Source organism: Lepisosteus oculatus, chromosome 18 (assembly GCF_040954835.1).
Source record: "Lepisosteus oculatus isolate fLepOcu1 chromosome 18, fLepOcu1.hap2, whole genome shotgun sequence".
Lineage (NCBI taxonomy): Eukaryota > Metazoa > Chordata > Actinopteri > Semionotiformes > Lepisosteidae > Lepisosteus > Lepisosteus oculatus.
In genome coordinates, this window is record NC_090713.1 from 8,004,322 (window position 1) to 8,076,410 (window position 72,089).

The 72,089-nt window shown below is 39.8% G+C and overlaps 1 protein-coding gene and 1 long non-coding RNA gene across 4 annotated transcripts; one reads left to right on the top strand and one right to left on the bottom strand.

Moving 5' to 3' along the window:
- Window positions 1-9,784: 9,784 nt before the first annotated feature.
- LOC138224049 (B-type lectin plumieribetin-like) lies at window positions 9,785-15,777 on the bottom strand. 2 transcript variants are annotated; one of them, XM_069180321.1, is made up of 4 exons: window positions 15,655-15,777; window positions 14,277-14,360; window positions 11,756-11,849; window positions 9,785-10,174 (listed from the first exon to the last, which is right to left on the bottom strand). In XM_069180321.1, the coding sequence occupies exons 1-4, from the start codon at window positions 15,675-15,677 to the stop codon at window positions 9,893-9,895; spliced, it is 483 nt and encodes a 160-aa protein (XP_069036422.1). In that variant the 5' UTR covers window positions 15,678-15,777; the 3' UTR covers window positions 9,785-9,892. The 2 variants fall into 2 exon arrangements, with proteins under 2 accessions (XP_069036422.1, XP_069036423.1); XM_069180322.1 differs by lacking the exon at window positions 14,277-14,360.
- Window positions 15,778-40,481: 24,704 nt separating this feature from the next.
- LOC138224078 (uncharacterized) lies at window positions 40,482-47,820 on the top strand. Of its 2 annotated transcripts, XR_011182434.1 has the most exons (5): window positions 40,482-40,922; window positions 42,197-42,223; window positions 43,763-43,801; window positions 46,209-46,235; window positions 47,775-47,818. It is a non-coding gene; the product is annotated as an uncharacterized lncRNA (long non-coding RNA). The 2 variants fall into 2 exon arrangements; XR_011182433.1 differs by lacking the exon at window positions 46,209-46,235 and having other exon boundaries at window positions 40,493-40,922; window positions 47,775-47,820.
- The last annotated feature ends 24,269 nt before the right edge of the window (window positions 47,821-72,089 follow it).

The window sequence follows — 72,089 nt, forward strand, 5'->3', positions numbered from 1 at the left end:
CCGGGCATGAGCTCTTCACCCCACTGCCCTCAGGCAAGAGATATAAGAGCATACGGACACTTACCACTAGATTCTTCAATAGCTTCTATCCACAAGCAGTGAGACTGGCGAACACATTTAGCCATCCCCCTCGGACCACACCTACACCATCACCATCTACCTCATTGTAATTTATTTATTGTACGTCTCCAGTCATTGTTTACACGTCTGTATTGTTTACATTCAAACTGTCTGCATGTTTACTTGCACATTGTCTATTGTTTGTTTGTACATTGTCTTGATGCACTGTTTGCACTTTGTTTTGTTTTTTTACACTTGTTTTACAATCGAGAGACTTTCTGTAAGTAAGAATTCCATTGTACCAGCACCGGTTACATATGGCAATAAAGTTCAAGTCAAGTCAAGTCTTGGATGAACAGCGCCCTTATTATCTTTTCTTTAATAAAATATTTTAATATACAGTATAGGTTGAATCTCCAGTTTGTGTAGTGCTATAGGAAATTATTTACAGAAGAGCAAGAAATGTGCTTTCATCCTTTATTGATTTCAATGCAACTAGCAATTCAGAAACTCCGAGGTTTCCCAACTCTTATATACAATGTAGATTCAGTATGCTGTATGTGATAAAGTTGCAGCAGCTGTTAATACAAATCAGCTCTTTTCTTTTGTTTCTTATTTTTGTAATGAAACAAACTGACTGGAAAGGGCAATGGTTGCAGAACTGAAGGGTGAATCCACCTGCTGAGCTCTGAGCAGTCAGCTAGCAGACAGGCAAGAGTGAAACTGAAATAGCTGCACTGACATTAGTGTTAAGTGGAAGCTTATTCTGTTGCAAAGGGCAAGACCAGGAGATAGAGTCAAGGTTGTAAGCAAGGTTTAAAGCCACGTAGGCAGTAGGAATAAACAAGCCAAGGGGAATCCAGGAAAGAAGATGAAGACATGAGCAAAGGTCAGAGTACAGTGAAGCAAAGCAAGGAATTAAGCTGAGACTTGTATCACAGCAAAGCGCAACTAGGGAATGTGTTTGACTCGAGGGAGCAAACTCACTGACTCAGTGCTGGACTAAAGCTGAAGCATTATAATAAGGACTCATAACAAGTTTGAACAGCACCAGTGGATGATCAGCCCGCATGGAGAAGCATCTGTTTGCTGTAGTGACCTTGGAGTGCGAGCTTGCTTTTCATATTTTTAACATACCTTCTCTATTTTCTTACAGATAAGGTTTTGATGTGTAGCTGAAAAACAATATCAAAGCACATGTTGTCAAGAAATCCTGTCTGTTGTTTGTACATTGGAGTGCCACCTCTTTATCACTTGATTCAAATTAAATATCCTACTCAAGACAAAATTGCTATTTCAATAGTTAGGGTGACATAAGGTGCCTTTTGGTACACGCAGTACAAAGTTAGGTTAAATTTCTCCAGAAATTAGTTTTAATACCTCCCATTATGCAAATAAGTAGCAACACTGGAACCTTGAATATGTGTTAGATGTTCATATGTCCCACTTCAGTTCCTCCTGTTCCACCTGGTTATAACATCCCGGCAGGTTACCCGTGACACCTGAAGCACACAATGTACAGCAGTATACACTGAATTGTTTGAGGTTTGTGTAATTTACATTCTTAGGGCCTCAGACTTTACGTATTAGTAGGGCTTGAGCCTCGGAAATTTGTTTATATCCAGTATTGTTCTCTATAGCCTGTTCTAGCACAGGTGGTAAAACCTTAGTTCCTCTTCCTTTACTAAAAGGATTGAATAATATACATAAATCAGGTGATCACAATTTGATAGCAAATGATAAAACTAACAACAGGAACTATCAGTGAGGATCCAGAAGTGGAAACCTATTGTATCTGTTCCTCACTAAGTGTTCCAAGAGGTGTATTTACCAACTATTACAGAATCTGCCAACTTCACTACTACTGGTATTCCTTGTTCCCAACTGACTTTTATTCTGTGGTCATTAAAAAGTTCAGAAGCATACTGGCACACTTTTGCTGCCAGCAAATCATAGAGATGAGTGCTACACACCGTTGGTGGTAGAGGGGAGTCACCATTACCTTTAAAGAGTTTAAGCAAAATAAATTAATATATTGTGTTTTCATATGTTTAGAATATTATTTATTATTGATTTTCAGAGTCCGGTGGACAAGTTACTGTGACTTAGACCGGAGTGAAATCTGCTATAAATTTATTTTTTTATCCAATATGTCTATTTAGTGATTTATGGCAAATTATGTATCTCTGTTGACAGACCTCCTGTAATAACCATTGTATGTCATTTCTGTCCTGTATGTGCGTTTCTGCAAATTATTAACAGTGCATAGATCTTACCCTGACCCTGAGCAGAGATAAGGAGTGTCCAGATGAAGATGGTGATGAATGTCATTGTTGCTGTGGGTTCTGTTGCCATGAAGGGCAGTTCTCAGTCATGAAGTGTTAAACTCACAGGGCTATAAACACTCCCAGAGCACTGAAGCATGTGCTGCCAATGCAAAGTGCCTCTTCTATGCAAATTGTCTTTCTCTGTCGTTAGAACATGGAGTAGATCAGTTGCTGTAGTTGTGGCTCTGGAATGCAAAGCACCTTCTTTTACTTTGTATAAATCCTATTTTAAAGCAATCAATGTGATCTAAGCTGTGAGCAGAGGTAGGACTTGAAAATGGATGGATAGTTTTCCTCTGTTTTGCATCATTCATTAATCACATGGTTTTGAAAGATGAGAGAGAGGTGCTTTCTGTCTGATCCCTGACTGAATTTAAGAGAGACATTGACCAATATGAGACACCAGTAGGTGAGGGCCAGGGACAGATCACAACCTCTCACTCTGTACAACATCTCCCTCTGCTTGGGACTGTGGGGAGCGCATTATCATTGCAACCCTGCTCTCCTCATGATCTCAACCCAGGAGGAGGAATTTCTCACACAGCCTGCTCTCAGCCTCCAGGGGACAGCAGCTCCCTGTAGAAGAGAGCAGGGACTTGTAGCCTCCAGTCGACAGCAGAGGGAGCTACACTGAGGGGGCTGTTCTTTCCACTTGCTGGTGGGTAGAGTTCACACTTTCATACATCGGTCTGATGAAGTGGTTTTGTTATATACAGGGGCTTCAAGATGGAGGTTGGTGTTGGGTTTTGAAAAGCCTCCAGAGGAAAGTTTTGCTTTAATAAAAACTCCTTGCACTGTAATTATTCTACAATTGCACGTTTTATTGTGCTGAGACCGCATGATCCGCAGGTATTTAGGTTGAAAACTATCACAAATAGATATTTTCGATAGCCGTTCTTGTTGAAGGAGCTCTCTGCTCTTCACTGTGATAATGCAGTGTAGATGCAGTACTGTATATTGTGTAGATGTACAATAGTCACAAATGCAGAAGGAGGACTCTCATGGACAACAGGAGTGAGGAGGGACCACATTTGTCTATTAATTAAAAATAAATAATTCCACTTGAACTTGTGTGTTACACACTGAGATCTTTAGAAGAAAGGGATTAGAGATTTAAAGCAGACAGCTTCAAAATTACTAAAAGACATCTGACTAAATGAAAGGATTTCAGATATCTATTCTAAGTCTCATGTTCTCATGTATTTTATTTAAAACACAAGTTCCTAGCTACATGGCTGTAGCTCAACTTCCTGTTTGAGAAGTTAGCCTTTTTAGCCAACTTTGCAACCTAGCAATTTAAACGTTTGCTGTGACCAATTTCCCCTGCAACAGGTTGATTTGCATCCTTGTAAATCCACCAGTGTACCCTCAGACCAGGCAAGACAGCCATTCTACATAATATCCCATTTTATTACAGTCTCTCAGCCTGGTAACAATCATAATGGTGAAGTACCCCCATATTACATCCTATCCACAGGAGGCACTAACTCATAGACCAATAAAAGAACTCTGTGGACCCCGGTTACCACAACCCAAATGACCCAGGGGAGCAGTCCAGGATCTCCTTTCTCACTCCAGTTGGTGACCTGGTGTGCTTCCTTCTTCCACAGCAAAGACATTCTGTGTGGCTTCAGACATCCTCCTCAATCCCAGCCATTCTGAACAACACGGTGCTGCATGTTTCCCCATCACCCTCTTCGTCTCCAAGACCAGTTTGGGTGGAGAAGGAGGAAGACGGTGCTCTGACCTTTCTCCTCTGCTCTCTCTGTAGAGTCCCTGGTGTCCAAGACCTTCCTGGGTCCTGTGGTGTAAACTGTTCTTTCAGTCTGTGCGTGTTCTGTCTGACCCCTGTCTGGGTCTATGAAGCCCTTATCTATCAGAGCAAGTACTGTTGTTTGGGGTGAGCGTGTGATGTCCTGGGTGTGGGCAGAGCTAATGGCTTGGGGCTGTATGGCTGTATGCAGATGCTCAGGTGTAACGATGCATTGTGTCTTCACACCTTGTTTCAGAAACCCCTCTCAGTCTGAGGCCCAGTAAACCTGTCATGAAATCCCACGTCACCTCTGTCCCATGTGGGAATTAACGAGTATCTTCACAAAGAGGACCCTTAGTCAATGGAGAAGGATAGCACTCCCAATCATTATTTTCTGTTCAAATGTACAGTAACAGATATTCTTCCCATATAAACTTACAAATCACATGACCCTTGTAGGGAAAACCGGTTCAGGGACGCCAAATATGTAATCATAGTGGCTCTCTGAAGGCACCAGTTCTGTAGGGTTTGGGCATTTACTGAGACAATTATTAATTGTAGCAGTAAATCACAAAGTTGATTCTTTTGGTGGCTTTAGAATCCAACCATGCGACATAACTCAAACAACGCGCACACACAGGTACTAATACACGAGGATACATTTATTAATACATAGAATATGCATATAAACCTAACAGATCTTATCGAGAGGGTTATCAGAATACAAAAGGTATATTCGGTCAGTTACAAAGAGTTACACATATCAAGAGGACATATGTTCAGTATATCATTCATTAAGACCGTTTCGTAAATGAACTTGGTTATAACTTCTACATTAGATACTCAAACAAGTACATAACTCTTAGGAATTAAATTGATATCAACTGGTTTGGATAACAATTGAATTCTCGAGCTGTAATGCATTGAAGTTGAATACTCATCCAGTTTCCGGGGATTCAGATCTCCTGCGGGCACAAAGAAACAGTTGCAGGCTGTTGCGGTCCAATCTGCGCTCTCTGGCTCCGTGCCAGGCTGTGCTGTGCGGCTTGCGACGGTGCGCTGCTGATGCTCACTGTTGGCTTTAACTAGCAAAGTTTGTGCGCAGGAGAAAAGATGACTGTGGGTCCCAGCAAGTCAGAAAGAGGACTGGTTCGTTCCTGATGAAGAGCTAGTTCTGAATAGTGATTCAGCTGTCCACAGTTCTGACCTGTTCACGAGGCCTGCTGCTGGTTACTCTCTGGCAACCTCTACTCTAGACTCTTAGAACAAAGGAAAGTTCTGGCACTCGGACACACTGGCCGTTCCGTGGTTGTCCGGGCTGAGTCTCAGGATGGTCAGGAGGCGCGCTGCGAGAATGTCCTGCCCTTGGGAGCCTTCTGCTCCTGGGCCGTCCTGCCCTGGAATTCTCCTTTGAATTCCCTTTAGAATTGTCCTCAGAATCTTACTGAATCTCCCCTTCTGAATCTCTCTGAATCTCTGTGTTGCCTGTTTTTACCTGGAGGAACTTCAGCTCATTGATTGGCTGAAAGTTCCATGGGCATCAGAGTCCCACGTGGGTTACTCGGCCCTACCAGTCCCTGATTGGTTGATCAAGGTGAGATATGAGTCACTTAGTCCTGACACTTAGTAATGCAGTCCAGATGTCCAACTGGCACTCCCTAGACAGATAGGCGCCAATGGATGACCATTGATCATGATAGCCAGGCTTAGCTAAGTGCATCCCCCTTTGGGAGCTGTCCTTATAAAAAGAAAACATCTTGCATGAATGGTTTCTCTGTGGCTGCACCACAGAGATGAACAGAGAAATGGGGCCTCATTTGGGAAGGCTCAGAACACTTAATTCTTTCTTATTAATAAGCCTCGCCGCTACACCCTATTAACAAAATCATCCATGCAGATACAAATTAAAATAGAATAACCTTATAAATATTTACATCATCGAATCGATACTAGTTATTTACAATCATATATCAATTCAATAGAAAATAAGACATGAAAACGAGAGCAATCAAGAAGATTATTTCTAGGTGATTTTTAAAGGTAAACCTCAATTCGCCGTAAGTCATCTTCACTTCTAACCAGAGATTGATAAACAATTAAACTCCACAGAAAAGATTAGGTTTTAAATTATATATTGACATATGAGTATAATGACTGGAGATCTATTTTTGTGGCTCTCCAGAATAAAAAAAAGTGTCATTGCTGTATCTAAACATATTGTTAAACTCAAAAGAAATGTATTGCCGTTGTAAACAAAATCCAACTTGGAATTACCCATGAATAAATTTGTGTAATTGAGTGCAACTGGGGATCCTATGACAATGCCTGAAACCACAAATAACACTGATCCTGAAATCTAGAATGATGTTATCGGGATTGAGTCTGATGATGAGTCAGTCAATATTACAGTTTTCAGAATGAGGGAAATTATAATAGTCTCTTGTGATGTATTCAGGCAAGGCACTGGCCTTGCAATGTTCCTTGGAGTTCAGGTTTGCTGCTGTGTAGTACTTCTACAGTAGGCCCAGAGAGAAGGGGTCTTCTCCTAGGATAGTTTCCAAAGTAATGGAATCCATGATCTTCTCTCCTGGGATTGAACTGTACAAACATGTCTAATGTGTACTAACAAATTTAATGTGGATAATAAATTCAGTGTGTATTAAATATGTGTATTAATAAATGTATAATGTGTACATGTGTGCTAATACATAACAATACCGAAGCCAAATTTTACATATTTTAAAACATTTTAGATATTTTAAATATTCAACTGTGAATATTAGGAATTGAGTTTGATTGTCAGGAAGCGTTAATTGTCAGAACACTCTTTGAATGTTGCTGATCATGCGTTGGCCAATCAGAATCAGTTTACTGGTCACTTCCTTGTATATAAGGTTGATTTCCGCCGTATTTGGGGCTCAGCTTTGTCAGATTTGTAACTTCTCTGGTGTCAGCTAGTACAGTCGGACTTGCTTCAGTATTTAAGCTTTCGGTTTCCTGGTTGTGGATCTTCGGCATAGACTCCCGGTTATTCCTGGTTCCAAACTTCTTCATATATGCTTCTCCATGTTCCTGGGTTGTAAAGTTCCTGGTTTTCCGGGTCCTGGTTTACCCTGTGGGAATGGCCATTGTATCCGGTTTCTGGTGACAGATACCTTCATAAGGAGCAGTGCTGGTCTTGGGATATGGGACTGTATATTTGGGTTATATCATGATCACAGAAGTGTGGTTTTGGAGGGACTTGGTGTTTTGTCTTACACTTGTATTTGGACTTGTAAATCCTGATATCCTGTTCACCTGATATCCTTGACCTTAGACTGTGTTATAGACAATGTTATAGTGTTATTTCTCATGGGTTTGTTATTAAACCTTTGCATTTAAACGTATGTTCAGACTGTAGTTTTGGGTCTTGCCCTTTAAGGGCTTCTGCTGTGCTGCATAGGGTCTGTTTAAGTTATGTAGCATTTTGTTAATGTGGAAACCGTAACATTGATTGGACACAAAGGTGAGGATCACTATTAGAACAACAGAAATATTGAAAAAAAAACAATGTAATATAAAACATAACAATTAATTTAACATTCTGAACCTAGAAGAGAGAGCAAGACGCCAATGATCTATTAGTGCGGGCATCATATGTGATATTTTCACATATGATGCCCGCACTAATAGAAAAACTCATGTGTGCATAGTGATCTGTCCACTATAAAGTTTTCTTAAGAGGACAACATTTCCTGTTGCTATAATTATCCCCTCCCCTAAAATAAATCAAACTCAAAATATATGCTTAATCTGTTTCTAATTATCATACTTTAAAGCATCTAAATAAGAACAGTTACTTATGTCAATAGGGCTGTTTTCCCCATTTGCTTCTTCTACTGAGAAAAAAAAAAGAATATAAATGTCCTGGAATACTGATGTGAGTGCACATTTTCTTTTCTGCTTTTGTAATCTAAATAATTAAAGACTACAGTTTCACAAGTGATAGTTTTTGTGTTTTTTTTTTCAGTCAGGAACTACACAACAGAAGGTAAGAGGTGCCAAGCTAATGTCTCTCTAACTTTCTTCATTCCTGAAACAGCTCAGTTAGGAGAACATGGATCACAGAATCACAAAAATACCAAAATCCTTTCTGCAAAATGTACACAGAAGCGGTAATAGGCTATCTGTGCACAAACAATAAAACCCCCAAAATCCCTCATTCCAGATCTCAACTATCCTCACCGCAAACTGCTCTCTCCCATGCAGCACCAATAAAGCACTTTTCTGAAGAACAGCTTCTACCCTACTGCTCACTGTGCAATGCTTCAGAAGCCAATACACCTCTGCACTCTGCACTTTTGACTTCTACTACATATTTATTGCTCTGTTTGTTTATTATTTGTATATTTATAGTACTATCACTATTTATTATGTACCACTTTTATAATGTACCGTCTACATTGTGTGGTGTTGTCTGTTGTACTGTCTTGTCTGTTGTACTTTGCATGTCCTGATAGAGCAGTGTGAATAAGAATACCAATGTACATTTGGCAAATAAACCCCTCTACCTACATTGTATGTAACATTCACAGTAGTGGTGACATTGAAGGTAATATCTCATTACCTGAAAATCTGCTAAATGAACCAATTTTTCACTACTATTATGAGAACTTTGATCATAAGAACAGTTCCAAACGAAAGTGGGCAATTTTGCCCATCTAGCCTGTTTGGTAGTTAGTAGTTAAAGGGGAACTGCAATGCTATTTTCAGATTTTGGGGTTACAAAAAATCAGCATGAAAGAGTGCATTTCAAACCGTAATAACAGTAAAATACACAGCGTCTTCTAAAACCTCCAATTTGCATCACAAAATAGATGAAACTTCCAGGTATTGTCACGATCCTCATCCCTATTCTAGAGGGCGTTCCGACCCTTTTGTGTTTTAGTTTCATTATCATGTACACCTGTCCCTGGATTCACCAGTATTATTTAAACCCGGTGCTCCGGAAGTATTGGAAGACTTATGCCCCGAGGCCCACCTAGCATCAAGTCGCCGTATGTCCGCAGCTTGAAGGCAAAGGCTTCCAAATGGTGTCCTGACCAGCCGAATCTGGGGCTCGGAGCGCCTGGTCTCATTATCCTTTTAACCTTTGTGTTCCTGATTGAGTTCCCCCTTCCCACGGATTTTAATCGTCTTGTCTTGGATGGATCACCTGGTTTTGGATTTTGGACTGTTTTTGGACTTGTTAGTCTGCTCTCCCCCCTTGCACCTGGATCACTGTCGGCACCGCCCCCTGTTCGCCATCCCTCCCATTACTCACCATATTTTCCCCGTAGCTCTTCTCTAGTCACTTCCAGATTATACCGTCGGCACAGTGTCCTAAACTACGCACTTCACGGGAGTCAGGACCGACTCCTGTTACAGGTATGCACAGCACCATGTTTGCCATGAACGAGGCAAGAAAACTTCTGGTGACGTGTGTGGCCAGAACTGTGAAGCTGTGAACTGTGAACTATCCTAGAACTGTGAAGCCTTCTGACATCCCTACACAGAACTGCAGCCTTAAATACAGAATTGTAAGAGGTGCTGTTAGTCCCCCTTGTCCAGGATTTAATGAGTCCCAGCTAGACATTAAACCACAAGTAACAGAAACATAAAATGCTTCATGTATATATATATTTATTTTTATTTTGTATGCTTTCCTATTTGAACATTGAACAAGCTAAAACAGAACAATTTAATGGAGTTGTCAATTGGCGGCAGTGCTCAGCTAAAAGTTTACTCCATACTTGAGACCCCGAGATGTTGCAGAAGACCAGACTTCATAACCGTCTCTTGCAACAATCAAGATGCCATCGTTTCTCAGCTGAAGCATGCAGTCTTTGAAGCCGATGCTAGTGTAGGTGTTGGTCTCCCACATGGCTTTTCCATCAGTCTTGTAGGCCACCAGGTTAGAGTCGTTCTGCATTATCAGATGATCAGCATTGTATGTCCCAGCAGTGTCACTGTCCCAGATTGGTTTTGGGCCATACACCACAAAGTTACCATCATCCTTGAAAAGTTCACAAAATAACAAAAAGTTTTCAGTTTTCTCAGTTGTAAGCCTTAAACATAATTCCAAAGTAAACAAGTTCAAACAACAGTATACAATGTAAACTAGAGAGCTGTATCAGTGTGTATCAGCTGTATCAGAGCCGCAAAGGAAGAAATAAAGCTTAATTCTAAATGTAAAAGTAAATAAAAGGAAAAGAAAATGAACTAAAGAAGGCTCCATGGTGAACCTGTTGGTAATTATGCATTTATTTAAAAGTTTCATAGGAGAATTAATCTTGTCCTATTTCAATGAAGTGACATTCCAGGTCACTAGGTGGGTTTGGCAAGTTAAAACATACAGTACCTTACCCTTAATATTTGATTAAAGTCATCTTTTTGTGTACAATATGTAAAAAGTACACTAAAACAGTAAATATGGTGTCAGGGTCAAAAAGTTGCATCACTGAAATACTTTCTCATGATATTGGTACTGGAGCAAAATAATGAATAATAAAAGAGCAAACAATTCTAGAATTCTGATAAAAGTACAATGCAATGTACTTGGAGTACATGTTCCAGTCATGGATATGGAAGTCTGTTCGACCCTCAGTGCAGTTACAGGTAAGTTTTTAGTCAGACCTGCACAGAAGAAGCAGAGGTATTGTTGATCGCATATACTAAAACATGTGAGGTACAAATAGACAGAGCCCTGTGTTGTAATGAAATTAGAAGCCGGTGTAGGAGATCGTCTCAGTAATTGAGTGGTTCAAGCCATCATCACACGATCTCTCTACCCCAGTATGAAGAAAGCAGACACTGGGTGCCACATTTTAGAGATCAGGCTTTTAATACTTTTTTGAAGTAGAAGAGTTGTTCTACTTCAAAAACAAAAATTACATAATGGGGATCTGCAAATGGCGATGGTAAATGAAGAATAGAGGCAGTGCTCTTATGTGCAGAAATACTCCTTTTTCAAGATATCCACCTGGTAATACATCCATATATACTGTATAAGGAAGGTTCTTATTTTGATATATCAAATCATATCTACAATATACATATGAATTCTACAGCCCAGGGGAGGTCTAATTTGTAATAGTAGAGTATGCTAATGAGTCACATGATTAACAATGCAGCTAATGAATAAGAGATGTTTGTACTTCTAGTCATCTAGACCAGAGACCTAGAGACTGGAAGTGAGCAAGTTATCCAACTGAATCTCAATGGATTTCATAATTTCATAATTTGTTTTAAATGTCATGCCATTAATACAATATTATTGTGGTCTACATATTACATTATAAATAAAGCAAAATCAATATTAGTTTGAGTACAGTATGTTTGCTATGAAACAAATAATAGTAACAGGCAAACCTAGATACAGTCCATAGTTTATTTGTTCTCATGAAGCTTTTTCTTAGTTTTCGGATAATTTCTTAAAATGTTCTGGACAATTTCATGCGGGCTTAGTGAATGTGTTAAGTCTAAGTACAGGAATGAAGGATTCTTAAGTACGTAAAGAAGCTAATAACAAATCATACATACCCTGAAGTAATATATGTTTTTGTTTAATTTTATTTGTGAAAAAGGAGTCACTTACCTGAAATACAGCTTTGAAATTGCCATTTATTGAAAGCAAATATTCTCCCTTCCTCAGCTGTTCACCTTTCCTTAGCTGATCCGAAATAACATGTCTGAAATACATCATTTAACATACAGCTAAATTTAATTTTCTTAATAAGATATGCACTTCAGAAGCTTTTATGCTCCATTTCTAAATTTGCCCTACCTGTCCAATCTCCCATTATTCTCTTATTTTCTAATATTAGATGTGATAAGGTTACAATTCACATTTTGTTTTCAACACCTAAACTAGCGAGCTTGTGATTTGAATAATTCTATGGTCACTGGTCTTAGCCTGGGTCATATCACTAGCTGATTGCGACTGGCGCTCCCCGAACAGTGACTTATGAATGGCTGAGTATTAGGATGAGGTTGCTGGCCCAGACCCTTGCATCTCAGCAGTACGGTGACCTCTGTGCCCACCAGGTTGCTTGCAGCTGCAGTATGTAGTGTCGGCAGTGAATGATGCATCTCTCCTCCATTTGGCACTCAATTTGGAGAATCCCAGAGTAAACTATTTCAGTAACATTTTAAACAGGTAGATGTGGACTTGAACAGGTTTTTCCAATATTTTCTTGTATGCCTCTATAACTGTTAATTTTCTAAATTCCTTTAGCCAATTTAGTCTGAACCTTTTATTTTTTGCCTTTTAAATACTACAGTGTAAATTATTTTGTATCAAAAATATTATTTTGAGCACTCTGTATTTCAAAATAGTAATGGATAATATTCCACTAAAGCACCAATAATATATACAATAATTCATGTTTCATTAAGGGACTTAATGAAACATGATGTATTGTATGTATTAAATCAATAAATTTCCAAAGTTTAGATGTCTTGAAAGACATCATTGTGTATCTTTTCAATTCATACAGTATCTCTCTTTGACATTTTGGCCCTTTGCTACAGAAGTTAAATTAAGTGTAACATCAGAAAAAAACTGATTCACTCCCTGTTCTATAGTGATTGTACAGTACCTAAAAAGTTATTAGATCTTCACTAAAGCTTTAATAAAGATTATGATAACCTGACTAAATGTATATGTAAGTTTGGGAAAAGTGGCTTTGTTCGCAAACCACCTATCAGAGAGAAAGTGAGACACACTTGGCCTGATTAGATTATTGGAATCCAGTGGGAGTGAGAGGTCACATGAGGTTAAGGGAGGATATGATTGGCTCTGTGTGTAATTGGCCATATCCCTGCATTAATGAGCTGTGTATATTAGCAGCCAAGAAGTAACAGGTGGCTTATCTTTTTTCTAGGTTCTAGCAGTGGTCAGAAGTGAAGGCAGAGAGATGCAGTAGGGTAGGTTAAATTCTATGGGCTCCTGTGCTTTAACATCAGCAGACAGATGTGCAGGGTAGAGGGAAGATCATAAGTAGGGGAAAGATGCAGAGTGTTTTGCAGCTCAATCACTCAGGTAGAATATTCAGGTATTGAGTTTATTAGGCTCCAGTGTTTTATCATGATAGGTGATTAGTACTGATGCTGTACTAAGTATGTGAGGGTTACAAAAATAACCAAGTTGTGATTTATGTAATTGAGAGACCTGGAGAAGTTGAGAAGAAGTCCAGAACAGGAAAATTCCTAAGACCGACTGTTGGATTTAATTTGAAGAGAAGTGATAGTGACTTTGCTGAAAGCTTCTGGGAGAAGAATAACTGAACAGTGGACAGTGTAGGTCCCTCTAAAAAGGGACTCCTGCAATGTCTTGGAGCCTGGAGGAGTTCTGTTGGCCAGACTCAATGACTGCCCAGTCATAAGTGCAAATTTAGGGGACATGCTGACTACTGTATGAACTATAAGTGGTTCAATGTGTTGACATAACAACCATTTCTCCTAGTCCACAGTTCTGCATTCGCTTTCTCAAAAAGCAGTTTTGGGACTCCTGTTGCAAAAACATCTGAAACCAAAATTATCCTGAAACTAGGATCACACCTTCTTCCTTCTCTCTATGACAGACCTGTTTCCTTCTAATCCTCTCTGTTCATTTGCAGGTTTTGACTACACCATCTGAGTATCATCTCTGCTGCTGCCTCCTCTCCACTCCCAGCTTTTGTTCTCCCATGCTCTATCAGCTTCTGACTTTCCTCTCCTTCTCGCACCCGAAGAAGGCTCCACAGCTGAAACGTTGTCTTTCTTCTCTTTTCAGTATGGAATAAACCTTTACTTCCTTTGCAGCTTATGCATGCTGACACGGCTACCTACTCAAGCTACTTCATATACACATATGCAAATATCCAGAAATGACAAAATGTCATTTTTTGTCTCACGTTTATCTGAAATTCCGTTGTCAGTAGTACACTGCTAAAATTATATTTCTCTTTACTGTCAAAATCCTTATGCTTATCTTTACCACTGTTTCTGATCTTAAAAATACTTTTTATTTAAGTTATTTTGATCAGAAAAGATGTAGTTTTCTGAAGTATAGTATTTGTATAATTTATTATTGTTTATATAATTCTAATAAAGGTTTTGTAATAGAATTTATTTACCGACTACATTTTGCTGACACTCGTACCACAGTCATGATCAAAAGGAACAGCAGCAGTGCAGCCATCTTCGGAATCATCTTGTTTCTGTGCCATCAGAGGAAGGAAGAAAGATTCATACATGAACATACAAGCTGCCATCTTCAGCATACAAAAAGAAATGGCAAATTCAAATTCATATGAGTGAATGGAGTATTAATAGTTGAGTTGCAAGGAAGAACTCTCTTCATAGGGCAAATCGCAGAAAAAGACAAATTAATCTTAGCATCATTGGAATGACAATTTGAATTGCAACTGGAAATTGAAGCCGGGCTTTGTGGACATGATCATCAGCATTATTCTTGATGAAAGAAGATGACACTCTATTGTGTTTTGATCTGTGTTTATGCATCAATGGGTCGTTGGGTCCTTGTCGAGATTAAGGAAATCATGGACTTCCACATATAACAGGACGTTTTGACAAGGCACCTTTCTGTCAAGAAGCTCAGGCTTTGCTAGCAATGGCCTGCAGACATCCAGCTCTCTCCCACAGCCTCTACGGACAGCGTGGACTCCTTCAGGCCGTATTTTACTGCCTCCATGGCTTTCATAGACAGCCAACATCTCAGGCACTGCAGCTGCACACAACACACTTCTCATACATACTGCACCTGCCTAGACCCACTGCCACACCCCTGCATATGCCAGAAGGACACACACACACACACACACACACACACACACACACTGCACTCACAGTCCACTCATGCTGCAATTGTGGTTGGATGGAAGAATCCTCTACTGCCATAGCACTACAGAGAGGTGATTTTCCTTCTCTCTCTCTCCATGAACTACACAAGAAGCAGGGCACAGGCCCTATTACAGGAGTAAGATAAGCTGTTGGTCATCATCAAAGTCCTTGCAGCTGTGGGTTCTTAAAGATACACTAGCTGATGGCCTGTCACACTTACACTATACTGCATTTTTCTTTTTCACTTTAAATATAAGATATTGAAAGTGAATGAAGCACCTCATCTACAGCCGATGTAGGGTGATTTTAATTTAACAAGTAAAAGTTTATTCCATGCTAAGAAGAGAATAAAAGAAACAACGTTTCCGTTGTGGAGCCTTCTTCGGGTGTCAAGTAGAAGGCTCCACAGCTGAAACGTTGTGTTTCTTTTCTTCTCTTTTCAGCATGGAATAAACCTTTACTTGTTCCTTCGTATTGTTCTCACTTTAATTATAATAAATATTTACCTTTTACCTTACAAACACCGTCTTTTGGATGAGACGTTAAACCGAGGTCCTGACTCTCATTAGTCATTAAAGATCCCTGGACATTTCTCGAGAAGTGTAGAGGGTTATTCCAGTGTCCAGGCCAAATTTCCCCCTCAGCCCTTACCGTGGCCTCCAAATTGTCTCCATGTATGATGGGTTTGCACTTGCCCTGTGATGGACTGGCGCCCTGTCAAGGGTGTACCCTGCCTTGCACTCGTTGCTTGCCAGGTAGGCTCTGGCTTCTCAAGACACCGTGTGTTAAAAAGCAGTTTAGTAAATGACATGACATGACCTTACAAACATTCTCTTAATCATATACAGTATTAGACATATTAGATAGCTGCATTTAGTCTGGCCGATGCAGAAGTAAGAGTCCTATTTCTCAGATGCTTCACATGAAAAACTACTTGATTTTCTATTCTAGTTTTTCTTTCCCATAAAACTGTAGAACTCAGTGAGCATTTGACAAATGTCAGAGTATGAGAATGATCATCTCTGATATTCAGAACTCCAGCCTTATGGATTGCTATTGCTACTGTACCTTCAATGATGTTAAAAAATTATAACTTCTGGTTGAAAACAAACCAAAAGTAACAATAAACATTCTGACCACATACGGGTAATGGGGACTCCCCTCCACCACCACCAATGTGTAGCCCCCACCTGGATGATGCAACGGCAGCCAAAGGGTGCCAGTATGCTCACCCCACATCAACTATAACCTGGGATTTTTAATGACCACAGAGAGTCAAGACCTCAATTTTACACTCATCTATAGGAAGGCATCCTTTTTACAGTTTAGTGTCCCCGTCACTATACGGGGACATTAAAACCCATACAGACTGCAAGGTGAGCACTCCCTACTGGTCCCACTAACACCTCTTCCAGCAGCAACCCTAGCTTTCCCAGGGGTCTCCCATTCAGGTACTGGCGAGGTTCACACCTGCTGAGCTTCAGTGGGCTGCCAGATTTGAGTTGCAGGGTACTGTACTCGCTGGCTATATCATTACAATATATGGCTATGTGTATCATACTGTATATATTCAATATAATTGTGCTAATTTAAATTTAAAATTTAAACTTGATATTTACCCATTAATAGATTTGTAATAGCAACCTTGTAAGAATGCTTTTTGCCTGTGTAGATATTTGTGTTTTAAATAGATGTTTGAATAGATTAATAACAGTAATTGAGCATTATTCCAACATACAACAAAATAAACCTTATTCTGTGTTAAAATGTTGTATAAAATTGAAGTCAATTATAAAGCAACATGAAAACTGGTTAAAATGTAGTTTTAAAAAGCAAACTTTTTTTCAGACTTTTCAATATGTAGTCCAACATTGTTTTGCCAAACTATTTTATAATGTCGAATTCTTTGCTGCTATTAATGAATTTAAATTGTCAACATCTGCTCATTTCAGAGCATCTGAGTCTTTGGAAACAGTACTAATCTAAAGTATGACAAAGGAGAAGAAGAAGGAATTTACTTCCTGCTGTCTTGTTGACCTCATAGTTATACTGTACAGCTCTACTATGGAGTGTATGGATGCGACTGTATTGGCATCTGTTCACTAGCATTCAACTGATCAATTAAGAACATTGCATGGATCACAACACAGAAGAAAATACTCACACATACAGTACACATAAATACACAGAGAGTACTTACAGGTAAAACTGCAGGTGGTGTAATAAAATACCAAGGTGGAAGCATTACTATATATACACACTGAGGAGGAAGAGGCTATGAAAGGGGCTTTTTGTGTTTTTTGTTCTTCTTTGTTCCTCTTTCTTAGTTTCTGGAGCAGTCATTTCTTTAAATATGTGGTCAGTTGATAGCTTATTCAAAACCACACTAATCAGATAACACTTCAGCACTGTTAAAGAGAAAAAACGTTAAAAAGAGAAGGATGCATTTAAAAAAAGAATTAGAAGATAATCAGCATCCAACCCACTGCATCTGTGACCTACTGTACCACCCTGAGACCAAAGGCAACTTTGAAAGTTTAGTATAAAACAGGGTCACTCCACCAAGGGGTTTTGTAAGGAAATTAAGAATCCGGCATTGAATTTACAAGAAAAGATAAATGTGATGCTGCAATCTTATGACAAAAGGTTTTGTGGTCAGACAAAACAAAATCGAAACTTATACACTTACAGTATATACTGGTCTATATACAAAGCATTACATATGGTGCAAGCGCATTATTAAGTCAATTAAATCACAACTGTCAAGCTGTGCAATTTCTTACAGTTCCTACAGTGCTGGCCTTTTGCATGCCATTTGGAGCCTGGGTTCAGTTCTTAGCCTAGAGTGCTGTCTGTGTGGAGTTTGTTCAAGTAGGTAGCTGTGTCAGCATGCATAGGCTGCAAAGGAACAAGTATAAGTTTATTCCTTGCTGAAAAAAGAAGAAAAGAGACACAACGTTTTGTCTGTGGAGCCTTCTTCAGATGTGAGAAAGAGAGGAAAGTCAGCAGCTGATAGAGCATGGGAGAACAAGAGCCGGGAGTGGAGAGGAGGCAGGAGCAGGAGAGAAGCAGAGATGACACTCAGGTGGTGCAAAGTCAAGAGAGGTGAAGAGAGGTGTAAAGTCAAAACCTGCAAATGAATAGAGATAATAAGAAGGAAATGAGTCCATCATTGAGAGGAAGAGGAAGGTGTGATTCTAATTTAAGGATAATTTTGATTTCGGATGTCTTTCTGCAATAGGAGTTAAGAAACCCTTCTTTGAGAACACAGATGGAGAGATCAGTATGATCATGGCCATTAGAGGTTAAAATGAGAAACTATGGGCTTGGAGAAATCTTTCATCCTCAGAGCCCTGACATGTTCTCTGAAGCAGCCACCTACTCTCCTTCCTGTTTCCCCAGTGTAGATACAGTAGCTGGGCATTTTCTGCGAGAGATGCAGTAAATAAGGTTGCCGGATGTACAAAATGTCATCTGAGTTATCTGGAACTGTCCAGATGGGACTTGAATGACCGTGGTATTAGAATGAGTGTGGTGTTATTGGAGACACCAGGCACTTTTTTGGATAAGGAGCATCCAAATAGAAACAACCTGGTGAGGAACTTCCACTGCTACAGGAATTTTGACAGGGAATTAAACGTGCAATAGAAGGACAGGTACAAGGAAGGCAAGGGAGCGTAACATTGAGGTGGCTCTTTGATCTTTGATCTCCCCAGTTGGGTTTGGGTAAGTTGGTTTTACAGTATGTGCAGATCCCCTGGCAGTGCTACTATCAAGGGGATCTGTTACACCTGTATTTGCATGAGTTTCTTTCAGGTCCTCCAGTTTTCTCCCACAGTCCAAAGACATACTGGCAGATTAATTGGCTTCTGAGAAAAACCTTTTCTGAAGACATACATGGCAGGTATAATATTCTGCACTCAGTTATCAGAGTGTTTTGTGAAACACATATAAAAAGGTACAAAGGTTAAAAACAACTTGGTTTACAGAAAACAAACCTTGAGCTACTGACTTTAGGCCTTATCTTGCATTCCCTTTCTAATCAGTAACAAGGAAGAGAATGTTACAATAGTACACAAATTATGAGGCACTGGGCATAACAAACTAGCAGAAAATAATAATTTAATCACTTTTTTATTAGATGAAAAAAGAAGCAAAAAGTCTTATTAATGTGAAAAGCTCAGTTTATCAAATATAAGATTTTAGTGAAGGTAAACAACACATTCTTATGGTTTCAAGGACAAAGTCCCTGAAATAATTCATGGTCCTCAAACATCTGACTGGGAACCCTGCTCCAGGTGCCCACTAATTTGGTGTAAAAAAGTGCTTCCTTTCCTGTGTCCTAGATTAATTCCCTTGTAGTTAACAATTTTGTACCCTGTCCTTGTTTTACTACTAAGTGTGAAATAATTATTTAGATTGACTCTATCTATAAACTTTAAAATCTTATATATCTAAATCCAATCTGCTTTCAGTGTTCTGTCTTCTAGATAGATTGATTTAATTCCTTGAATTTGTAAATATTGTAAGATAAATTATTGGGATGAAATTAAAATGAACTCTTTAGTATGCTTTACCATGTTAAAATGATTAAACAACAATCTTCTCTGGGTTTAAAAGAGGGGACAGAGGTCCAAATGAGTACAATTTTCTTTTAATTGCTAAAGACTACACTGAAAAATTCTAAATAATCACTTTTAGTGTCTGGTTGCTTAGAGGATGGGTTGTTACCCTTTATCCCTGAAGAGCAGAGGAGATGATCATGGAGTCTCCTCTGAAGGTGGACAGGTGAGGTCACCCCTCTTCAGGAGGTCAGGAAAGTAACAGAGTCCAGGCTACAGAGAAGAAGAGATTAGTTCTTATTTTAGTACTGAAGTCAAGGCTCAGTACAGCAGGGTGAGAAAGATCACTGCCAGTTTTACTGATGAGCTTATCTTTATAACCACCAAGGATTGCAAAAACACATCTTAGTAGCCACTTCCTCCTTTAGTCTAAACTGACACATCCCCTTATTCTGTCTGCTACTTAAAGTTCGTTGAGTTCATTTCTAACAATTTGCACTCTGTTCCTCATCCAAGGATGAATAGCTTGTTTTGTTACTGTCTGCTGACTGATTTTATTTTAATCAAATATTTTTTAGTTTTTTATATGTGGGTGTTTGAATGTTGCTCAGAGGTTTGGTTGAGAGAAAAAAAAGGTGAGATTTTTCCACTGGTCAGTACTTTTACATATACACATTTATGATAAGAGAATGCCCCAACAAGGAGGGAGAAGAGGATGATGATGGGGGGTAGGACTCGGGCCCCCCAGCTGGAGTAACAGTCAGCACACCATGGCAACGAGAAAAGAAAGACTGACGGTCCCCACCAGAAGAGGTAGGGCCTGAGGTAGGGCCTGAGGGCACCGCTTTCATACTGCCTCCGTCTTCTCCCCTTCCCAGCTGCCCAAAGTCACTTTGCATATTAATGGAGATCCCTATGACTTTTTAGTTGACACAGGGGCAACAAATTCCCTGCTTAGAGATGACGTACACCGTTTCAAGCTCTCATTTAAATCTATCCTGACAATAGGAGTAACTGGCACTCCGACAAAGGCTCATTTCACCACACCACTCACTGTGGAATGCCAGAAGCATGGGTTTGGGCCTACCAACCATTCATTCTTACTCTCAAAAAAACGCGCTGTTAATCCGTGTGGCAGAGATTTGCTCTGTAAAATGGGCCTCATCGTTGTTAGTTCAGAACAAGGGCTCAAGCTAACCTGCAATGAAGATTGCTTGCCTCGAACCATGCTTGTCCAGCACTCCCCCACGGTCCCGGACTATTACTACAGCTGGGACCTATTAGGAAAGGGTGTGGGTCAGGTTTCCCAAACTATTCTAAATGACGCAGCCAGGCTGTGGCCTGGCCAGGGCAATTTTCAAAATGGTCTATTGATAAGTTGCAGTGTATGGCCTCGGTTAATTTCGGGGGCCCGGATGAAGTTTTGAGAAAGTCTGGTTTAGAGATGGACAGTGCAGCGATAGAGTAAAAGGGAATGGTTATCTGGTCTCAAGGGATTTTGCTGCCTTTGCCGTGACCCTGACTACCGAGCAGCAGTCTCTGTATCGGGTAGGGACGCACCCGCACGTGTCTCTGGCAAAAGCTGCAGGCTTCCGCTGGCAAGATGTGGGCATCTTTGTCCAACAGTGCGTTACTAGCCAAGCATGGACAGCCCCAGATGCTGAAGGCATTGGGCGTAACTCTGCTCTCCAGGCCAGCTGGCATCCCTGCTCACCTGTTTTTAACACCTGGAGGACAGTGCACCTGACTGCCTCTGACGACAGGATGGGCTGATTGTTTGCCTCAGTCCCAGTTGACACTTCACACCCTGCACTGGAGGGAGTCCCGGATTCCCTCTGGGCTGCCCACAAGTACAACTTGGGCCTGATAAAGGGTTTCGTCCCCCTTGAGGTGGTACCAAAATCTACCTTTAGGCCCTGCAGGCCGCAGTATCCATTGAGACCTGATGTTGAGGGTGGAATGGAACCTATGGATAAGCTGGTTGCTGAAAAGATTCTCATCCCCTGCCCAACGTTTCCATGTAACACTCCAATTTTCCCCGTGAAAAAAGACGATGGGGAATTTTGGTGCAGTAAATGCATGCAGTAAATGCCGCCGTCCATGCTCGGGCTCCAGTGGTCCCCAACCCCACCACCATTCTGTTTTTTATCCCCGAGGACTCAAAGTTTTTTCTGTCATTGATTTGGCAAATGTTTTTTGCAGTGTTCCGATTCATCCTGAGTCTCATATTTGGTTAGTTTTTACTTTTAAAGGGAAAAAGTACACATGGACTCGGATGCCCCAGGGGTTTTCTCCTCGACACTGCAAGAGCGTTTCTCAGGGTTCTTTTTTAAGCATGGTAGCACCCTCTTCCAATATGTGGACAACCTGTTGGTTTGCATTCTAGACACCAGAGATCTCTTAATCTTTTTAGCTTAAACCGGTAACAAGGCCTCACTTTCTAAAGTATAGCTTGTTAAAGAATGTCTTACTTAGGCCACGACATCTCCACCAATTCTAGTTCGATTGGCACTGAACGAGTGGCAGCCATTCAAAAGATTCCAAAGCCTAGAACAAAAAAGGAGAAGATGTCTTTCCTTGGTTGTACGGGATACTGCGGATCCTGGATTCCTGGCTACACCCGATTGGCGCAGCCCCTGTCTGACGTGACTCATGCTCCAGGTCTAACCATGACTGACCGCCTGACGTGGACTCCCGACTGAGAAAAAACTTTTGTCGACCTTAAAACAGCCCTGATGTCAGCTCCCGCTTTGGGCCTTTCTGACACGACTAAGGGTTTCATCCTGACTGTTGATGAGAAACATGGATTCTATAGCGCTGTACTTCTCCAGGCCCACGGCGATCATTTTAAGCCTGTGGCCTATTACTCTCAGTGCCTTACTTCTGTGGCCAGCGGCCTGCCAGCCTGCCTTTGTGCTGTTGTGGCAGCAGCTGCAGCCATTATGGCCTCTACTTCCCTGGTGTGCTACAGCCCTCTTACGGTCCTTGTACCTTCATCCTCCTCCAGAGTAAGACCTCGCACTTTTCACTCATGTCCACCCTCCATTACCACCACATCCTACTGCCCCTTCCTCACGTCACTATCAAACGGTGTACAGTGCTGAATCCAGCCACCTTGTTGCCTATGGAGGATGAGGGGGAGCCACATGATTGCCTGGCGGCCATTACCTCTCAGGTAACCCCCAGAAAGGATCTTTGCTCTTCCCCTCTTCCTAACTCTGACATGGATTTTTATGTGGATGGATCAGCTAGGAAGGATCCTTCAATGGAACAGAACCACGTTGGGTATGCGGTTGTTTCTGATCACGAGACGGTTGAGGACTGCCGCTTTCCGTCTCACCTGTCTGCACATGCCGCAGAACTTTTCACCCTCACATGGGCCTCTAAAGATCTAACCTGGACTGTGAACACTGACTCTATCATGAAGAAGGCTCAGCAGCGCCTTTATTTCTTGAGGTGCCTCAAGCGATGGGGGATGCCAATACATGTGTTGGTGAACTTCTACCGCTGCACTATCGAGAGCGTCCTCACCAACGGGATCACCGTGTGGTATGGCAACACCTCTTCGCGAGAAAGAAAGGCACTGCAGAGAATGGTCAATATGGCCCAGAAGATCATCGGCTGCGGTCTCACCGACATTAAACAGCTCTATGAGGACCGCTGCCGTGGTAGAATTCTGGCCATCACAGAGGACAGTCACCACCCCGGGCATGAGCTCTTCACCCCACTGCCCTCAGGCAAGAGATATAAGAGCATACGGACACTTACCACTAGATTCTTCAATAGCTTCTATCCACAAGCAGTGAGACTGGCGAACACATTTAGCCATCCCCCTCGGACCACACCTACACCATCACCATCTACCTCATTGTAATTTATTTATTGTACGTCTCCAGTCATTGTTTACACGTCTGTAGTGTTTACATTCAAACTGTCTGCATGTTTACTTGCACTTTGTCTATTGTTTGTTTGTACATTGTCTTGATGCACTGTTTGCACTTTGTTTTGTTTTTTTTTGTTTTTGTTTTTTTTTACACTTGTTTTACAATCGAGAGACTTTCTGTAAGTAAGAATTCCATTGTACCAGCATCGGTTACATATGGCAATAAAGTTCAAGTCAAGTCAAGTCAATGTCTTGGCTGCCTCACAGTCAGCTACTATTTAAACTGATAGTCGATACGCTTTCGGCGTCGTCCATGACTTTGGCACTCTATGGAAGAACAGAGGGCTTCTCACCTCCCAGGGTACGCCAATTCAGCACTTTCTTTTGGTCAGTAATCTGCTTGAGGCTATCCTTTTACCTCAGGCCATTGCTGTGTGTAAATGTGCAGCCTCTACCAGTGCCACCGACGATGTCTCGAAGGGCAATGCTCGGGCTGATGCGGCCGCGAAGCCTGCTGCTGCTTCCTCCTCTTCTCCTCTTACCCTCCCCTCCATCCTCGTCCAGCTGGAGCCCCAGGTGGCCTCTCTACCTGACATGCAAGCCATTGTTTCCGCGTCGGAAAGAGGTAAGTGGAAAACATCTAGATGTTCTTTCTCCAACGGGGTGTGGCTGGGGCCCACAGGTAAACCCTGCTTACCCTGCCATTCTTTTTCTTACCTACATCACAAAGTTGACACATGGAAAGGACCATGTGTCAAAAGAAGGGATGGTGAGTATTGTAAGTATGCAGTGGGATACAAGGGGGCATGCCCACAGACCTCACACATCTTGATGAGTGTCTGGTGGAATACTGGTGGAAAATGTCTAGACTTGTCAGTAATATTCACAAACAGGTTAAAGCTGCCCTATCTACACCAGACCAAGACTACTGCCACGATCTTCAGCAAGGAGATTGGATCCTGGTGAAAGACTTCAGGAGGAAAAAGTGGTGTTCACCCAGGTGGAGAGGCCCATACCAGGTGTTATTAACCACAACCACCGCCAGGAAGGTTGCAAGGTTGCAGAAAGAGTGCCCTGGATCCATGCATCACACTGCACGAAGGTGCCCGGCGACCTACAAGTAGACAACCTATCAGAGCAATGACTTCACAGTCTTCACATATCTTACACCGGCGACAAAAAAACCTGAGTGCCCCCAATTTGGAATCACACGATAAAATACATTCCTTGGACTGTCTCCCCAGTCAAAATAGTAGTTCACCTCCCATCCATGATCTACCACTCACATTGCTACGAGAACAAGGGTCAGGGTCCATCCTTAGGACGAACCCTAGGCTGTAATATTATTACCACCAACCCCACCCTGTCCGATGGAACTATGGTGTTAATAGACTGGTATTGGCAATGTGGTGCAAAGGTGTATAATAGCCTTCCTCCTCAGTGGAAGGGTGTTTGTGCACTCGTTACCCTGCAACACCAAATCCTAGTAGTTCCCACTTGCTAGACTCCACCCAGCCCTTGACTACCCAGAAGGGAACCCAAGCCAAGAGGGCCTTAACCTCGGCAGAAAGGGATTCCCCAACTATGGTAGGGATCCCTGATGATTATAGACTATTCTCACCGGCGGAACTGATTTTCTCATCAGGTCTAAGTCTCCAATCCGTAGCTAATGCTCGCTGGCTGCAAATAACCCGCTATGAAATGTATTCCTTTGTTAATATACTGTAATGCTAGATGGCCTCGACACAATTAAGCAAGAATTAAGAGGAGTCAGGCTGATGGCATTATAAAATAGGTTTGTGTTAGACCTCCAGAACGCAGCCTCTGGAGGGGTGTGTGCTCTGATAGGCGATTCATGCTGTACCTATATCCTTGCTAATGATGATGACCATGGTAACCTCACCCTCACAATACACCAGCTGAAAGAACTTAAGGACAAAGTAAATCAAGAGCGGGGCAGTGACAATGAATTCCCCTTCTTTTCATGGTTAAAATCGTCATTTGGGTCACAAGGAATGTTTTTCCTGAAACTATTCATGCCTGTGGTTGTAGTGTTTTTGCTGTTGTGCTGTTGTATGACTTGTATTATTCCTATGCTTCGATCTATGGTAATGAAAATGTTTACATATCAATATGCACTGCTCAGAACAGACTCACCAGGTGACTCCTATTAGGACTTTGTGGTGTGAACATGTTTGAGGATAAAAAGGAAAGAATGTAATGGAAAGTTACTAAGAAAAAGTGTTTTATCCCAAAAATGTTGTTTATGGTCAGAGCTGTGTTACAGATGCAGCTGGATTCTTAGAACAAAGTGTGATTGCACCCAGTGAGTCAAGGCATTAGATGTTTTAATAATGTTTATTTCTGTTGCTTGAAAAAGGAGGATGAGAAACTATTTGCGTAACTACTCTCTTTCTTTGCTTAAAGCAGAAAGCTATAAGGAATGGAAAATGACTGCTTCTCCTGTCCTTGCAATGTTCCATCAGCTAAAAAAAACAAGGGACTCTTTGGGCTGCTTTGAATCAGCCTTCACTTCTCTGCACAGACCAGTCATTGCCTTTTCCCATATTGTAATATAAATAAATGCCTTACTGAATAAATGAGAACACCTCTCCTGGCTCTTCTTTGATAAAAATTCCACGACAGCGCCCATATCTTCTCAACACCACTTGTCTGATTAAGAAATGCAAAAGTGCCTGTACATCCTAAGATGGATGAAGAAGGCAAAGATATCTCCCCAGATCATCACTGTCACTATTGTAGTCCCCCACCCTTAAGGGCACTCCGGCTTGTTCACATTTTACTTGATTTTGTGCACCTATTCCCTGTTCCTGCCTCCCTACTAAAGCCAGATGCTCAATCTGTTCCAGGCTCTGAATTGGAACACGGACGCCCGGAGGCTCGCCTGCCACCGAGTTGCCCTACGTCAGCGGCTCGGGTGGCATTCGCCTCCTAGGTGTTCTGAACCAGCCGAGTCTGGGACCTGGAGCGCCTGGTTCTGTTCCCCCTTTTTCCCCCTGACCCTTCGCTGGATCCCGCTCTGGTTTTTAACTTTGTCTCGTCTGTCTACAACCCCTCGCTGGAGACCACTTCAGCTATTAACTTTGTCTAGTTCATCTTGGATCGATCACCCGGCTCTGGACATCTGCCTGCACGACTTTCCTTCAGAACTTTTTGGACAGTTCGCCTGGACCACACCCCTCGGAGCACCTTTGGCATGCCCCCCCCTCCCCCCCCGTTTGTCTACCAGCCCTGTTCCTTGTCTCCTCCCTGTGCATGTTCACTCCCTTCCAGATTGTGTCATCTGTATAGGGTCCTGAAAGACGCTTCGTAACAATCACTAACTTTTACAGATACACTATAGAAAGCATATTGACAAGTTGCATCAAAGTGTGGTATGGCAACTGCAGTATTGCTGACCGCAAAGCCCTACAGCCTGTGGTGAAAACTGCCCAGTTCATCACTGGGGTTGCTCTTTCATCCATCCAGGATATTAATAACAAACGGTGCTTGCGGAAAGCTTTTACCCCCGCACTATCAAACTATTAAACTCACAGCCTCTCTCATCTAAGTTCTGAACCCTCAGATCGAAACCTCTCAAACACACATTGAAATCTACCTCTACCTCACATGTCAGGACGTTTACTCTCCATAATTTTGTATGCTTTATTTAATTATGTTGACCAACAATTTTGCACAGCTGTTGTTGCTTTGCACATTACCTGTTACCTGTTGATGTTTTGCATATTATCTGTTGATGTTTTGCACATTCTCTATCTTTCTTACAGTACTACTTACTGTCTAAAAAGCACCTCGTTATACCATATACCAGTGTTTGAGTATAATGACAATAAACTTGAACTTATAAGAAACCAAGGCTAGAAAAAATAAAATAAATGCATCCATTCCAAAGCTCACTGTGAAAATGTCCCTCTTCCCATTCATAGTGAAAATGAAAACAAAATCTCTCATATCTCTCTTAATGAGTTGGAGCAAAATGTTATCAACTCTATTTTGTTGATGCAACATAGAGCCATCTAGGTTACTTATTTAAATTCCTGCTGATAAGACTGTAACAGCAAGATAAAGTTCAAAGGTCTGTGTGCTGACATAGGAGGGAAATGCCCAGATCAGTAACAGCTGAACATCATCAGCAGGAGCAGTATAACGCTCTTCAGATGCCTTTTCCCCAGTCTCCCATTGACACAGAGCAGAATACAGTAACTGCCAACAACAATCCCAGCAGAAATCAAGATATATTCTCAGACAGTCTGCCAAAGCCAGTCTGCCAGAGTACCAGTACCAGTTGTGTAGGGAGCTCTGTTTGGTCTGAAGTTGTCTCAGGAACTCCCTGAAATGCAGGAGCAGCAATGTGTAAGGGAGACGCAGCATTCAGGTCCCTGTGCCAGAGGCGGATAACCTGGCCACGATCTCTACAGGAGGCAGAGGTCTAAGTATACAGTCTGTTGTGGGCATCCTGACCTGAGTGTTCAAAGAAGATTGATTCCAAGTCATCAACCTTTGTACCATAGAGGTCAGCAGGTGAGGAGCATGTTGCTGGATAGACTATACTGTTTCCACCACCTCCTCTCTCTGAGGGAGAGAATGTCATTGGGCAATGACTCCACATCAGACTAGAACAAGATATTTACAAAATCAATTAAAAAAAGAGAGTAGGACTATTTTACAAGAATAACATTACTCAGTTCAACAAATTAAAAATAGTTTATTATTCTACCATAGCTTGTTGTGAACTGATGTGCTACTTCCAGGTTTACATCCACATTGAGATAATCTATATCGTGCCTTAATATGAATTTCAGCAATGAGTAATCAGGATAATTTAACTTTAAATTTTGAATTTGAAAAATATATTTCACAATACGGTACTGGCTTTTAAGCCATATAGTCTCACATATAATATGTACCTGATGTACATACAATAGATGCTAGTAGTAGCTAAATATGAAAAAGTACAAAGTAATAATAATAATAATAATAATAATAATAATTGCTTACACTTATATAGTGCTTTTCTGGACACTCCACTCAAAGCGCTTTACAAGTAATGGGGACTCCCCTCCACCACCACCAATGTGCAGCATCCACCTGGAACACAAAGTATTCCACAAAGTACACACAGGATTCCACCATCTTCAGAAACATTTTATGCATCAAAATCTTGGTAACTTGCAGTGGATATTTTTTATCCTTTTTGAAGAATACACAATAAGAACACTTGCTGTTATTATTGTAAAAAAGAACTGATCTAATATTGTTGTAATACTGATCTAATACCACATGATAGAGAATAGTAATGTAAGCTTAGGTCCCGTTTTTTGTTCGTTTGAGCAGTTTGAAATGTTTTAATGCTAAAACAAGAGTTGGAACTGTGTTATCTTAAAAATCAAATACAAAATATAAATGTCTCTAAATCAGGTAAAAATAAATAACAAAACATTTGTTTATATAAGTAACCAAAATATCAATTATTATATTATTCAAGTTTGTCTTAAACATTCAGGGAACATAGAACTTAGCTACATACTGTACAGTCCCCTCCCCAAAACAAATGGTTATGAAACATCTTTTTCTACCTTCTTTTTCTACCTGCAACACAAATTTGCCCATTTTAAAAGTCAATTTTCAAAAATAATTTCATCTCCTTATATAACCATTGCTAGCTGAACACTGCAGTTGATAATAATACCAAACGTAAAGGAAGTACTAAAGGCTCTGACTAAACAATATTGATACAATTTGTAGCATGTTGACGTTTTTTGAAAGGGAGCAGCAACAAGTCTTTCTTATATTGTTCAATTCTCTCTTGGACATGTGGATCCCTTAAAGCTACAGAGCACCTCTTTGCAAAATCAAGCAGTTTTCCCTCCTGAGTTAAATCACTGGTTAACTCTTCGAACTCGAACTCTTCGAACTCTGTGATGGGTCTGCGATGGCCAGCTCTGCGATTGGTTCCGTGGAAACAATTGTGTTTCTGTCAACTCCCACTGCCTTGTATACAGACACAGATTATTTGGTTTTCTTATAGTGTTTGAGAACTGCTCTGGTTCGGAAACCTCATCAGGATCTCTTGCTGTGCTGAAAAGAAAAATGTTATTATCAACAAACTAGTTATGCTAACAACAATACCAACAGGATCAGTACCTCTAACAAGTACTACTCCAAAGATACTCAATCACTTATTAGTGTAGGAAAAGGGAATTCACTTATTTAGGTTCATTGTGAGAAATACAGTGAGTTTATTATGTACGCATACATAAAGAGGAAGTTACGTCAGAGAAGGACCATGCATGCTGCTACTGCTACTACTGAATTACAAACATTTCATAATATATCTATAATATAACAACTAACACTCTTTTATATAAAGTTTTACTTCAAGTTTTCGATTACGCCATTGTCGATTAACTACACCCACTGCAGAGAGTAAGCCTGGTTTTCAGTGACTGGCTTAGGCATTTGGCGTCTCCCCGCAAAACAAACTCCAAAACTAGACGACTAACCACCTGGCTTGGGCAGGATAAGGACATTCTCCAATAGTGCATCTTACAAAGGGTCAGTTGTGATTATGTCTTCCTCTAAGAGCACTCCTGTGTTTTGCGAATCCTGCGGCATGTACAGTGTAGACTGTTCCACCAACAATAAAGATAATTTTAAATGCCAGAAATGTTTAGTTAGAGTAGAGTTGGAGGACAGAATTTGTGTTTTGGAGGGGCGCATTAGCACACTATTAGATATTAAACAGATTGAGGGATGGGATTCAGCTCTGTCAATTCAGAATTGGCTGCAGTCCCTCCCGGCAATCTCTAGCTTGGCGCCAGCACCAGCAGCAACCACATGCAAGCCCTGGGTCACAGTCAGACAGGGATCTAAGAGCTCAAAGACTAGACCCCCTGCTCACCAGTCACCAATCTGACTCAGCAACAGGTTCTCTGCTTTAGGCAGTGCGTCTGTCGATGCGGATAAGGTGCTCATAATTGGCAACTCGATAATCAGGAATGTTAGAATTCCTAACCATCAAAAAGCAGCGGTCTTTGTAAAATGCCTCCCTGGGGCCAGAGTTTCTGACATTGAGGCAAAACTAGACATTTTCCTGCAATGAAGTCTCCACCTTGGTTGTTCACGCTGGAACTAATGATATAAAGTGCCAACAATCCAAGGCGTTAAAGAGCAACTTTATTTCTATGTGCAAAAGAGCACAAAGAAAATGTCAGAATTTAATTGTGTCTGGTCCCTTACCAGTCCTATACAGAGGAGTTGTACCCTATACTAGGCTATACTCCCTAAATCGCTGGTTTGAGACTTGGTGTGCATCCAATAGAATAACCTTTATTAATAATTCTGACATTTTTGGGGAACATCCTGGCTTTTATAAATGGGATGGTCTCCAGTTTAACCACAGTGTATTATTAATTCTATCCCAAAATATAGCAGAGAAGTTGCTTGCTTGACTACTAAGAGCACCACCCAGGTCTCAGACATGTGATCTTAAATCACGTGCTGTCGGTAATCCCACCTCTAGTTCACCTCCTGTACCGAAGCAGGTTCTCTACCACACGATATCCCATCAATCACATTACTATTCGGAACCAGAAATGAGTGTGAATAGACAGAGTATTGCAGCTATCACTAGACCTAGATTAAAATTCAGACATTCCTTTCGGGGCTCCTGTGTTGACAATTTAATCTTCATTCCACTGGTAAACCTAAATCAGTTAAAACAGGAAACTACCATAAAATGCTCACTGTTAAATGTTTGCTCACTAGGCAACAAATCAGTTCTGGTTAATGATATGGTGCTTGACACCAACTCTGACCTGTGCCTCCTAACAGAAACCTGGCTTAGGCCCACTGACACTATTCCTTTAATTGAAGCCTCACCTAATGGCTGTACTTTTTTACAGAAAGCTCATTGCTCAGGGCATGGAGGTGGCCTAGCAGCCATCTTCAGTGAGTCTCTGAGAATTGAATTAAAAACTATTTATGACTTTCACACATTTGAAGCAATCCTTCTTAAAATAGCACCTGAATCATCTACATACAGTACATTATTTTAGTGTACAGACCCCCAGGACCAGATGCATTGTTTCTTGCCGAATTTGGTTAACATTCATTCATATGCTGATGATGCTCAAATATACATTTTGTTAACACCAAACGACAACTATTCTATTATCACTTTAGTTAATTTCACACACTTTAATGAAGTAAAGACTTGGATGTGTGAAAACTTTTTGTTACTCAACTCTGATAAAACTGAGGTTCTGTTATTTGGAGGAAACAATACTGATAGGACCTCTATAACTACAGCACTTAACTCGGAGGGTTTAAAAAATTACCTCAAAGACTCAGCACGTAACCTAGGCGTCAAATTAGACACAAGGCTCTCATTTAACTCTCATGTTAAAACAATATCTAAAACATGCTTCCTAAAGTTAAGAAATATTGCAAAACTAAGTCAGTTTCTCTCCACTCAAGACACAGAGAAATTAATACATGCTCTTATATACAGCAGGTTAGACTACTGCAATGCCCTTCTATCAGGGAGCACCCACCACTCTTTCTACACCTTACAGCGAATTCAGAATGCAGCAGCTAAAATTGTTACTAGGAGCAGAAAATGCTACCATATAACCCCCATACTTAGCTCTCTTCATTGGCTTCTTGTCAGGTACAGGGCGGACTTCAAAATACTTTTACTTACTTCCAAGGCTCTCAGAGGTCAGGCACCTGTCTATCTAATGGACCTTATTGATGTTTACCATCCAAGTCAGCTGCTTAGATGAACCAGTTGACTTAGGACCCCTAGAGGTTTTTTGTTCTCCTTACTAAGGAGATTTTGGTTCCTCTCCTCCATTGTCTTATGGTCTTCTCTTCTGTATGGACAAAATATATGGTTACTTGCATCATTAAGATGTCAAGGGCAACCTTGTTGTGAAAGGCGCTATATAAAAATAAATTGAATTGAATACAGGAATGACATGAAGTACCAGTGCGATTCAAAGTATGAGTTGAGGTATACCGTTTATATAGACACACAGTTACAGAAGGTGAAAGGGGTTTCCTGGTAAGTAGCCCCAACACCCACCCCGATTGACACAAAAAGGGTAAAAAGTTTTGCCCATTCACATTTTAGTAATCCTCTTACAATGTTACTTGTCACAATGTGACATCCAGGGCTACTAAAACCTGGACACAATTTGTATTCCCAGCAACTGTTAGACAGGAGGTGTATTACAGGTAACATAATTTATGACACTGCAATTGGATACAAACATCCTACAGATGTTGCAAAGATATGTTTTTCTCTGCTAACAGGCCACATTGAGACAATGCCCCAAGTTTTAGCCTACAATGCTGTAAGTTGCACTATCCAATTGCAACTTAGCTTTACTTTTGCCAACATCACTACCAAATGAAATGTCATAACTAAGCTAGAATTCACAATGACATACCCGACAAAACTGCACAGAGGAAACTTGAGCACAATGAAGTCACTGAAGCACTTTCCAACCCATCATGCTACACTCCTTTCCACTGTAAATTGGGACTAGGAGAAGTTAATAGATATGTAGCCAAATTCGTAGAACATATCTCTAACAAAGGCTTTTATAAATTAGGACTTTAACAGGGTTCATAATGTCCATACCCAACTCCCCCAAGGGCAGTATTGAGGAAAACAATTCTGAATGTCTGTATGAGATGTTTGGACTCAGAACATAGGGAGCATGTATGGATAGTGAAAAGCTTTTAAGATAAATGTGTTATGAATAACTACCTTTGAAAATATTTTTGATTTACTAGAATTATTATGTAAATTGTTAAAAAGAGCATTAGTTTCTCCTTATTTTATTTACATATAAATAATATAAATAAGAAAGTCAGGTGTTAGCATAAACTATTAGTATCAATAATAATACATTTGCAATGTAATAATTTGTTGCACTTCTTACACATCTTGTAAGAACATTAATTTGCAAGATTTTGTTCAAATATACATTGAATCTGACTGAGAGAAAATAAGCAAAATACAAATTTATAAAGTAAAAAAATGAAGACATTAAGGTAAAATATAATTTGAAATTGTGTCTCTTCCTACTCTCTCTCACCCGCTTTGATTCCGACACAAAATGATTAAAAAATGTAAGGGAATGTTTTATGCCAGCCAGCGCATTATCATCATATGAAAGCCCAGTTCTGCCAGGAAGTAAAAAAAACGCGCTATGGTATCTCAGAATTGCGACTTAGTAACTCAGAATTCCGACTTTATATCTCGCAATTGCGACTTTTTATCTCACATTTGCGACTTCGAAATCCCACATTTCATTGTCTGTCCTTTTGTTATTGTAACGGATTCGGGTTCTAGGGCTTGTGCCCTCGCTGCTCCCACACTACTTCATGCCTCACTGCAAGTGAGGACACAAGACCTAGAACACGAATCGGTTACAATAACAAAACGACAGAAAATGAAATGTGGGCTATTTCGAAGTTGCAAATGTGAGATATAAAGTTGCAATTACGAGATATAAAGTCGTAATTCTGAATTTTTAAATTGCAATTCTGAGATATTATGTCGGAATTCTGAGTTACTAAGTCACAATTCCAAGATACTAAGTCACAATTCTGAGTTACTAAGTTGCAATTCTGAGATACCAAGTTGCAATTCTGAGATACAAAGTCGCAATTCTGAGTTACCATAGCATGTTTTTTTTTACTCCCTGGCAGAAACGGGCTTCCATAGTAACAACTTGTCACATTTCACTTCCTTGCATAAAAATCATGAGGTTCTCATCCAATCAAAGGTTTGATGTTTTTTCATTTCGAAACCGTGATCTTGACTTGCATGTGTGAAGCAGAGTTAACAGCTAAAACGTTATTAATAATATCTTCATGTCGCATTAACATTGGAATGTTCTTACAAGTGTAAAAATAGGCAATACACAACGTGTCTCCTCTATACTCTATACTATAACTCTTTGGTTTACAGAGAAATTCCACCAGAGCCACAAAACATTGTCCAGTAATACTCTTCTTGTGTCAAATTTCCAGGGAGTAACCCTGTTACAAAAGGGAACAGCACATCGGTCCTTGACTATGGTTAAACAGTACAGTACATACGATGTCTGGTGGTGTTTCGGCGTTCGCTTTTCTGTAATCTGTACAGAACTGTGACGTCTCATCACTGTTTGCTACCAATAAATGGGGAGGCTTCACAGACTTCCTTCTTTGAACTCAACTGCACTCCAGTAAATAATGTACAGTTTATCACCTTCTGCAATGCTGCAAGTTTAGCAGGATTTGTGCAATAAGCACATTGTTTAATGGGGATGACATTACCTACGTCTATATCACTTATAAGACACAGATATCAGTCGGAGTATCTGTTAATAAAACAGAGCGCCTTCTAATAAATTTTATAGTAACTACTGTACTGCATTATTTTTTTATCCTTTTAGCTAAATGAGGAGAATCAAATCAGTCAGAATATCGGAATGACAATTGTAAAAATACCCTTCTTCCCTCCTTTGTTTAACTTAGAAAAATTTGCGAAGAAATCCTTAATCACAAAACCATCATTTAATTTATCCAGATACACAAATTCACGCCAGAGCCAACAACAAGCTATAATAGTGGACTATTTATATGTATTCACTATATAAGAAACAAACCTAAAGTAATATTCTGATAGCGCTTTGAACCACTGGGTGCAGTGCTTTGTCCATTACCACTACAAGGACAATAAAAGTTTTTTTAAAAGAAACGGATTTCAAAATGTTTCCGAATGTCCACCTATGATATTTTAGCTGCTTAGTTACACAGTTTAATTAGAGGCATTTGCCTTGAATCGTTAGCTCCTTGGAACTCTGACAGGACCACTTTGTGGGGGTTTCATGACTCACCAGCACGGCGACCCTCCTCTCAGTAAAGCCCCTGGGGGCAAGCACTGCCATGTCCTGAGTAGATTTATTTTCCTGCCCCACACATCAGCTTGTGGGCTTTCTGCCCTGCACCCCCGGCCACCTAGAGTGGTACCTCCCAGTGTCATCCCCCCCCCCCCCCTCTTCTGGGGCTCAGTAGTTGTTTTCGTCCCAGAACTGAGGGTTCCATTTTCTCTGAATGCATCAGAGATTTCTTAATACTCTTCAATTTCTATTGTCAGAAATTGTGACCCCCAGATGCAGGGACTACATTTGCTTTGTAGATGACTACACAATCTAGCAATTCTAAAGGACTCTAAAAGGGCCCTTTTCCTCTTACCACAGGTTATTTTTATTGCTCAGATCCCCACTGCACCTACAGTCCAGACAAGATAGTTGTCATATATAATATTCCAATTATTTACAGTACAGCACATAAAGATATTCCTTTAACACAGTATTTCTACGAACACTCAGTCAGTACACAGAACACATGACATGACTTACTCCTAGAGCAGACCCAGAACCACAGTTTCCAGTACAAAAATGTCTCACAGTCAGACAGTGCCATGCTCTCAGATTAGGTCCAGTCAGTAACCTGGTGTGCCTCCTTACTTCACAGTGAAGAAACAGTTATGTTTTAGGCATCTTCCTCCATAACAGTGTAGCAGCAATGCTTAGTAATAAGACAGAATTAAGTGTTGCTCTGCTTTCCCAGTGGGGCCCTCTCTCTCATCTCTTGTCCAGCCACAGATAAACTATTCACATGCTCACTGACTTAGGAATGTAGTCTTCCTGATAAGGACAGCTCCCAAGATTGGGAGGTAACCAGTCATCATAAAGGATTGCAAAGGAACAAGTAATAGGTTTTATTCCATGTTGAACAGAGAAGAGAAAACACAACATTTTGGCTGTGAAGCCATCTTCACACATAACTATCTTGTCTGGTCTGTAACTCACATCTGAAGAAGGCTTCACAGCCAAAACATTGTGTTTTCTCTCTTCTCCTTTCAGCATGGAATAAACCTATTACTTGTTCCTTTGCAGACTATGCATGCTGATGCAGCTACCCACCTAAACTATCATAATAGATTGCCTACTTCTGGCACCTACAGTAAATGTCTACTCGAACCCTAAAAACATCTTATTATGGTTCTAGAGTCAGAGGTTATGGTCAGTCTTTTATCACGTTGACCAACAAATCAGGAACCTGCAGGGCATGGTAACAGCATATGCCTGGCAACCTGTCGACCAATTACCAGCCGTATTTCCCCCAGTTAAAAGGCACTGCACACAGCTCAGATTTGCTCTCCTCCATCCACTTTTGTGCTCAACTCAGACTCAGTCACGTGACTGCCAGTGCTGCGGACTGGGTGCGGGACTTGAAACTTTGTTCCAAGTGCTGAGACAGAGAGTAAGCCCGTACGTAGACAGAATTCTGCCCTAAGTCAGCCTGCAGCACCACTTTGTGAACTGCTAGCAAACAAGCGTATCATGCATGCCTGATCAATGGATCGAAATACAATTGGACTTTGTTAGCATTTGAATACTTTATTCAGAAGTAGCCGCTATGATATTTCTTCCACCTTACAAATATTGCCTATATTAGGCATTTTTTAAATCAGTGTCCAATGCTAAGTACTTGATTCATGCATTTATAAAATCAGGGCTCGATTTCTCCAACTCTTGACTCTAGGAGATCCCTAACTCTCTTCTCAACAAGTTGCAATATGTTAACAGTTCTGCAGCAAGACTACTAGCTCACACCAGACCCTGTCATCATATCACTCCGACATGTAATTATCTTCATAGGTAGCCTATAAAGTCACATATTCAACATAAGATCTTGTTACTGACTTACTTTCAAGGCTGTAAACAACCTGGCTCCATCATTACATCTCTGAACTCCTCCATGTTTACATTCCCCCTGGAGGCTCTGTTCAGTTGAGGCTGGTCCTCTACTCACTGTACCCGGGGCTAAAGTACTGAGTTGTGGTGACCGTGCCTTTTCAGTCGCTGCTCCAGTGTTGGGAAATTACCTTCCTCAGACTCTACGAGACACGACATCTTTAATTCTTTTCAAGTGTAGCCTTAAAATATACTATCTGACCAAGGTGTATGTCTATTTGCATAGATCTATAAAAATCTGTATGTAAAATATGAAATCACAAAAATCCTTGTTGTGCAAATAAGATAATACTGCTTCTCAGTGATATACAATAAACAGATAATTAAATATATACATATAATTTAAAAGATGACAAATTTATAAGTACAATAGTGGACATGAGGATAATAGAGTTGACATAAGCGTAATGTAATTCACAACAGTCATACAGTAATTTATTTCAAATTAATTAAATATCATTAATAACTAAAAGATGTTTTAAAAAAAGGAAAAACACATTTTCATATATGAGGGGATATATAATTAAAAAGTTAATTAAACAAAGAATAGAACAAATACTATAATTCCATAATAACATCATTAGTTGACAGTTTTCCAAAGAGAGAGAAACGATTGCAGCATTTGAACCATGTCACTGGATTTCTCAATTAGTTGACACAGCTCTTTAAGGATGTAATGTTATTTTCTAGACCACAAAAAGCCCTCCAGAAGACACTCATTTCTCTAAATCCAATGACAAATTGTGAGGACCACATTGTCTTTTTGGGGTATTAAAATATTTTGTTCTCTGAAAAATATATAACAAAAACATATACAGTATTTGTATCTAAATTTTGCAAGTCTCTGCTTGGTGCATTGGCTGTAAGATTCAGGCATTCCTTATAAGAGGTCAGGGACTGTCAGCACCAAATTTCTTCTCCTATCCCACTACCACTAACCTCTAAGGCCAGGTTTGTCTTGGCAAGATATTTCTGACTGGTGAGTAACTGCAGAAAACTGCACTAAACAACATCACAGCCTCACTGGGGACTATTCAGCTTGCATACCTCTCTAGACATAGTGAAGACCCTGGGTGCCCAACCTTTTTTAATGTAAGATCTACTTTTTAATTCCAGTCCAGTATGATCTACCTGTGTGGATTTGGAGCTCTGATATGGGGAAAACAGACTGTGGGCACATCAGTACAATAATGATACCCATCACTAAAATGACAGCAAATAAAAGCAAGTGACTAATGCTACAGTGAACATGTTCCCCATTTTAGGACAAAGAATATCCTACTTTAATGTGATCATTGGCACTGAGAAGCAACTGCTAGTTTTTCATAGTCAGGGCAGTAGCAGCTGGATGCGAATCTCAGGCAGACCAGAAGGTGTTCATCTGTCAAAGTAGATCTGTACTTTGATGTAATAATTTTAATGTGAGAGAATGCAGACTCACACAAATAAGGCGATTCCAAAAAAGCAGACAAGTAAAAGGCACATCTTCTTATGTTGAGATATTTCTCCTCCAACAGCAGCTCCCAGAACTCCCTCTTCATCTCCCTTAGTTGCCCTGGCTTTCATCTAACTGGCATTTTGCAGAGTGAGAATCTACTTCTCCACTGCTGTTGTGTCGAGGTGAAAGAGTGATCCCACTTTGAGAGGCTATATCATCCACATCTAAATCTGGGCATAATGGGAAGCACATGTGTGAGGCAACAGGCTCCAGAAATGTCGGTGAAATGTGTGTGGAACTCGGATGAGAGCCCCTGAACTTGTTCAATGTAACATGCTGCCAAGCTGTGCTGTATCTTTGCCCTGATGCTCGAGCTCTGAATGCATATCATTAATGTAGCACAGGTCTTGGCACTGTTGCTTACTGGAGAGCACTTGTAATTTTCTATTGAACGTGTTGACACTGTTGATTATGTCGATGGCATTTTTATTTTGTCCCTGCAGCTCAACATTCAGCTTATTCAGGCCAGCATATTTAGACGACTTGAGAAACAGTTCTCTGAACCTCATCACAAATGTACCTCTGCTGAGACATTGCATGTCAGTGTGCAGCAACAAGTCTATGTGGTCTGCGTCTGCCTCCTCCAGGTGGACATCACAATGTCCATTATGTCTCTCATAAAATCTTCCCACACAATACTTGCTGATGAATTATGCAGTGATAATGAATAAAATCCAGAAAAGTTTCACTGTTTGCACAGTGCAATGAATCCACTGGTGCAGCCAGCCATCGCCGGTGCTCTTTCACCATTGCTTCACATCGCCTTGTTACAGTATTTCTTCACAATTGAATGTCCTTGATGGCAGCTGAGATTTCATTTTTTTTAAACTCCAAACAGTAAGTTAGCTGCCTCAGCACATGCTTCTTTTATGACCTCTCCATCGCTGAATTACTTTTTGTGTTTATCACAGAGCGATGCAATGATTTCCGCTTTTCACTCTTGTATTGGACCTTGTGAAAACCGACTCCTGTGCTGCTAGTTGAGATTTTAACTCTTCCACTTTTCTTTTCCGTAGCTCACTTTTAGCAGGAAAGTCCACATCATACATTTTGTGTGGAGTTTTGAAATGTTGTTCTATGTTTCCCTTTCTTTCGTGTAGACGCTAGCATTGCAGATTAGACACACAAACTTTGAATGCAAAAGTACAAAAAAATAATCATGCTCCCATTCCCTGTGGTAATGGTAAGTTTCCATTCTTTATGCTTCACTCATTTTTGCTCAAGCACAACAACTATCAAATAGGCAACAAACTTATCAAACTGTTGGTGAATTTATCATGGCCAGACTGTTTCGCACCTTATGCATTGTAGCAGATGTAGGGTGGGTTTGGAAGTAACACACTTTTTTTATTTACACAGCTCCATCAGCCAGCAACCAGGTAACAGACACTTTTACAACCTACTCGACAAGGGTTAAACACACAAAAGGGCAGTAAAATGTATGAGATTATATGCATAGAATGCATTGAATGGATGATTGGGCTATTGAAAAAAGTAAATAGTCAGATTTTTCACCAAACATTCTTGAGATCAACCGCCAAGCACTCCAGTCGTTCGTGATCTACAGGCTGGGCACTTACTAGGTAGTCTTAATTAAGTGTTTGCCCTCATTGTTTAGTGATATCACATATGCATTAGAGAATGTTAAATAGTTAGGTCTTAATCCACATTGGTATAACTAGCATATAACAATATGTGCATGAAACCATTTGCGGGTGAGCCCTGTCCTGTCAAGTAATTATATAGACACCAAAGTGTAGAAATGTTAGGAACATTGAAAGAGTTTAAGAAAGTGAAAATTGCTGTTATTGTTGTTTCACATACTGTAAGCTGTATGAAATATGTCATTAAGCAAAACTTTAATCCCGAACATATTCAAGTAATGAAAGCTTCTCCAAAGCCAATGATTGTGATGAAAGTGTGACACGAGGAACAGTGCCCTTAATGATTAATGATTAAACATCTTGAAATGATAATCAATACTGAAAGTGAAAATAAAAGTTTCATGTTTAGCAGTCATCTCCTGATTGGTTCTCTGTGTTTTCTATAAATATATGTGACCTGAAGCCAAGGTTTAAATCACTATCTTTTTTTTCGGCTGACCAGACCAGAGCCTTTCTTTGAAACTGGTAAGAAAAAGATTTTTTTATCCATAAATTTATAAACAAATGTAAACATTAACATAAACATTAATGTATTTTTATGTAAACATCTGCATCAATGCTGTACTTAAACTGTTTTGCATTGTAACAACAGAATAACAGATATACCTTTTTAAAGCAGGTCTAGATTACTAGATAATAATTTAATATTAGATACATTAAATTCTTTACTTTTTTATTTGTAATTACTTTTCTCAGTTAAATACATCATGGTTCCATGCTGTAACACAATAATGTGTGAAAAGTTCCATGGGAGTGAATACATTCTAGGCACTGTACTGTATATCTGACTCTCATATATCAGCCTCTCTCACCTACGGTCTGAACCTCAGAGTGCCTTCTTTCTTACCAAAAACTCAAACACACATTGAAATCTACCTCTACCTCACATGTCAAAACACTCCCCATCATTTTTCTATCCTTTAATTATTCTGTTGGTGTATGTTTTTGCACATCTGATGTTGTTTTGGACATTACCTGTTACCTTTTGTTGTTTTGCACATTGCCTGGTGTTTTTTTGCACACTGCCTGTTGTCTCGGTCTTTCTTTTATTATACAAATGTATTGTTGTTATTTTGTACTACTTATCGTCTGAGAGCTAGCTAAATAGCATTTCGTTATACCATATATCTGTATATGTATATGAGTATAATGACAATAAACTTTTGCCACTCATCAACACCAGTATAACCATTAGTATAAAGCAGATTTGAGCATCATCAGCATAGAAATTATAATTTAGACCTTTTTATGTAATCTTAATAGTTAGCCAAGTGGGAACAGGTAAATGAGGAATAGCAGGGGGTCCCAAATCAATTCCTGAGGTACATGTCATGTAATTACTGAATTACATTATTACAATGATTAAATGGTACAGTATAAGTATTGACATGTATGCAGTAAACAGTAAACTTATGTTACTCTCCTCTACATATATAATAAAACATTTAAGTTCTTGTATATATTAGCATGTTAGAAAATATAAGTTTTTGATGAATATACTGTAGAAATATGAGGATATTCTTTGAGTATTATAGCTTTTTTTAATTAGACACCAGTGTTTATCCAAATTTCCTAACATGTTATTCCAACTTATGCTCTTCTAACTCCCTCAAAACAACCAGACAACACTCAAGTTACAGTGATGTGAAATCTTAACACACTTGGACACATGGATTATAATAAATGTCACAAAATTGATGCTGATTGAATGTTCCATGCATGTTTCTATTTCCATACAGAAATGGGTAGTTCTAAATCAAAACCAGGTAAGATTAATCTTTTATACATAATCTACAAATAAAAAGTTAGCTGAAAAATATTGTTTCTAATTTTTATTTTTCATTGTTGAGTTAACCATTACTTGTTCCCTGAGTATAGACAGTGTGACTAAAATGAGGAAAAGGGAATGGCATTAACTACTACCATGGACTTCACAGTGCCCTAAGAAACTTCAGATTCCCTGAAACACAAGCAGAATTCCTGGACTTCAGGAATTTAGGAATATTTCAAGAACATGAAAGAGGCTTTTATTCTCTTTGGCCTGCAATTAGCAATGGCATTTGCCCTGAGGCTGTAGGACCTAAGGAGGTCAAAAGTTGATCTTTTTCCTCTCTGAAATTCAAGCTGACCTTGTGTAAAACTAGTTGTGTTTCTTAGGTTGATTTCCAAACTGAACTGACTTAATTGAAATATATCCCACAGCTACATTGCATTCCTTGGCCTAACATTCACAGCTGTAATATTTTCCATTTCTCTGGGACACAAGGATAGCAGTGCTGGACCAATTTCTCTAATAAATTGAAACCAAGGTCCTGGACCATAGCTTGGATTTGGGCATTAATGCATTAATGCATGTAGGGCACAGAAAGGTCAGTTTGTTTGCAAAAAAGGAGGAACAAAAGTGCCATTTTCATCTTCTTAACCCCTGTGCCTTGCAGCCCAACTCTCAACAAGCTCTTCCAGGAGGATAAGCTAGATTGAACAGGCCAGTTTCTCTGAGCCCTCTGTGAAACTAACCTCTTTACACCATTTTAGTGAACAGGGGTTTTAATATACTGTAATAAAAATTCTGATGGTAAATTGTGAGAGTACTTTTTAGGAACCAATCGAACATAATATAATATAAAAGAAAGGAACACAGGTCTTGTAGCATAAAATCCTCTGCTCAATTTAGAAACCAGAAACGACAACCTTTTACAACACATTTGTGCACTCGTCATTTTACACAATAGCAGCTTGAATAGTTTTAGGTTGAGATGTCCTTAGTATTTTGCCAAGAACAGTTTTGGAATCTTCTGTAAGAAAAACAGAATACACGACTGTCAATTTGCCAGGTGAGATGGAGGGAGCTTTAGATAACCCTGTCATTGGATAGGTTCCATCTTTTAAGATACCACATCACAAGTTGTTGACTGGCTGAGATGCAATCAGGTATAGTTCTGGACTTTTAACCATTGCTCCATGGAAGGCGTTTTACAATATCACCAGGATGTTAACTGCAATACACACTGTAGACAATTCCTTGACAGATGCTATGGCTCTCAACCTGGAACATGTGGGTAATTCTGTTTGTCTGGCCTTGTGCTGCTGATCATAAAACCCTCTGTGCTTTTTACATGAACATCAACCTGTTTGGTACAAAATGTTTCATACCACTGCTCTTCAGAAACTGTTTGGCAGTAAAACAAGAGTCTGGGGAGTTACTGTACCTGGAAGCATTCAGACCCAGTTAATTTTAAAAGTAGTATTGTTTCATGAAACCAATCCTAACTGAATTTAACACACATAATTGTTTTTTAATACAGAAAAGCATCATTCCCCCCCAACACCACCACCAAATCCAGGTAAGGTTCGTATTTCATACATAATCTACAAACAAATATGAGACAAAAGGTGGCTCAGCAGGCCAAAATATTATTTCTTTTTGTCTACTTTTAACAATTACTTGTTTCACCATGGAGTTAATCATTACTTTAAAAAGTAATGCACTTATCCTACAGTATGAAGTGAAAGACAAGCTTGTCACTTTATTAAACAAAAACAAAAAACAGTTTATACTATCCCTGTGATATGTTGCTCTTTTATCAGAGATCATATAAAAGGTTGCTTGGATTGTTTCCGTGAGTGGGATTGTCTTGGAATGAGTTTGATCAAACAATTGTGTGCACATCATACCCACCCCCTTACACAGCCCATATAACTAAAGTGAGGAAAAGGAAATAGCATTGGGTTTCATTGTGTTCTGAAAACCTAAGAGAGAGGCACCAGACTGCTTGGTCAAGGCACACAGATTATTAGAAATCCTTAATAACACTTCATTCTCAGTGGAATAGTACACCTTGTCCCTACACCCTCCAGCTACCCTCCCTACCTAGAAAACCTCCACCCATACTGCATTAAACAGTTACTCCAATGGAAACAATCCCAAAGCCCAGAGTCAACCCCCTGCTGCCATGTTCATCAGTACATTTTTATCTATAGTCTATATACTGTAATAATGTGCTATACTGCACATTGCCCACCCATTAAATAAGCTCATCTATTCGCGGCATGGGATAAGCATCGAACACTGAGGTTTCATTTCATTTTTGAAAGTTATAGTAAAACCTAATTGTTCTGTCTGGCTTTGGAACCAAATACAATTGGTTAGGCCCACTCACTATGAAACTACCATTGCTAACATTTGCTCTACATTCTCTTAATAATCTTTCTTATTGCTTTGGGAATGCGGTAAGTGGAGACTATACATTTTTCTCTGGTTCCATGATGATGTGTGTTACGTTTCCAGCTTCTCATACTGCCACTTTAAGAAGGCGCAGACCTTTCCAAAGTACCTGACCACTCACCTGTTTCGTTCGATCCTCACATTCTCTGCATTTCTCTGTTTTAGGAAACCTTAGTCATTCACCTTTTGCTCAGTATTTTTGGAAGTTCTCTCCTAGTACTCAACGCTTCTCTTCGTCTCGTTTGGTCTCGTTTCCCCTGGCTTACGGATTGCTTTTCTCCTCAGGCCTTGATTCTTGGATTACGCTTATTGGCTTGCTGTTTTGGTTTTGCTTTATTGGTATTCGTACTCTTCAACTTTCTGGCTCCCTGGTTTATGACTTTGTTTTGTGTTTCCCTTCGGTTTTGAACTTTTGGACTGGTTTCAGGCTTACGGCATTAGAACACGGTTACACTACTCCGCGCAGGATTCTTCACGATCTACCTGGCTACTTTAACAATGTGATGTTGAATAAAGTGGTTTCTTCCTGGCATTCTGGAAAATACATATTTATTCTGGGACAGGAACTCCTGCAAGTCTTGTCTCTGGTTTGGAGCTACTGTTAGTCTCCCTTGGCTACTGGATCAGTGCCTTCTTCTAGAGGATCAAGGACAAACTGGACAGTGAGGATTCTGTCCCATGCCATTCCTTCAACAAATTAATGTGATAGATTTGAAATTGGCTTCTTTTTTAATTTTAATTTTATAATTAACAGGACATTACCTGTTACCTTTTGTTGTTTTGCACATTGCCTGGTGTTTTTTTGCACACTGCCTGTTGTCTCGGTCTTTCTTTTATTATACAAATGTATTGTTGTTATTTTGTACTACTTATCGTCTGAGAGCTAGCTAAATAGCATTTCGTTATACCATATATCTGTATATGTATATGAGTATAATGACAATAAACTTTTGCCACTCATCAACACCAGTATAACCATTAGTATAAAGCAGATTTGAGCATCATCAGCATAGAAATTATAATTTAGACCTTTTTATGTAATCTTAATAGTTAGCCAAGTGGGAACAGGTAAATGAGGAATAGCAGGGGGTCCCAAATCAATTCCTGAGGTACATGTCATGTAATTACTGAATTACATTATTACAATGATTAAATGGTACAGTATAAGTATTGACATGTATGCAGTAAACAGTAAACTTATGTTACTCTCCTCTACATATATAATAAAACATTTAAGTTCTTGTATATATTAGCATGTTAGAAAATATAAGTTTTTGATGAATATACTGTAGAAATATGAGGATATTCTTTGAGTATTATAGCTTTTTTTAATTAGACACCAGTGTTTATCCAAATTTCCTAACATGTTATTCCAACTTATGCTCTTCTAACTCCCTCAAAACAACCAGACAACACTCAAGTTACAGTGATGTGAAATCTTAACACACTTGGACACATGGATTATAATAAATGTCACAAAATTGATGCTGATTGAATGTTCCATGCATGTTTCTATTTCCATACAGAAATGGGTAGTTCTAAATCAAAACCAGGTAAGATTAATCTTTTATACATAATCTACAAATAAAAAGTTAGCTGAAAAATATTGTTTCTAATTTTTATTTTTCATTGTTGAGTTAACCATTACTTGTTCCCTGAGTATAGACAGTGTGACTAAAATGAGGAAAAGGGAATGGCATTAACTACTACCATGGACTTCACAGTGCCCTAAGAAACTTCAGATTCCCTGAAACACAAGCAGAATTCCTGGACTTCAGGAATTTAGGAATATTTCAAGAACATGAAAGAGGCTTTTATTCTCTTTGGCCTGCAATTAGCAATGGCATTTGCCCTGAGGCTGTAGGACCTAAGGAGGTCAAAAGTTGATCTTTTTCCTCTCTGAAATTCAAGCTGACCTTGTGTAAAACTAGTTGTGTTTCTTAGGTTGATTTCCAAACTGAACTGACTTAATTGAAATATATCCCACAGCTACATTGCATTCCTTGGCCTAACATTCACAGCTGTAATATTTTCCATTTCTCTGGGACACAAGGATAGCAGTGCTGGACCAATTTCTCTAATAAATTGAAACCAAGGTCCTGGACCATAGCTTGGATTTGGGCATTAATGCATTAATGCATGTAGGGCAAAGAAAGTTCAGTTTGTTTGCAAAAAAGGAGGAACAAAAGTGCCATTTTCATCTTCTTAACCCCTGTGCCTTGCAGCCCAACTCTCAACAAGCTCTTCCAGGAGGATAAGCTAGATTGAACAGGCCAGTTTCTCTGAGCCCTCTGTGAAACTAACCTCTTTACACCATTTTAGTGAACAGGGGTTTTAATATACTGTAATAAAAATTCTGATGGTAAATTGTGAGAGTACTTTTTAGGAACCAATCGAACATAATATAAAATAAAAGAAAGGAACACAGGTCTTGTAGCATAAAATCCTCTGCTCAATTTAGAAACCAGAAACGACAACCTTTTACAACACATTTGTGCACTCGTCATTTTACACAATAGCAGCTTGAATAGTTTTAGGTTGAGATGTCCTTAGTATTTTGCCAAGAACAGTTTTGGAATCTTCTGTAAGAAAAACAGAATACACGACTGTCAATTTGCCAGGTGAGATGGAGGGAGCTTTAGATAACCCTGTCATTGGATAGGTTCCATCTTTTAAGATACCACATCACAAGTTGTTGATTGGCTGAGATGCAATCAGGTATAGTTCTGGACTTTTAACCATTGCTCCATGGAAGGCGTTTTACAATATCACCAGGATGTTAACTGCAATACACACTGTAGACAATTCCTTGACAGATGCTATGGCTCTCAACCTGGAACATGTGGGTAATTCTGTTTGTCTGGCCTTGTGCTGCTGATCATAAAACCCTCTGTGCTTTTTACATGAACATCAACCTGTTTGGTACAAAATGTTTCATACCACTGCTCTTCAGAAACTGTTTGGCAGTAAAACAAGAGTCTGGGGAGTTATTGTACCTGGAAGCATTCAGACCCAGTTAATTTTAAAAGTAGTATTGTTTCATGAAACCAATCCTAACTGAATTTAACACACATAATTGTTTTTTAATACAGAAAAGCATCATTCCCCCCCAGCACCACCACCAAATCCAGGTAAGGTTCATATTTCATACATAATCTACAAACAAATATGAGACAAAAGGTGGCTCAGCAGGCCAAAATATTATTTCTTTTTGTCTACTTTTAACAATTACTTGTTTCACCATGGAGTTAATCATTACTTTAAAAAGTAATGCACTTATCCTACAGTATGAAGTGAAAGACAAGCTTGTCACTTTATTAAACAAAAACAAAAAACAGTTTATACTATCCCTGTGATATGTTGCTCTTTTATCAGAGATCATATAAAAGGTTGCTTGGATTGTTTCTGTGAGTGGGATTGTCTTGGAATGAGTTTGATCAAACAATTGTGTGCACATCATACCCACCCCCTTACACAGCCCATATAACTAAAGTGAGGAAAAGGAAATAGCATTGGGTTTCATTGTGTTCTGAAAACCTAAGAGAGAGGCACCAGACTGCTTGGTCAAGGCACACAGATTATTAGAAATCCTTAATAACACTTCATTCTCAGTGGAATAGTACACCTTGTCCCTACACCCTCCAGCTACCCTCCCTACCTATAAAACCTCCACCCATACTGCATTAAACAGTTACTCCAATGGAACCAATCCCAAAGCCCAGAGTCAACCCCCTGCTGCCATGTTCATCAGTACATTTTATCTATAGTCTATATACTGTAATAATGTGCTATACTGCACATTGCCCACCCGTTAAATAAGCTCATCTATTCGCGGCATGGGATAAGCATCGAACACTGAGGTTTCATTTCATTTTTGAAAGTTATAGTAAAACCTAATTGTTCTGTCTGGCTTTGGAACCAAATACAATTGGTTAGGCCCACTCACTATGAAACTACCATTGCTAACATTTGCTCTACATTCTCTTAATAATCTTTCTTATTGCTTTGGGAATGCGGTAAGTGGAGACTATACATTTTTCTCTGGTTCCGTGATGATGTGTGTTACGTTTCCAGCTTCTCATACTGCCACTTTAAGAAGGTGCAGACCTTTCCAAAGTACCTGACCACTCACCTGTTTCGTTCGATCCTCACATTCTCTGCATTTCTCTGTTTTAGGAAACCTTAGTCACTCACCCTTTGCTAAGTATTTTTGGAAGTTCTCTCCTAGTACTCAACGCTTCTCTTCGTCTCTTTTGGCCTCGTTTCCCCTGGCTTACGGATTGCTTTTCTCCTCAGGCCTTGATTCTTGGATTACGCTTATTGGCTTGCTGTTTTGGTTTTGCTTTATTGGTATTCGTACTCTTCAACTTTCTGGCTCCCTGGCTTATGACTTTGTATTGTGTTTCTCTTCGGTTTTGAACTTTTGGACTGGTTTCAGGCTTATGGCATTAGAACACGGTTACACTACTCCGCGCAGGATTCTTCACGATCTACCTGGCTACTTTAACAATGTGATGTTGAATAAAGTGGTTTCTTCCTGGTATTCTGGAAAATACATCTTTATTCTGGGACAGGAACTCCTGCAAGTCTTGTATCTGGTTTGGAGCTACTGTTAGTCTCCCTTGGCTACTGGATCAGTGGCTTCTTCTAGAGGATCAAGGACAAACTGGACAGTGAGGATTCTGTCCCATGCCATTCCTTCAACAAATTAATGTGATAGATTTGAAATTGGCTTCTTTTTTAATTTTAATTTTATAATTAACAGGATCCAACTTTTACTGTCAGATTCCCACCACAAAGCTACAAGAAAGTTTTCCCCTGGATGAAATTCCCTTAGTGTGACCCCTTGGTTATAAATTTGGGTTTGTTATGCCTGTGCTTTCTCTAAATCTGCCTTCATCCTCTCCCTCATTTGTTCCACATGTACAAGATTGTTGTTCCCATGTTTCTTTCACTAGATCCAATTATTCTCCGGTCTTCCAGAATATAATAATTCAAAAGGGGAAAATCCCATAGAAGCTTAGGGAGCTCCCCATATTGCAAACATTAAATAGGGCAAAAGCTGATCCCAATTTTATCCATCCCTGTGCATAGTCTTCCTTAACATGCTTCTTAGTGTGTTATTAAATCGCTCTTCCAAGCCATCTGTTTGTGGATGATAAACTGAGTTTCCAATTTGATGAATACCAAATAGTTTACTTAACTCTCTCATAATGTTGGACATAAAGGGAGTACCCTGGTCTGTTAGGATTTCCTGAGGGTATTCCTACTTTAGAGGAGAACTTAGGAGAGTTCTCTAGCAATGTTCTTTGCACTGGCTACCCTTAAAGGAATTCCCTCAGGATATAGTGTAGCATTATCCACTGTCATTAATATATATTGGTATCCCTTAGCAGATTTGATAAGAGATCATCTCTATACGCTCAAAAGATGTTTCTATTATTGCATGGGACCAAGGGGGCTTTTATAATAAGGCTGAGGTGCTGTCCTTTGGCACTCAGGACACTACTGGAAATACTGTTTTATCACCTTATTTATTCTGGTCCAAAAGAAACCTTTGAGGAGTCTTTCAGCTGTTTTCTTTACCTCAAGAAGACCTCCCACGAGATGGCTGTGTGCAAGATTGAGGAGTGTTCTTTGATAAGGCTGTGGCACAAGCAGCTGTTCTATCTCTTCGCATTCTCCCTTTTGGACCTAATAAATCAGATAATCTCTCACCACAAAATAAGAAGAGGAAAGGGTTTGGTTAGGATCACACAGAAATCCCTCAATCTTTTTCATGTGACCCATGCATGTTTCAGATTACCTTCTTCCAGTTGCCCTGTTTTAAACTGACCTCGGCAATCACTCACTTTTAGATCTGTTAATCCTATATTCAATAAATCTACATCTATTTTAGATTCTGTTGCTTCTTTTTCTCTTGGTTCCCTCTGGGTCTCCATGGCTTCTTTTTATCCCTATGGCATTCTGTGGTGTCATTCACCATATCCTCGAAGCAAATCAATCTGGGGCAGAGCAGTGACTCTGTGGCTAAGGATCTGCACCTGTGGCTGGAAGGTTGCCAGTTTGAATCCCGCGGCCGGCAGATTAATCCTACTCTGTTGGGCTCCTGATCAAAGCCCTTAACCCCAGCTGCTCCAGGGGTGCCATATAATTAGCCGACCCTGCGCTCTGTCCTCAAGCTTCTCTCTCTCCGTCTGTGTGTCTCATGTACAGCAAGCTGGGATATGCATAAAGACACATTTCTAATACAAGAAATTGTATATGGCCAATAAAGATCTTATCTTAATCAATGGGTGTTCTTATTGGTGTCTGGACGATGGAAATCCGAACTCTCTTCCTAATAATATGGGATAGAGAAGTTGTTTGGCCACACCCACGGTAGCATGACATTTACCTTGAGAGGTGTTCAAGTTAATACCAGTGGTGGGATATATTTTGGTATCTACATGGATATGGATGAATTCCAATTTCTTTTTTAAGAACTGTCCCTCTGGGTACCCAAGTTACCGGAGTCCAGTAGGGTATCAATGGTTTTCCCTTTTACTTTAATTTTTGTAAGTAGAGGCTACAGGGCAGTTGGATTTTCTTCCGTCTTTTGAATCTACCTGCCTGGGTTCTGGCTGATTCGGACAGTCAAAGGCCAGATGTCCTAAATCATGACAAATTAAGCATCTGAGAGTATCTTGTCATGGTGTAGTCCATTAAATAAGTCTTCTTTGTGGGGACATTCGGAGAGGGATAAAGCTTTGGACTGGTCTGCGTTTAGCCTTGAGGAAAAATAAATAGAATCATTCTCTGAGGTTTCTAGAGAAGAAAAAAGGTCACCTCAGCTGTATAGCTGATAGCATGATCCTGGGATGAATGAAGGGGAGATGCGTGAGAACTTAATATAGAGCTCTTGATCAGAAGCCCAGGTGCTAAAGAGACACATTCTCAGGTGACAATCAGAAACAATTTAGAGGGCTGCTTTGGTAGTGTTAATGGCCCTCTAGTGGTGAACAGGAGAAGATTCCTTCTGTCCCACACTCCATATAAAAGAGTAGAGGAAGAATTATACATCTGAATGTTTTCATTTATATCATTATCATATGTAGCTAAATAATTGTTAAATATTTCTGAGATTGTATATAGTGTTGTCAAGGGCTACAAGATAAACCTTGTAACCCAACCTGACTTTTCAATACATGGAGAGGAAAGTGGGGAGAGGAACTGCAGTGGGACCAGTTCTTAGAGGGTTCATGTTCATCTGCATTTATATAGCGCATAAATACAGACTGATACATGTACAGGAGCATTTACAAGCCTCCTCATATCACTCTAGTATGGTATCAAAATATATAGTGCAAACTCTAAATTCATGTTATTGCAACAGTCTCAGACAATCTGATACGTTACTGTCAATTTGTAGTTCACTAGAACTTGTGTGAGGAAAAAGGATTGAAGAAACTGTGATACATTCAAGTTACATGAAGGCTGTCGTTATGTAATTTCTGTGTTTTAGAACTTGATAAACCATGGAGGGAAACAATCTGGAGCAAGCAGTAAGTATTTAAAAACACAGTATGAAACCCACATCACACTTGACCTCCCAATGTGAGCTGTAAGAATGAGATGAGGGCTGTTCAAGACAGTCCTGGAGAGCTGCTGTGTTTGTCCCTGAAGAACTGATAGAAGGTGTTCAGTTAAGAACAATAATGAGTATAAAATTGTTAAGAGCCAAGCTGGAAAGACAAAATACATTATTCCTTTACCTGTCTCATACCTCCTGACACCCATAGTGTAAAACCCAGAATCCATAATGCCTGGTAAGAAGTCATGGTTGTCAGTAATTTGAGTAAGAAGCCATGCATATAAATATATTTTTCATAATAAAAATCTCAAATAAAATTGCTTCCTAATTATTTGTTCCTGAATTAAGCATTATAAAGAAATATACATAATTTCAATGTGTATTAAAAAAGGTTCAATGTGTTTACATTATGCTATAATAATAAATTGTTCCTTATATATATATATCTGGCAGAGTAATGTAGCTCTCTAAAACTATGTGGATGTAAAACAATAACAATGTAAAAATAATATAAAAGTGATGTAAAACATTTGGATCTAAACATAAAAGAAGCATGTTGCACTCACAACAAGATATAAAATAAACTATTTCTTTACTGTACCCAACATGGTAATTTTGTTTTGTAAAATAGAACTTGTTTCTTTTTTAAAAATTAATTTAGTGTTTAACATTCTGTAATATACAATAGAAAATTAATAAAAGTCTAAACTCTATACAACTTAAATTCTATCATTGGAAAATGTTTGTCTCAAGGGGCTCAGTATTGAGTGGAATTGAAAACCAGGCTTCCAGACACCATGTTAACCATTCACTGCACCACCTGGCAGTTTTACAAAACAGTGCTATCCTTCAACACAATATTAAAAAGTGTGGTGTGCTATGTTGCACTGAGGTGTGTTCACTGCAAATTACTGCATTATCCTGCGTGCATTCTGAATGTCTGGATCTGTATATATTAACAGAGATGTTCTTAGTTGAGTAGCAAAAGCAAAAAAAAAAAATGTGAACAGGAAGAGTGGTAGAATTGTTTAAAAAACATAATTCTTGGTCTGAAAATGATTGTTTAAGTAGAGTGACCTCTACTTACAATCGTAATATCACAGGAAATTGTAAATACAAAATTTCAATATTTACTATTATTTTGTTAGCCAATTTGTCAAGCTGTTTTTGACAATAAGTATCTGCCCACAGAACAGTGTAGAAACCCAGTTATACACCCTTCTAGGATGTCTTATTTTTTTCTTTATTGTGTGATCTCTTCTTTCTTATTTGCAGGGAGAAAGCAAGACTGATGAAAGAAATAAGGACTTTAACACCAAAATACAAAGAAGCAAAAGAATTAAGAATCATGATGTCTGGACAAGTCACGGCTGGAAAGTCCAGTTACATCAATACAATTGATTCTGTGTTTAGAGGTTATTTGACAAGCCAAGCTTTGGCTGGTGAAGATTTACACAGTTTTACCAAGAAGGTTAGTAGCCATCTAGAGGGTCTGTTGAATGGAATAATATATTCAAATTCTTTATAAATTATTTGCAATGCTGATAAACATACGGGTAATTTAGTTATGATAGTATGTAGCAAACTCTACAGTGACTTGGCACTATTAATGTATGGATTATTCCTGACTGTTAATGTCATGGATTGTGACGCCTAAATGCAGGAACTGCTTGTGTTGTGTCGATATAGCAATTATGAGGATGCTAGGACCCTTTTTTTCTTGCAACAGGATCTTTTTTCTTTTTTTCAGTGCACTCACAGTTAACTCACAGTTATCCTAATGTGCAGAATATCCCAGTTATTTACAGTATTTCAGTCTTCCCTTCACATAAAAGTATTTCTATAATAATAATTAATTATTGCTTACACTTATATAGTGCTTTTCTGGACACTCCACTCAAAGCGCTTTACAGGTAATGGGGACTCCCCCCCACCACCACCAATGTGCAGAATCCACCTGGATGATGCGACAACAGCCATAGTGTGCCAGAATGCTAACCACACATCAGCTATCAGTGGGGAGGAGAGCAGAGTGATGAAGCCAATTCATAGATGGGGATTATTAGGATGCCATGATCGGTAAGGGCCTATGGGAAATTTGGCCAGGGCACTGGGGTTACACCCCTACTCTTTTTCAAGAAACGCCCTGGGATTTTTAATGACCACAGAGAGTCAGGACCTCGGTTTTACGTCTCATCCAAAGGATGGCACCTGTTTACAGTATAGTGTCCCCATCACTATACTGGGGCATTAGGACCCACATGGACCACAGGGTGAGTGCCCCCTGCTGGCCCCACTAACACCTCTTCCAGCAGCAACCTTAGTTTTTCCCAGGAGATCTCCCCTCCAGGTACTGACCAGGCTCACACCTGCTGAGCTTCAGTGGGTTGCCAGTTGTGAGTTGCAGGGTGATATGGCTGCTAGCTAAAGCTAAAACAATTTCTATGATTGCCCACTCAACACACAGAACAGATGATACAACTAATAACAAGTACAAGAACCGCATTGACCCCAGTTACCAGAACCAAATGTTCCAAAAGAACAGTCCAGTATTTTTATTTTCCATAACCAGCTCTGGCTGGTGGCGTAGTGTGCCTCCTTACACCACAGCAAAGAAAAGGTGTAGTTTCAGGCACCTTCCTGTGTCCCAGGCATCCTAAACAAAATGTCTCTGTGCTCCTTTCACTTCCCAGTTTGTCTCCAACTCCAAACATGTTTTACAGGAAGATGGAGAAGCTTTTCTCCGCTGCTTTCAGTACCTGATATCCAAGTCCTCTCTTGGTTCTAATAGCTACAATCTCTGTGTTTTCTAACTTCTGTCTGGCTTTTTAAAATTCTACCCTGTTCTCTTGACTTTGGGTTTTTAATGCCCCCTTAACAAGGGCTCAAGTTTTGTTCTCAGGGGATGTGGAAGTCTTCCTTTGATGTTCTGGGTGTGGGCAGAGCTCACAACTCACTGCTCAGGGCTCATTGAGGAACCAGCTGTATACAGGTGCACTGTGTATTCATGCCCTGTTCTTGAGCCCCCCTCCCATTCACAGGCACAGTCAAACCTGTCTTGCAGCCACACCATTAATGAAGGATAATAATTAATGAGGAAGCTCAGAGAACAAGGAATGAAATGCATCAATACTTAGGCTGACAGTGTGCATTCAACGCAACTTAAAGTCAATACAGTCCCAGACATCTGGTCCATACATCTCCCAACTTGTGATAAGCAGAAATGTTACCACCTTTTAGCCTGATCATCAGATTTCCAAAGTGAAACATTGTTGGACTTGATCAGTAGTAGGATGCAAACCTCTTTGAAGCATTATGCATTTTGACAACACTACAACTAAATAGACTTTCAAAATTTCAAGATTTTTTATTTGCCATATACAGTAAGTGTATTGAAATGCTTACTCATTCAGCTGTAGCCAGTAACAGTGAAAAAAAAAGTAAAAATATGCACAAATGACAAACAGACAATGGACATTACAATAAATTTAGACATTAGATGTTTTAATACAGCCAAGACAGGACATACAGTAGTGCAGACAGTCCAGTACCTTAAAGTGCAGGTGCTAATTTGTGCAGTAGTCAAAGCTTAGCTGTTTATGATAAGTAATTTTTTTAATCAGTTCCTGAAGAGAGAATATGAAAAGAGCAAATGTAGAAATCTGTTTAATGTTTCCAATAAGTCTCCATAATGACTAAATTTGTGCCAAAACAAAGGCAACTGTCCATGAAGACCTGAAGTGAGATGATCTAGTCTTTTAGTACAATTGTATTAAAATATCTATACGGACCTTTAAAGTGCAACACACTGATGCCTAAAAGTGGAAATTAAATTTCATCTGCGCAATGGGGATAATTCTCTCAGAATTTATAATTTTGCTTTTCTGACTTTTCTGTTTAGTTTAAACCATACAGAGTAAAGGACTGTGCAAATGGAGAAGGAGATGGAGTTCTCCCTTTTGTTATCTATGACATCATGGGAATAGATGTCGATGTGAAAAGTCCTGATGACTTCATCAATGCTGTGAAAGGCCATATAAAAGATGAATACACGGTAAGTTGTACTCACAATGCATCACGATTCCACCACCACATAACTGCTTTAGGAAAATCAACTGTTTAAACACTAGCCTCTTTAGACAGAGGGCTTGGAGAGGAATCTGAGGTGAGGCACATTAGCAAGTATTGAGTCAAGAATGGTAAAAAACAGGTAATTCAGGTTGAGTTCTGGATGACCACTGACACACAACCTCTGTCTCTGTAATATTGATGAACAGTCTGATTCTACTGTATGCTTGTACAACTGCTGTAAGTGTAGCTTGCAGTGCTTTTGGGGTGTGTGCTACAACAGCACAATCATTAACATACTGGAGCTCAAGTACATATTCTGATTTTAGCTTAGTGGCATTTTGGAATCTCCTCATATTAAAGAGGTTCCCGTCCAACCAAAAGTTAAAAAAATACCTCACTTTCTACAAAAATATGCGTGTGCAGGAGTGTGTAACTCACAGGTGGAAGATGTTAAATAGGACTGGTACAAGCACACTGTCTTCAGGAAGCTCTTCAGTGATTGTGGCAATACGTCTGTGAAGCATGACCATCGCAAGACCTTTGCCAGCAGCTGAGAGGAGAGATATTGTCCTGCTGTTTTCACAGATGGATCTGTCAGCCTTCTTCTTTAAATGCTGATAATGTTTTCATCTCTCCATTGATGTGGAATGCATCCTTATCTCCACAATGAAGCGATGAATGGTTCACATGCAAATGTAACCTCCCTGTTTCAAAATTTCAGCTGGGATGAAGTCAGGCCCAGGACGTTTGTAATTTCTGTGAGACATGATAGCAGAGTAGACCTCAGAGAAGGTGGGTGGGAGGTCAAGACCCTTGATGGTGGGCAGGACTGGAAGATTTCCCAAAACGGAGAACTTAACAAGGTTTGGATTGTTTAAGAGTGCTTGGAAATGTTTCCTCTACTGATGTACTATTCTTCTTTGACCCTTTATTAAAATAGATCAATCTGAACTCCTAATAGGAGAGAGATGGCATTGGATGGTCTTCAATGTGTCATAGACGTTAGCATGCCATATTTGTCCTTGTGGTTCTGTATTTCATGTGCCTTGGATATCCAATACTCATTTCAAAACTGTTGCAGAACATTCTGTAAATATTTTTTTTTCACCATTCTTCTTACTGTTTTCTAAAAACCTTAGAAGTGGGGTTGTAGTTCTTGTGCATGGCACCTAGTTGATTTGAGATATCTTTTGAGTTATCATCAAACAGTTTTGATGTTTCTTTCAACTATAGCTGATGGATTAGGGTGCTTTCTCATGGAGCGATATACAGAAGTCCATTCCTCAATTGAGCCTTCTTCTGTTAAGCCTCAAGGTTTTCTAGAATGCTGCATGTTGGTTCATACAGTACCTCAACTTCTTGTGTGCCACAAAAACACAATCACTGCAGTTGTTTTTTTTTTTCTTGGAAGAGCTCTTTATTTGACCCAACCTTCATTCATTAACTATGATCATCCTATGGTCCATCCAGCACTCTGCTTCTCTCATGACTCATATGACAATATCATATTTAATATTGGAGCGCTTAACAATGATGTAATCTATAAAATACAAGTGCTTTGACGTTGGGTGCCTCCATTTGTATTTATATTTCATTTGAAAGATGGTGTTTGTGATAGTGAGACTATGCTCAGCACAGAGACTTCAATCCATTTTTCTCTTCCATATCCAATGCTGGGTTTCCAAAGCAACCCATTCCAATTGTCACTATTGTTCTCTACTCTTGCATTGAAGTAGAAGGATTTTGTTGTTTTGGGGACTTGGAGCTTCATCCAACATTCTTCATTATTTGTTTTCAGAGTTTGTGTATAAGCACTAAGGAGAGTGGTGTCACGATTGTAGTCCCTCCCCCTTAAGGGCGCTCCAGCTCTTTCACTTCGGACTTGATTTTGTGCACCTGCCCCCTGTTCCAGCCTCCTTCCAGCCCACCTTAAAAGCCAGACGTTGACGTTAATCTGGGCTCTGCATTGCTTTCCGCATCATGCGAGGCCCAGGACCTGGATGCGCCTGGCTCTGTTATGCTTTTAGTTTCTGTTCCTGTTCCCATTCCCATTTCCCCTGCCAGTCCCATCCTGGCTCTGGTTTTTTAATTGTCAGTCCCGGATGGATCGCCTGGTTTTAGACTTTTGCCCTGTCTTTGGATTCCTCTTTTGACTCATCCCCGGATTGTTTGCCTCGGTCTCACCTCCCCCGATCACCAGCACTCCATGGACATTCCCTGTTTTCATCCCGTATCCTGTATGACCTTTTCCCCATGTTTTCTTCACTTTTCCCTGGATCGTGTCATCTGCATAGGGTCCGGAAAGAACGCTTCTGTTACAAGTGGCATGCTACTTACAAATGACATGGATGCAAAGTGACATACAGTAAGCCTTTTGCTTAAGCCAGTAGGTGTTTCCGTGGGGGGAAGCATTTTTGTAATTGCAGTCAACACCATACATAGCCTTCTCCATTCTACCTTATAGACCCAGAAGTCTGGTCTCACTTTGACCAGCAATATCATTATTACAATGTTTCAACTCTGCTGCAATGAGTGCAGTCCTGTGTATGGGTCTATCCATGCCATAGTTGCTATCCAGAAGAGTCCTTATGACTATTGCTAGTCCTTATGACTATTCCATATTGCTAGTCATAGTGACACATTACTGCTGTGACATTTTCAATCACCAGGCTCAATGCCCCAATAGGTGAAGCAGCCTACCTTAGAAAGTGTGAGTGGACAATCTGTGGGCCACCTTTTCTAGGGTGGTGTGGTCCCTAAAAAAGGGGTGTTCAGAAACACCTGGGTCTGCTGGGAGCAGCTATCATTGAGATCCCAGCTACGGGTGACAAATAGCCCTGTGACACTACCATGCAGGGCCCAGACTAAGGGCTTCCAGGTCATCCAACCCTGCCCCTGTAACCAGGACCCCCATTGCCAATAGACTTTAGTAATGATAGGAATGACACAGCTACTTCAGTGTGAGGTTAAGTATGGACTTGAGATTTGAGTATCATCTAAATAGAAATTATAATTCCAATCCTGTGATGTTAATAACTGAACAATTGGGAACATGCAGAATTGTAGGGGGAGCAGTACAGACCCATTCAGGAACAAGGGTTTACAGGGGTAGTTCCTGTGCTGTTATTGTCTGAAACCAAACTGGAAGGTTTTGAAAAGCTTATTTGCAATGAGATAGTTGCATAACTAAATTCTAACAGCACATTCTAAAGTTTTAGCCAGAAAAAGAATTTAGATATAGGGTGAAAACTAGAAAGGGGAGAACAGCAACAACAATCATCCAGGAAGGAAGTGGAACAGTATAACTCTGGTGGACAAGCAAAAAACTCTAAGACAGTGTTACAGAGCTGGGATGAAGCAGGTAATGTAGCAGGTAGGTTTGGCTGAACAGGTGTCTAGGACTGTTAGGTTGCTCTCAATGATATAGGAGAAGTAGCTGGATCCAGATGCAATCCAATGCAGCTGCAGTGTGCTCTCTGAAGGCACCAGTTCTGTAGGGCTTGGGCATTTACTGGGACAATTATTAATTGTAGCAGTAAATCACAAAATTGATTATTTTGATGCTTTAGAATCCAACCATGCGATATAACTCAAACAACGTACACACACAGGTACTAATACACGAGGATACATTTATTAATACATAGAATGTGCATGTAAACATTCTTACAGATCTTATCGAGAGGGTTATCAGAATACAAAAGATATATATTCATTCAGTTACAAAGAGTTACATATATCAAGAGGACATGCGTTCAGTATATCATTCATTTAGACCGTTTCGTAAATGAACTTGGTTACAACTTCTACATTGGATACTCAAAACTAGTACATAACTCTTAGGAATTAAATTGATATCAACTGGTTGGGATAACAATTGAATTCTCGAGCTGTAATGCATTGAAGTTGAATACTCATCCAATCTCTGGGGATTCAGATCTCCTGCGGGCTCTCTGGCTCCGTGCCAGGCTGTGCTGTGCGGCTTGCGACGGTGCGCTGCTGATGCTTACTGACCGACTAGTTAGTGTTGGCTTTAACTAGCAAAGTTTGTGCACAGGAGAATAGATGACTGTGGGTCCCAGCAGGTCAGGAAGAGGACCAGTTCGTTCCTGATGAAGCGCTAGTTCTGAATAGTGATTCAGCTGTCCACAGTTCCGACCTGTTCACGAGGCTTGCTGCTGATGTTAACCTTGGGTGGATCCTCTGGTTACTCGTGGCAACCTCGGCTCTAGACTCTTAGAACAAAGTAAAGTTCTGACACTCGGACACACTGGCCGTTCCGTGGTTGTCCAGGCTGAGTCTCAGGATGGTCAGGAGGCGCGCTGCGAGAATGTCCTGCCCTTGGGAGCCTTCTGCTCCTAGGCTGTCCTGCCCTGGAATTCTCCTTTGAATTCCCTTTAGAAAAGTCCACTACAGGCCCTCTGTGTTGCCTGTTTTTACCTGGAGTAACTTCAGCTCGTTCATTGGCTGAAAGTTCCATGGGCATCAGAGTCCCACGTGGGTTACTTGGCCCTACCAGTCCCTGATTGGTTGATCAAGGTGAGATATGAGTCACTTACTCCTGACACTTAGGAATGCAGTCCAGATGTCCATCTGGCACTCCCTAGACAGATAGGCGCCAATGGATGACCATGCAGTACATGATTGGTTGACCGACAGGGGCACTCGTGGTGCGTTGGTTGGGCGTAGAAAGATTTAAATGTCTTTACTGTGCCCGTTTAAGTATTGAATATTTATATGGAATTTTACCACTGAAGGGAAATCTTAGTGGCTGAGCATAAAAAGAATAGGAGCATACTGTAATGCATGTGAAGGCCATAAACGATATTAATTTTGGAACATAAACATACTGTATATGGCTGGTCTCGGTACTTTAAAGAAAAAAATACACACCAGTATTCCATTTCTCCCTAAACATTTTAAGCACCTAAATCTTTAACTAACATGTGAAATAACGTGTATAAAAAGTGGTAGTTTTAAGCTTTTCTGCTAATATAATATGGAATCGCATATCTAAAGAAATTAATAATGATATAATTATATTGATATACTGCAACACAGTAGTACACGCTGTACAATGTCTGTTGATTCTGTATGTGGAGGGCTGTTTCACTGCTCTTTATGTAACCTTGCTGGTGGTACTGTGATCTACGTTCCTGACTTCTGACCTCCAAGTTGTTTGTTCAAATCCAGCTGGTGCCGTGACTTTTCTTTTAACAAACATTTCTTTGAAAAAATAGAATAGCAATATTATGGACAATTAATTGACTTTTTATATTTCTAAATATCACAACATGTTCGAATTTAAGTCATTTTTAATAACAATGAATAGTCACCTTCTTTCCTTCTGACAACTGTCCCTGCTTCTGCTTCCTGCTTCTATCGTGTGTGCGTGCGTGCGTGCGTGCGTGCGTGTGTCGGGGGGGATCCTTTTAGATCTCCCTTCAGATTTAAAATGTTATTAATCATATCTTCGGTGTCGCATCTTCCCAGTGTAGCTGATCTTTTGCTGCCTGGGTAAACCGACACAAAGCTTTAGAGAACTTAACATTTCTATTATCAACAAATTGTAAATACGACATTTACATTGGCAGTATTAATTTTTCACTTCAGTGTATGTAGGATTGTCGGCTGTCACTTGGAGCAGACACCCCCTCTTAGGCTGCGCAAAGGATCTTTTCAATTTTTATAGAGAAATGGAGGCTGTACAGTATGCGTTACAATGTAAACATTTATATTGATTTAAATCGCAAACACGTGTTTAATTATATGTATTTTTTGACTCACAATCTGACAAATGCAATATATGCAACAAATGCAGCATAAATTGTTATCTTTGTCTTCTAAGTATCTTAATAAACTTTCAGCATAGCTTTCTCCCCATTTAGATATATTTTTCTTTGGGTTTTGGGATCAAACGTGGAAAGATTAGATTGTAATCTTAAATAAAAATTGTAATTTTTATTTTTTAAATACATTTTAGAAAAGTGTAATCTATACTAAAAAGCTGTATTTATTTAATACCACTCGGTACTTATATTAATGGAGTTTAGTTGATACTGTTTAAACTTTTATTTTAAATCATATAACAGCATTGTACACATGCTTAAAAGAAAAGAGAGAAAACTAATAATATTGTACAGTATTGTAGTATTGTAATACTAATGAAATGAGCGCGGGCACTTTCCACCCCCTCTGACAGCAGGAACTCCTATTCTTAGCTCAGCAGCTCATTACAATGTAGGGTGTTCAAACCGTTTTTTTACACAGTGACAGTGAATCTGTTTTTCCGTGTTTACAAAGAAAGTGGAATACAGTGATACTACCTGCTATATAGATACATATGTTTAGAAAATTAGACCTGGCACGGCACCAAGAGAGGGAGGAGGCGTGGAGCTCAGTTCTGCTGTCTGGAGCGCTTAGATAGATAGATGAGATAGATAGATACTTTATTGTTGCAGTGCAACAGCAGCTTTACACAGACAACACAGCCACAGTGTAACGAATGAATACAATCAGTACAGTGAGGGGTGCACTAAAAGAGTTACTCACAGTCCGGACACACAGAACAAACTAGAACAGAACAGTACGCAGAAAAATCGTATCACACATATGAATATAAATATAGATGTAAATATAGATATAGATATAAATATAAATGTATTGCACGGGTCCCTGGCATATATTGCACAAAAAACGGTTGTAAACGGGAAAAGAAAAGAAAGAGAACAGATGTAGCATTAGATGTGTAGATGCGTTCAGTCCAGAAACAGGTCACTGTCAATCTTGCCTCTGCCCAGACGCTTAATGGCACCAATCGCGTCTGCATTTATAACTTAGTTTTTAAAATTAATCAAGCAATATGAAGCATCTCTTTTTACTTTTAAGTCACTTAATTATCATTAAGCACAGCTTTCTCACCACTTAGACTACTTTTTGATACCATCATTAGACAAAGCAGAAACTTCTTGTACTTTCTAATGACATTACAAGTGGAAAGATTACAGATTTTAATCATCTTTAATTTTGTTACATTATACATTTTAGAAACATTTCATCTATACAAACACCACAAAACTATTCTCGATTATATTTCTGAATGATATATTACACTTAGTTCACTGTTTTAAATACATCTAATTAAGAAAGTTAGGTGTTAGCATAAACTATTAGTAATCAATAATATTAAATTTAGCACTGTAATAAGTTGTTGCACTTTCCCCCGCATCTTGTAAAAATATATTTTCATTGTTCAAATATACATTAAATCTGACTATCATATAATAAGTTAAATACAAAACTAAAGAAAAAATAGGCTAAAATATCATTCAAAATATTTTGCTAACTATGTTAACTGTTTATAAATAATAAAATGTATTAACTAAGGAGTAGGATGGCACAGTTGTTAGTATGCTTTTTGTTTTGTTTCTTTTTCAAAAATACAACAGTAGTACCTGATGTCTCAGTGGCTTTCAAAATTAAATTATGCATGCAAACCTGTGAACTAGAAAGATAACTAAAATATCCATCAATTTCTAATGGTGGCGAAGTGGTTAGCATTGCTATCTTGCAGCACTGGGTCCTAGGTTCAATTCCTGCTGTCTTGTGTGTGTGGGGTTTGCATGTTCTCTCTGGGTTCATGGTTTTTCTCCATATGTGTGATATGACTCCCTCTCGCACTCCAAAACATACTGGTAAGTTAATTGGCTTACGGGAAAACTGGCCCTGATTCGTGTGTGTTTGTGTCTGTCTGTCCTGTGATGGACTGGCGCTATGTTCAGGATGTATTCTGCCTTGTGTCCATTGCTTACTGGGATAGGCTCCAAATCCTCTGTACTGGAAAGAGAGATTAGAAAATGGATGGAAGTAAAGGCACTGTGTGGATGGAACTATACACAGTGTTAGAAACCCACTATGAAATGGCAGCATCTCACTAAGAATAAAATATTTTATAGTGCTGGCTTAAAGAAACAGCCTTTCCATCTCTCTTGCACATCAGTATCATTACCTAGTTATTTAAACAAATTGCCTCTAATTATAAACATTTTAATATGCTGGCTCTGTGGATCAGCATCAGCTATGTTTGCCCATTCCTTCAATTCATGTGCATCCAACACACAGTTCAATGCCAGCAACTACACAAAATCTAAAATACAATCCTCATTTCAGTATCTATGTAAACATACAGTCTGTTAACTTCATCATCTTCATCAAAAGTATGCCTAACCCCATTAGGAAATGTTCTTGTTATCAGTGTATTCCTCAACTTTCCCAAAATTATATTTTTCTTACCAACATCTCTAGTCTTTTATCCTGCAATAACTCAGCCAACACTTAAATCCCCAAAAGCTGCTTGTGTTCATTTCTTTAAATCACAAATATCATATGTAAATACTTGCCATGTAATACTCTGCATTGTGGAATAATAGTTTATTTTAAAGGGAACTAGAGAAACTAGGAACTAGAGAAATCAAGAAAGGCTTTTTTTTCTAGAATTATTAAATGCACATCCTGTTCACTGGGGAAATTTAATCCACACTGAGCAATCTTCAATATGTTCAGAATATGACAGTGGAAGCATTTGGCTGATTAAATGAGTGTGATGGCACAATGATCCTCAGCCATGGCTTGAATTTTAGTGAAGGTGTAGCACTTTTATTTGCCAAGAATTTTATTCCAAACTATTTTTAAGTGGTGGAGGCAATTAAAAGTCAGCTGTTAAAGGTTCAGGTGTGGGTGGGGTGTGAGTATCTAGTTTTTATAAATGTTTATGCTCCAAATGATGGAAGGGATAGAATTGCTTTTTTTCCCAAAAGCTAAACAGTCTTCAAATACAGTGTAAGTGTGAGGATATTGTGACTTTAGCGGAGGATTTTAGCTATACTGAAAACAGTAACAAAAACAGAAGTAGCTCAAAACCTCACCCCACATCAGCCAGGGAGTTAAGCACATTGCTATTTGCACATGAACTGATTGATACAGATGCAGCCATTCAAAGTGCGCGGTACAGACACGTACCGGAGGTAATTGGCTACGGCGTCGCACATTTTGATGCAAGATGACGCACGGTACCGCGGTACGGGATTGGTTGACCGACAGGGGCACTCGTAGTCCGTTGGTCTGTCGTAGAAAGATTTACAGTAAATGTCTTTACTCTGCCCGTTGTAGTATTGAATATTCATATGGAATTTAACCACTGAAGGGAAATCTTAGTAGCTGAGCATAAAAAGAATAGGAGCATACTGTAACACGTGTGAAGGCCATAAACGATATTAATTTTGGAACATAAACATACAGTATATGGCTGGTCTTGGTACTTTAAAGAAAAAATACACACCAGTATTCCATTTCTCCCTAAACATTTTAAGCATCGAAGTCTTTAACTAAAGAGATACCGGAGCCAACAAGCATACTTTTAGAATTTGATTAAAAGGGAATGTAATATGGAATCGCGTATCTAAAGAAATTAATAACGATATAATTATATTCATGTACCGCAACACAAGAATAGTACACGCTGTACATTGTCTGTCGATAATGTTTCTGTAGTGCTTTTTCAACACCTTCTATATGACCTTGCTGGTGGCACTGTGGGTTAGGTTCCTGACTCCCATGTCACATGGTCTGTGATTGAATCCCACTGGAACATTTTTTTAACAAACATTTCTTTGAAAAAATGAAACATTTCCCTTGGTCAGAGATTAAATAAAACCTCACTCGCACCAAACACATTTATATTTCTAAATATCACAACATGATCGAATTTAAGTCTTTTTAATAACAATGAATAGTCACCTATGCGTTACAAAATAAACATTTATATTGATTTGAATCGCATTTTTATTTAAATCGTAAACGCGTGTTTAAATATATGTGTTTAAAGGCGATATATAAAAGCGCAAATTCTTATGGAATGTGTTACGCCGGGGATTCAATAAATTTTTTTTAATCGCGTATCTAAGGAAAATAGCAGTATAACTTTGTTCATGCACAAACAGTGGCATGTTACATTATTAATTTGGGTGTCTCCTCTTGCCAGAAAGCTCTAAATTGCATTTTGAGTGCGGTTTTTGACTTTTTCTAAATTGCAACCCATAAATAAAGCTGATACAGTTTAGACTGTATTTTAAACTGTATTACAGCAGCACATTGGACAATGCAACGTAAATTGCAAAAATGCACCTGGAATCTGTCCAACCCCTACTTTATCAGGCATCTTCTTTTACTGCAACGGACATAAAAACTCTCTTGCTTTTGTAAGAAAACCGGCTCAGGGATGCCAAATATGTAATCATAGTGGCTCTCTAAAGGCACGAGTTCTGTAGGGTTTGGGCATTTACTGAGACAATTATTAATTGTAGCAATAAATCACAAAGTTGATTCTTTTGATGGCTTTAGAATCCAACCATGCGATATAACTCAAACAACGCACACACACAGGTACTAATACACGAGGATACATTTATTAATACATAAAATATGCATGTAAACCTAACAGATCTTATCGAGAGGGTTATCAGAATACAAAAGGTATATATTCAGTCAGTTACAAAGAGTTACACATCAAGAGGACATACGTTCAGTATATCATTCATTAAGACCGTTTCGTAAAGTGAACTTGGTTACAACTTCTACATTAGATACTCAAAACAAGTACATAACTCTTAGGAATTAAATTGATATCAACTGGTTTGGATAACAATTAAATTCTCGAGCTGTAATGCATTGAAGTTGAATACTCTTCCAATCTCTGGGGATTCAGATCTCCTGCGGGCACAAAGAAACAGTTGCAGGCTTGTTGCTGTCCAATCCGCGCTCTCTGGCTCTGTGCCAGGCTGTGCTGTGCGGCTTGCGACAGTGCGCTGCAGATGCTCACTGACCGGCTAGTTAGTGTTGGCTTTAACTTGCAAAGTTTGTGCACAGGAGAAAAGATGACTGTGGGTCCCAGCAAGTCAGGAAGAAGACCGGTTCGTTCCTGATGAAAAGCTAGTTCTGAATAGTGATTCAGCTGTCCACAGTTCCGACCTGTTCACAAGGCCTGCTGCTGGTGCTAACCTCGGGTGGATCCTCTGGTTATTCTCTGGCAACCTCCGCTCTAGACTCTTAGAACAAAGGAAAGTTCTGGCACCCGGACACACTGGCCGTTCCGTGGTTGTCCGGGCTGAGTCTCAGGATGGTCAGGAGGCGCGCTGCGAGAATGTCCTGCCCTTGGGATTCTCCTTTGAATTCCCGTTAGAATTGTTGAATCTGAATCTGAATCTGAATCTCTCAGGCTCTCTGTGTTGCCTGTTTTTACATGGAGGAACTTCAGCTCATTGATTGGCTGAAAGTTCCATGGGCATCAGAGTCCCACGTGGGTTACTCGGCCCTACCAGTCCCTGATTGGTTGATCAAGGTGAGATATGAGTCACTTAGTCCTGACACTTAGTAATGCAGTCCAGATGTCCAACTCGCACTCCCTAGACAGATAGGCACCAATGGATGACCATTGATCATGATAGCCAGGCTTAGCTAAGTGCATCCCCCTTTGGGAGCTGTCCTTGGACCTTAAATCACCTTGCATGAATGGTTTCTCTGTGGCTGCACCACAGAGATGAACAGAGAAATGAGGCCTAATTTGGGAAAGCTCAGAAACACTTAATTCTGCATTATTATTAAGCCTCACCGCTACATATCCCCCCTTTTTGAAGGTCACGAGGTCCTGAGGCGTTGTTGCCTTCAAAACAAAACAGAGTTAAGTGATGTCCCTTGCCATTAGAACATTAATCTTAAATGTCTACATTACTCCTCGAGAATTCATACCGGAACCAGCATTGGGAACAAACAGGATGAATAACATCTGGAGTATGTATAAACACGGTAGGAGACATTATCTAAGTCTAGGAATTACAGATCAGGAAGCTCACTGTCAATATCTGATACCTCTGTAGTAGATATTTGGGGAGAAGTCACTTCCTTTCTTTTGACATGCTACCTTTGACTCATTCGTGCTACCCGGAGTACATCTTGATGTGAGAGTACAGCATTCAGAGTACATCCAGTCATGATCCAGCTACCTGGCAGTAGTGTTACAATAACAACTGTTCCTGTTCCCAGCCCCCCAATAAACCACAACACCTGTTTTGGGTATCTGCTAGGGTGGTTTGGAGGTTTGTTCCATTAAAGCAAACTAAACTACCTGTACCTCTTCAGGGCTTACTGTTTCTTGGATTTCTATCCTATTCAATAGTGTTGCACCTGAAGGCATCCAAGACCTCAAGTTTGGTCTTATATTGTCTGGTTCCAGACCCTACAGTATTAAGTCACCAAGCTGTACTATGGCCTCCTCGGGAACTTACAGGAAAACTATTGGTTAGGTAGCTGCATTGTGGTAGCTATATCATGCCTGTCACAAGTCATAGTGTCAGTTAAATGTGGTGTGCTGACCAGCCATTTATGTCCCACCTGCTCTTCATGGGGTTCATTAACCTCCCTCTGCTCGTTAGTAGCTTTACACCCTTCATTGGTGAATCGTTTAGACACAGCCAATGGATAGCTTTGGTAGCCATACCCATCTCAAGATTTGGAACCGAATTCAATCTTGGATTGCCTTCTGGGTGAGCTATGAGCGATGGGGTTAATGTCACATACTCCTCTACTGAGAAGAGTGGAATCAAGTGGGTTGGGATTTGTGCCGTGGTTAGACTGGCTACAGTGGCACTAAACTCCCTTAACAGGTCTTGTGTCAACATTCTGGCCTGTTGCACACAAGCATAAACCCACTGTATAACACCAACAATCATGTCCACTGGTTGGGGAATAAGGTTTAACCCTGTTGCATAGGAAGTTGCCTGTAGGGTTTTCCCTAAGCTTTCCAACTTTTGCTGCTGTTGATACAGTCTGTCACTACCCTCTGGCATCTCTGACACCTGCCTTCTTGGGGCAGTCAGGGGGAGAGTGCCAGTAGCACACAAACCTACCAGAAATAGCAAACGCACAACAGTGGCGGCAGCAATCAGTCCGCCCAAAAGTCTTTTTGGGTGGCTGATCCCAGTCATCTCCTTCTGAGTGACTGTTGCCTTTCTAAGCTGGCGCAGCGTGTACATGGTGTCTTTCTCAGTATGCCCTGTGGCATCTTGGGCACCACCTCCTTTTCCAGGGCATCTGCTTTTTCGATTTGTTCATGCCTGTGCTCTAGGAACCCTGCAGGGGGCGGTGCAGCTGTGGAGCATGCCTGACCCTCGGCTGAGTGGTCATCTGGAGCACCTGAGTGATCTGGGATTGTTATCCCATTCTCACTGTTCAGGTCCACCCTGCACACCTCCTGATTGAGGAATCCCTCTATCGGCATGTTTACAATCGTTCGCTGGGCGTGGGTGTAGGACACCTGCTCGCTCCCCCCTTCCCTCGCTAGGGGTTCAGGGAGCTGCCCCAGCAGTGGGATAGCTAGTTCAATGTCTTTGAACTTACTATCACCCACCAGGCCCATGTCAGTGCAGGCGGGGATTCTGACATCCCTCTTTGCGATGTCCTGCACTAGCAGGCGGGTGGCTTGACCATCCAGCTCCAGTCTGGCTGAACCACTGTTGGTCAGACTCAGACTGACAGACTGAGCTGGTGGCTGTAAGAAAACCGTCTCGGCTCTCATTCCCTGTTCCTTCTGGGGGACTGGGTGTGTTGGCAACCCTGCCGTTGAGGCAGAAACAATCAGGTCAGTCTCACTCACTACCTGGTAGTTGTGAGAAATAATGTTACCTGACTGCAGGTTCCCTGGGTCGCAGCAGAGGGAATCGGCATCTGGGATCAGGTGTGTCCACAGCGCAGTAGTCTCAGCGTCCAGCTGGACCTCCTGTCTAACCTGTGAATGTTGCACCAGGGGCACCTGGTGGTGGCCCCGTGACAGCTGCTCAAGCAGATCCTCACTAATAGAGGACCTCTCAGGGCTAAGGGCGAGGGCTACATCACCAACCTGATCTCCTGCCATCTGGATCCCTTCCACCACTGCAGGGTGAGACATTTTTTACTGCATTGTTTATGTATGATCTGTGTATCTCAGCTAAAAAGCTGAGATAAAATAAGATGTATGCATCTAAATAACTGTACCTCAAATAGCATTTGTGTATTTATTTAAAATATTTATAGCTCCTCTGGAAAGTTGTTGGGGGAAAAAAAACTGATGTGCTGAAACAGTACAATTAAACACGCTCTGCAGAAAAGGGGATGGTTGTTAGGTCAGCTTCAGTTTAACACGTACAGTACACATTTGATTTCATTAAAATTATGAGGTACCCTGTATCTGCAGGACTCAAGAGGCTCTCAGTCATGTCACTTTGCAGTTGATGTCTCCTAGATATTCCTAGATTCTTATTGTAAATAAAAGGAACAGCATACAGTGGGACTTTTTCAAAAACGGGGAACAAATTTCAACATCTGACTGCACCGAGCACACAAATATTGGTTCTAGGCTCCTGAATCACCTTTGGTCCCTGGATCATTGCTTTTAACCATTTACACAAGGTTTTTACTGTAAAGCACTTTCACAGCTCAACATAAATGGACCTTCTGGGGCACAGGCTTTAAAGGAGCTTTTTCCAAAAAACAGACTTTGCCTTTCCTGTTATAAGCTATTCTTTTAGCATATGACAAGCATGCCCTTATTATGGTGATATCCTCCTAAACATTGGAGAAATAACTCTAGAAGTTCAATTAAAACAGAAATGCTTCAAATCACTTGGGATACAACAAAAAAGTGGTGTATTATAAAGTGTGTTAAAAATGTAGCTAGTTTGTTTTCATACCTTAGATTATAATAAAACCTCACCATTTAACACCAACAGGTGTTTTCTTGAAGTCTGCTAGCTTCAAAGTTTATGGTTTGGCTTTTGTGTATAATGATAGTGAACTGCATTGGAAATGTAGGAAAGTAAGCATTAATAAGCAGGAAAATTAAACCAATAAACACCTAAAGTACTGGACTATATTGCAGATAAACTACCGATCTACCTTTTAAGCCTGTACAACCTGCAGAACTCCAGCTTTAATTGATTGGACTTAACAGCCTAAGTTTTAAGGTTATCCTTACAAGTGTGGAAAAGCATGGGCGTAATGTTGCAGCCTTCACTGTTGTTTTAGAAGTTGTTTTTTCCAGCTGTACGTGAACATTTCTGTCTTGAGTCTTTCTTAACAATATGGTGCAAACAGTGTCTGGTTTCTACTGTGATTATTATTTCATTACTGAAGTAGCCTTTTGATATTTGCACAGTAATTTTTGTTGTTATTGCTGTTTTCATATTCGTAGTTTTCTTCTGTTAAAACTTAAAATCCCTCGCATTAAATTGGCTACAAATGCAAGAATTCAACCAGATATTCTTACTTGTAAAATGTATAATGTTGCATTGCAGTTAGTTAATGTAGTTAGTCCATAGTCAGCAATCTAAACTTTATTGTTAAGCTTTAATGATTGATGTTGTACCAGTAACCTTTAGAAATACTATAGTACTTCACAAATGCTTTGTGTGTTTGGAAATCTTTTGAGTAAAAGCCTTATAAAAATAGATTTAGTTTTTACAGGACATCACAAAGAAATAGGATGGTATAATTCTTATAATTGCTTAGTGATTGTATTTGGAAGATTATGGACTAAACAGACTTCAGGGATGCCAGTGGATCATTGTGCTATTTGGAATTATTCCAAAAATCAAGTGACCTCTTTGCTGTAGTATTTTTAGTATTATTTATTTAGTATTAATAAAGAATAGATTTATTAAAGTCGTGCGATGTGTAA

Excerpts from the sequence above, each read along its gene's own strand:
- LOC138224049 (XM_069180321.1), bottom strand. The coding sequence starts at position 15,677 with ATGGAGACAATTTGGAGGCCACG. Across the intron at positions 11,850-14,276 it reads GTGTCAGCAAAATGTAGTCG|ACATGTTATTTCGGATCAGC; the intron begins GTAAATAAATTC and ends GATGTATTTCAG. Across the intron at positions 10,175-11,755 it reads ATTTCAAAGCTGTATTTCAG|GATGATGGTAACTTTGTGGT; the intron begins GTAAGTGACTCC and ends GAACTTTTCAAG.